The following is a 58,659-nucleotide window of genomic DNA, read 5'->3' on the forward strand; positions in this document are numbered from 1 at the left end:
AACTTATCTATTAAATTTAACGTTACAACTAATATGAATAACAAATTTTAATATAACGTATCTATTAGATTTAACGTTACAACTAATTTTACAACATATTTTACTTATCTATTAGATTTAACATTACAATTAATATACATAACATATTTTATTATAACTTATCTATTAGATTCAAAGTTACAACTAATATACATAACATATTTTATTAACTTTTCTATTAGCTCTAAAGTTACAATTAATATACATAACATATTTTATTATAACTTATCTATTAGGTTTAACATTACAACTATTATACATAACATATTTTACTATATCTTATCTATTAGATTTAACATTACAACTATTATACATAACATATTTTACTATATCTTATCTATTAGATTTAACATTACAACTAATATACATATCATATTCTACTATAACTTATATATTAGATTTAACATTACAACTAATATACATAACATATTTTACTATAACTTATCTATTAGATTTAACTAATATACATAACATATATCTATAATTTATCAATTAGATTCAACGTTACAACTAATATAAATAACATATTTTAATATAACTAATCTGTTAAATTTAACGTTACAACTAATATAAATAACAAATTTTAATATAACGTATGCATTAGATTTAACGTTACAACTAATATAACATATTTTACTATAACTCATCTATTAGATTTAACATTACAACTGATACACATAGCATAATTTACTATAACTTATCTATTAGATTTTACATTACAACTACTATAATACCATTATTTACTACAACGCATCTATTGGATTAATATTACTTCTAATATACATAACATATTTTACTATATCGCATCTATTAGATTTAACATTATTACAACTAACGTACATACATTATTTTACTATAACATATCTATTAAATTCAAATTACTACTAAGACAGTGCAATTAAAATGCTTAACATATTTTGCTATAGCCTATCTATTTGATTTAACATTACAACTAATATACATAGCATATTTTGCTATAACCGATCTATTAAATTTATCATTATAACTAATATACATAACATATTTTACTATTTCTTATCTATTAGATTTAACATTACGACTAACATATGTAGCACTATGCTTGGTGCTATGAGTCGCTGGCTAGATATGGAAAGCCCATATGCCAAAAATCCCCACATCCAACGTGTGACCCATACTCTCTCCTGCTACATATTTTAATAGCCTTGTGATCGTCTAGTTTTTGTAATTCTCTTCTTTGGATTCCTTTTCACGTTGTGTATTTTCTTTTTACTATCTAAGTAGTTAAGACGTTTGTCTTACCATGAATAACAATGCATCAGTTCGCTTCTACATTTTATATCAAGCTGAATACATAATATGGTTGCAATGCATAATTTACAATACAATACCTAAATTAACATGTCTTTCTCTCCTAACCCTAACTCGCAGATGAGTTTACTGGCGGCTACATCATTGGGGCATCCCAGGTGGTGTCTCTTGAACCTCGGCGCTCTCTCACGAATTTAGCGGCTGTCTCTACGGAACTCGCATGGTATCTCTCCGGAACCCAATGATATCTCAAATCTATAGGACCTAAACCACTCTTATAACATAGACAGCGTCCTTGAGACAACTCTTGTTAATTATTTAATTGTACAAATGTTACGTAATTAATTATGATGGTTGGTTGCTAAGCCAAATGATGCAATAGGAATTTTTAACACAAGTGATAAACATGGTATTCTGGGTTCACCTAGAAACATCTATGTTTTGGTTTATAAATCTTTATATAAGTCAACACTTCGCTCATTTTAATTTGAGTACGACTTCTCTATAATTTGAAACCAATAATTTATTCAAGATATAACATAAAGCTATTATTAATTTAAAGAGCAAAATTTCTACAATAGTCTTACACATGCATGGCATATTTTACCATAACTTATCTATTAGATTTAACATTACAACTTATATACATAAACATGTTTGTAAGATGCGCTATGCTTTAGCCTAATAATATTTTGAAACGCTAAATGGGACAGAGATTCATGAATTAAATTATTTGGTCAAGTATATCGTTACAAGGCGTCATGGTATTTAGTTAATCGAGTTTCGTTGAGAGCAAACCAGAAAATGGTTATAACTTGTTTGGCTAGATGGTAGAACTACAGAGTAACAGTAGATAAGAATAAGACCAGTAATAGAAGCATCAATTGTCAGCAATAATACACTGGTTCACTTACACACCAAACAATCAATGTCCGTCTTAATTCATTTACAAATGAAAAGAAAACAACTGCAAGACGATTACTTGCTACTAAGACATGAAATCCGTCTGCGTGAAGTGCCTTAGGATTGATAAGCCAGATGTGAGCAACTAGTTGCTCTAATTGTTTGTGTACAAATGTTTATTAATACTTTTACTCTCATTCCAATATAAAGACCGTCATGTGGGTCTCTGTAACATTTCACCGTTTCTTATTAAATGGCATCAGCATTGTTTACTTTGGCGTGGCATATTTATTTCTTAGTGCAAGTATTGGTCTAAAAGCTTTCTGATTTATCAGTAATTTATAATTACCCTTCATACTATATTATGATATAAAATGTCAATCATTGCTGGGGGGTAATGAGTTTATTCTGATGTACCAACTGATAAATTTCTGAAAATTCCGTAAGCATGTTCTTGAAAGCATGGGCCTTATCATAAGCTCCATGTTGAAAGGTTTATTTAACTTAAGAGACTTTCGAAATGATATGCTTTCTGAATAAATGAATTAAAACATCGTCAAAGTATTCTATGACCGCAACGAAACAGTGGTAAAGGCAAGTTTCGGGATGAAAAGCCGAAATGTGCACATTACTGGTATTGCACACGTAACCAAGAAAATTAAGAATGACCAAATTGATCGAAGTATTGTGCTGGTGAGACACACTCTTCTTTTACTTCATTTTTCTAAATAAATGATCTGAATAATTATTTATTTCGAAATCCTTTATAATTGTTCAGAATAGTTGTTTATTATAAAACCGCCAAATAACTTGAATTGTTATTTATTATAATATCGACAATAAATGGGGTAATGAAGGAGGTCTATAATAAGTTGCAAAGAACATAGAACGCATTTTGTTTCTTAGGCGATATTTATAAAACAATTATTATCTAGATCTTAAAAAACCTCTCTCGCATTTTTTAAAAAAAAACTATTCAATTTTGTCTATGATTATTCTTAATCCGACGCAATATACATAGTTATAAGGAGGTGTGTCTGAGAATTGTTGGATAAGAATAGGTAACAATTTAAGTCGCTCAAGTCCTGTCTATTTGATCGAAGCCCAAACAATCCATTCGATCTTACTAGTCACACGTACAGTTTACCAAATCAACGGATTCTCGCTCACCTTCGTAGTTTGTTCCTAAGATCAAAAGGATTGTCCTGATTCCGTCCACCACCGATCTATCTTCAATTGTTTAACCCTTCCATCCACCATCCTCTTAAACAAATTTGAACGCTTGCAAAAGTTATTTGCTCAAGTTTCTGATCAGTGTTGTTCGATTGTGTTTACGGCGAGCGTACAATAAAGCTATTATTTCGATACTAAGAGTCAGACCGTTTTGTTGTTTGCTTGCAGACCCAAGAAGCAATACGGACATTGTGTAAGAGTAGGAAGAATCGGTTGGCTAGTCAAACTGCTGAGTGGTGAGGATTACCTTAAAACAACATGACACTCGGCTCCCATCTTCATCAGACATGGACAACGGTACGCTTGTCGATAAGACGGTATCGATCTGATCGGCGCGGTCCTAACATATCTTCCTCACCATCATGATGGCTAAAAACAAAAGACGCGGGAATATAGAACAAATAAATGTAAAGACACTAAACCGTAAATGGCGAGAATCAAACAAACACAGCGCGAACTTTTAAACAAATTTTCAAGCCATCGACTAACTCCTTACAACTCTTCCAAGTTGTTGGTCGTTAAATGGTGTGCTGCAGGGGGAAGTCCCTACATGTATGCAATTCATGATGGTCATACATAACCTAATATATTTTTAATCATGCATGAATGTAACTATGCTTCTTTTTATTAAAAAAAATGCGTGGGTTGTAATGGCGCCATTTCAAAGAACAAACTAAATCCGTATTAATTGCAACCCTTCTATGAATAAGTAAATATCACTTACTATTACTATTTCTGGTACAAAAAATATGATTTAAAAGAAATCTTGAAATTTTAAGGGTTATGATAACTAACAAGAATGATATATGTAGGCATTTAAATGTAGTTAGTAAGAATTGAATGCACTATGATTTTCTCTCAGAGTAACGTGGCACCCAGTCCAGTGCAAATTACATCTATCGGGTATATTATATTTTCCTTAGAAAATAACCAATTAATTTTAACACGTTCTGTTTAAGCCCAAGACAATTTTACAAACAGAATCGCACGGATATAAGAGAAGTGAATATTTGACGGATTGGTGTTTCATTTTTTGGTTGAGACGAGAAAGTCAAACTATGATAAATTAGACGTTTAACTGTAAATTACCAATTTAGGATGACTTCTTGTGTTGAAAGGGCAAATTTCGCCACAACATTTGTCGTGACAATCAAGTCGACAGGGAGCGGTCGTTTAACTAAGGGAGAAAATCAGTGTTTTCACTCGAAAACCCAGGGGAGCAAAAGTCACCGAGCCGCACGGGAATGTTCACATTATTTACTTTCGGCTTTTTGGCTTCTAAAATTCATTTCAGAATAATTCGTGAGCAAACAAAGTTTTTGAGAAGCGTGGGGTTGCCCTGTATAGTACAACTTTACAGTGTGCTTTTCATTACTTGCTTGACATTTATAAAGCTGCGAGGGCGTCCAAAAACAGAATTGGATTGTTTCGTTTCGGTTTACCTGTAAGTGAAATTAAACGACTAAAGTTTGTTCTCTTCGCGTGGATGAGCCAAGCTTAATTTTGGATCCACCTCTTCGACATTTCAGAAGGCCAACACATGCTAATTTTGACGGCTTTTCAGACAGTGAATAAACAAATGTAATGTTTAGTTAACTGTGTGCTACGAACTATTTAGAGTAAACACATTTACAAAATAAAACACCACAAAGGATGCATAAAAGCTCTTTATGGTTAATACTCAATTTTAAATCACAAACTACAATGAAAATCAATTTAAAACATAATAGATTGTTTCTGTTCCCTTTGAATTTAATTGTTTGATATTTTACTTCGCTATCTAGGAATTTCTCTTCATGGCGTACATGTAGTTCTCTATTAACGCCCGTGCCTGGGGATCCCGACTAAAAAAAGGGGCAAATAAAGCAATTTAGAGATTTTTATAGACTTGATACCAAACGACAAAATCGAATTCGAATTATTCTGCACACAAAACGTTTAAAGAATCGATTTGGGATCAAACTACATTGTTAAAAGGGTAAACAAAGCAATTTAGAGATTTTTATAGATGCGATACTGAGTTTCTTTTATTTCATTGAAAAAAACATGTAAGTGGTTCATAATGGCAAAATCGAATTCGAATTAATGTGCACACAGGAAGATTAGAGAATTGATCTGGAATCAAACTAAATTTCTACTATATTGTGGTAATTAGGATTTGAAATTGGGGTTTGTAACAGACTATATAAGGTTACCATCCTATCCAGTAGCTCATTCGGCCAGACGTTTAACAGTTGCTATTGTCAGTCAACTGTTTATCAATGACACCAAGCCTCTCCATATCATTCACTAAAATTAATTAACACCCATTGTTTTACTTAACACCTTAACTACTTTACCACCTACCGTTAAGAATAAAATAATCAGAGTTGGTAGATTGTGTCAGAAAACGTCCATATGTTTTAGCGTATTTTTACAAAAAAACAATTGGTGCTTCATTCCATGACGTATTATTTCTTAGATCAATTAAGTGCTCCACACCCAACCTTGCGGCATCAAATACAAAACAACATTTTTAGCTTTCGAAACAGAATATTCTTCCGGGTGCAGTAATTAATATACAGCACTTGTTTGGATTAAGATTTCAGAAGCCGGAGCTGCTTGGTTAAGAGAAAACTTTTAAATTTTCATAAAATTACAAAATTAACTCGATCCAACAGTAAACATATGTCGTGGTCCTTCGGAAATGATGGGTGCAAGGGTTGTTGCGGGTGGGGAATATTTAGTAGGATTGAGAATGCGTATTGTCTCTTTCTATAGTATGAGAATTATAATTAATTCCGTTTAACTAAAATCAACAACCCAGTGTCTTGGACTTGAGAAAGATCATGCTTGTCGATTCTCAATATCCTTATCATTTCTTCTGACAAAGCCTTGGTCCCAGAGATATTTAAGGCATACCAAACATTTCCCGAGGACAAACACGATGATAAAGAAATTTAATGATTTCTACCAGCCATTATTCTGATATACTTCAAGTCATTATCTCCTATTTTTATCATTTGATAATGACAGAACTAAGGGGTTAATACTTATACCCTACTGTTTGTACATCACATTAAAATACTAGCAATGAATTACACTATGTAGAAAACGTGAGTCCAGCCATTTACTTTTAAGAATAAATTAAGCGATAATCATTAGGGTAGATAATCATCAAATATTTTATTGATCAATAGTCTGTACAAATTTTGACAATGTCTTTTATGTCATAAATTAGAAGTTGTGTTTCATAAGTGGAAAGGTAATGGAAAATGTTTATGCATGGTGCCGGGTTTGTCTGCTTCCCAATAACTTTAGCATTATGAAACTATTCAAGTATTCCAGGTTATACTTACTCTTTCTAAAACATCTAATACCATATCTAAGAAGTTCACAAAAGTAACAATTATTTTCTTTATAGCAATTTCAAAGACAATGGTTGATAACAATTCGCATGTTGGGATTATACAAACTGACTTGTCGCCGTGGTTTAATAAACGTTTGCGTTATATAATTATAAAACTTGAGATGCCCTCATGGTTTATAACTGTTTGCATTATATAATTGTATACCTCATGGTTTAGAACCTTTTGCATTATATATAATTATAAACCTTGAGATGCCCTCATGGTTTATAACGTTTTGCATTAAGTAATTAAAAAAAAAATTGAAATATCTTCCTAATTTTATAACTTTTTGCATTATGGCATTCTAAATATGGAGATGCCATCGTAGTTTTATCTTTTTGCTCTATGGAATTATAATTCTTGACATGCCATCACGATAGTATAATTATAAAGCTTGAGATGCCGCCATGGTTTTTGTCGTTTACATTATCAATCATAAACCATATAGCCCTGCAGTATGTAATATTACTGCAAAATAATAAAATTGATCATGACCAATTAAAACAATACACGTGTCGGGGAAAGGATGCTTTCCTTTCTTTAAAAAAAACACAACAACTATGCAATGAAACTGGTAAAGGGTTTGCACATCCCCGTTAAAAATCGAATACAGCTGTCCGAATAAACATCCGACAGTTTCATCTTGCTTTGAAAAACTTGCTCACAAAGTGATCTTCAATAGATACGCATATTCGCGAAATTACAAAAGGGGGATAAAAAGAGTCGTCCATCACCATGGAATAAATATGTAGTTGAGGAAAACAACGTAATCCCTTGTTACATTTTACGTAACTGCACCCTTTGGAAACGCCTGAGTTATATTTGTTTAGAACAACAATTGTGCAGTCCTAAGGTTTCTATAGTTGATATGGATTAACTCCACGGCCATGTTGTTCTATATGATGCACAGTGTACAGGAATCATGCAATAAAGACAAACAAAATGATACTTGTCCAATAATCGACCTTTAACAAACATTTTCAATATTTTATTTTCTTCGTTTACGGATTTGGGGGGCTTAAAGCGATTAAGAAGAGTTATGTCCCGGCGTTTACTAAGACAACAATTAAAAGTAACACCAGTTCAGGGCCCACCACTACTGCCAGCAGGGTGATAGTAATTAGCAAGCTAATAAGAGCAAATACCAACTGGGGAGCAAACGAACATTAATTAAAGAATCAGAAGATAGTCGAGATAAGGAACGGCCATATTGACAGCAGTCCGTCAAGACCATGGTCATGATAAATGACAACATTTCCAAGTCATTGCATATTCTGCGGGTCTTCCAGTTAATATATAGACTAATAGATGACAGTGCCGCATTTGCGGCCCTTTTGATGTTCCGTCGTAATCGGCTTCCACACGCGTATCTTACGCTGGCGAATCGCTAGGAATGTATTGAAAATGTTTTCATGTCCATAACAAATCTAATGACCACTGACTGACTATTTACCACGTGTCAGATGACCTCTCGTTAGACACCCCGTCAAATTTGAAAACTCAATTTTAATCTATGCATGATTTCAAACGCGTTTGAAGCTATTCCGTCAAAGGTTTGACCATCTAATCGGTGGCATGTAGCTCTAAAATGTTACCCGGTGCTTTGTCAGCAGGTCCTTTTGGTGCAAAACCTAACCAGGATATCTGAATTTACGATGACCGCAAGAGTACAAATGCGTAATGGGATTTTGATTTAATCAAAACAGAATTTAAAAAAAACAATTGTATATTCTGATTCATTAAAGATACATTATGTAAGATTTAGATAAAGAGTTGGTCGTTCTTGCTATAATGGTTCAAAACTAGATAATACAAAATGATATACTGAACATTTCATTTAAATTACTTTATTCTGATCCAAAGGCATTATTCAAGAGCTAAATTTGTCTACTGCAGATCTTTCTTTATGCCTTAAATGTTATATAAATCATTAATTAGATATTAACATGACAAGACCATAATCAACTCCCGATGCCATCGAATGGTCGAGATTTTAACTAGATTAGAACGGTTCAGTCATTTAATAATTAATTTAAAAATGGAGAAACGAGGTTAAGCCTCGAATATACCAATACCGTGGTTACGATAATAAACAATCAATGCACACATCTTGTTAAAACTACGAACATTGGGGATTGAAATGTTTTGTTTTTTATTATTTCTTTTAGATGCTTTCCTATAGCTTTCAATAACTATGTACTCCGCACTAAATAAACCCATTTTCTAATTTTGTTCTGTGATTGTGAACCATGTTACGCGCAGGAAAATACTATGTCTCTTGGTGGTCAGTGTCACTATATACCGAACTTGCAGCGCCGCTAAAATGGTACCGACAATATCATCAGTCACTGCGTTTCAGTTCGTTTTAAATTTCGGGTTTTGTATGTAAATGTCTAAAAAAAATAAAACTGTTGATGATGCAAGTAGTCAGCTGCAGGTTACAGTAACGGTTCGTCTGCTTTTGGACGTTTCTTTTACTGCCAATTTTTATACGGCCACATTAATTTGTGCCTCAATTTTTGCCCGTTTTAGATGTTGAGGATCAAAAGATCTTGCTTGAATTCGATTTTGGTCCAACTGATTTGGTTATGGCCTTACATACACAAAGCGTAACAAAGTTTGTAAGCTTTCTACAATGTGATAAATTGGGCACCGGGGAGCGAGAATCACATCGATAATCAGCATTCCGCGACATTCAGTTCCGGAGTTAAGCCCCCTCGAAAACCTTGTAGAAGCGACAGAGGCTCCCGTTTTAACCGTGTTTTTTTTTTCAAATTTGGTGTGAGACATTGGGGTCATGAGACGACAAACCCCATCGATATTCAGCGTTCGTGACCTTCCGTTATCTAGTTACCAAACTTTTCCAAAAACCTTGTGAACGCGATACAGGCTAAAGGTTCATATTTAATGTGAGGTATTGGGACAATGCGAGCGTGAGCCCTCTCGATATTCTCAGTTCCTTGTCCATCTTTAACAAAATTTCGGCGTATCGTGTATGGCAACCGCTTGTTTGGTTATAAAATTGAAAGCGTGGTGATAATTCAGGACGTTTCACAACTGGTGGGCCTTTGTTTTTGGTCACGAGTAATTGGTCACGATTTCAGAAGGTTTATTCTGTCATAGTAGAGCTGATAAAGGTGATGGAAGAAGCTAAATTGAGCCTATCAAGTTTTGTGTGGGAAATCGCGAGTCATGTTTTGGTAATTTTGTTGGAACTCAAGCGGGGAAATACTCCTCAAAAAACTTCCATGTCTGGAAATTGTGCTTTGTCAATAAAACCTGAAAATAGGCCCTGGGTTACGGATTAGAGAGGTAGCGCTCGCTATAAAAGTTAATATGACCATTCTAATGATTTGATAAATTATTCAAAACAAAACACAACACAAGGTATATTTGATTATAACTACTTCTCAGTTATTAAATAACGACGTTTCGTAACATAGACAAGTCACATTTTCAGGCATATGTTACGAAACGTTGTTATTAAATAACTGAGAAGTACAATGTAGTTATATTCAGATATACCTTATGTTGTGTTTTGTTTTGAATAGTTAACCGCACTTCTAGATGTCATGGGGGGTTGGATGGCTGACATGCGCGCTTTATCATAAAGCCTGTCATTGAGTCAACTGGCGTGGTTTCGAATCCCCGGTTGTACGTGACAAGGAGTAGGGTCGCCTGTCCAACTTCGTGGGTTTTCTCTGGGTCCTCCGGTTTCCTCCTACTGCTAAAGACCCCTAAGCGCAAGCGAATTATTGAAATAAAATTAAAAACCATGTTAGTCCCGAAATGACCTAGTTTGTGTCGAGTGGACGTTAAACCCCATTTCTCTCTCTGTCCCTCTCTCTCTCTAGATGTCATTTAAAGATCTGATTATATCCGCACATAAATCGAGTAGTTTAAAACTTATATAAAATAATTTATTTCAATGGAAATTTTCACGCTTTTAAGACGAGTTATGGCCCCTTTTCATTAAAACAAAAAACGTATGGGTCATTACAAAACATTAAGGCTAGATTGATATTCAGGACCAGAAAAATATCTTAATATCTTAAGTGTAACCAAGCCAAACAAAACCTTTTAATGGGATAGACACGATGTAATGGTGATTAAAGTCGATTTAAGAAACCTGATCAAGTTCTTGAATGAAGTCTTTGAATAGTTGCTAAAATAGGCGAATCTTGTGGCGTCGTGTATAAGGTATAGAATGACTTGTAGGTAAAATATACATATGACATAAACATATAGAAACAGGTTAGAGAATTATATATAGAGACATTAGGGCATGATGGAGTTATGTCAGATGGTTAACTCGTCATCAATATACAGTTGATAGCTAACACCGGTTACACAATAACAATACACAGCTAAAACAATCGATAAGTACGTACACTAAAGATGAAACGACCACACACACAGAGCAAAAATTATCGATGATTGATAAGTGAAAAACACAAACGCTTTGTTAAGAATTTCAAACGTTTGTACCCACACTTGTGTTCTAGTCATTATCTCTTCTGTTTTAAGCATAATCCCAGAAAGTCAGACGATTATTTTACATAAGTAAAATATAATATCTGACTTGTTTTAGCCTTTATATGATGCGTTCAGATTCCACACAAACTTTCACCGCACGAGAAACAAATGCACGCGCTTTTGTTTGTTTTTACTCTGTATCCTAATGAAGTGGAGGTGTTTTGGACCATGTGGTGAAAAGTGCCCCCTCTAGTGGAGATAATTAAACAACTCAATAATTTGTTGACACAGGAACTGGAATTTTACCTTTTCACGCCTGTCATACGGCCACCTTCGGATTTGGCCAGAATTAAAACAAAAGTAGAGATCTAATTTCCATTTCAGCAGTCTGACCACAGTTAGCCCACCAATGTTGAAAGAATACTTGTTTTTCTAGAGTGTTGATTATTTTTTATCGTGTTAAACCCCTGAAGTGAAGTGTGAATGACTGTTTAATTGTAGGTTAAAGGGGGAACAAATATCATTCACGGTTTTCTGGTGTCTATTTGACTGTTTCATACTTCATAACAGAGAGTTATTTGCAAGTACATTTAAGTTCTATTCTCTGCAATAACAACTGTACAGGTAATGATGGCAAGGTATTCAATGTAACAGCCCCATATATATATTATTTGTTTAATTCATCATTAATAAAGACGTATGATGTTACTATCTCGTTCAGAACACAATATGCGACCAGTCGCAGCGCAACGGGGTTGAAGGCCGAATTGTGCAGAAGCCCCAAATTATTAATTCAATTTTAGATACGTTCCATCGGAGGTATTCAAGATAAATGTATTTTGAAATACAATCGTTGATAGAAAGTCGGAAATCCAGTTTTTCCAATTGTTATAATGCTATATTTAGAAATAAACAACCGTTGAGTATGATTTTCTTTCTTTACAGATTAAAATAATTCAGACATCTATATCGGACATCATGAATGTCAAACTACATCCTGTGTAGGATAAAGCACAAGATTAAGGTTATGCTGGGGAAAGAAGACTGAAGAAAATAACCCGGGAAAAAAAACCGAGGCCGGCAGGCAGAGGTTTTTCTTTCGCGGGTTTTATCTTGCTTATAAACCGTATATGTTTTACATGTACGTAAAATGAGAATATCCCAGAATTCCAGTAATAAAAACCTGATATCATAAAAACCTACCGTGGAAGAATAACCCGTTACAGGTTTAAAGAAAAACTTTCAGAAGAATAACCTCAAATTCCCCTGTATATATTCAAAGCCGTCCCCGACTTTCAGACCGCATGTTAGCCCGGGCATAGAATATATCCCAAAGATCAAAGAGATTTACCATTGTATAGGTTTATAAGAACATAGAAAACTGTCTACTTTCAGAATAGATCTGTCCTCAATGGCCGCCATATTCACAAATTAGTATATCATGCTGTAAAAGGGTTCTAATCCAATGTATATTATTCATACGAACAAAGACAAAATAAATATTTTCAGTTTTATTAAATGGAAGGAGAATAAATAGGTTTACAAATTTTCAAAGTATACTCTGTATTTTCGACTATGTATGAAATAAAATGTCGCGCAACTAGCTTCGTGTCTGTTCTCAAACGCAGCTAATTGTAGATAGACAACGTAAGGTTCGTATTGCAACCTGACAAAAACCCAAATAACATATACACCCTAATATTCTAGTGGAGAAATTTTGAACCCACAAGCACTGGAAAGGAAAATTTATGACCTTTTATTTGAACGTTTTGCAATGATGTAGCTGTGGCAGTGGCATAGAGTATTGAAAACTTATATTGGTATCTCTACTATTGTAAAATCAATCCAAGTTTTAAGTCGATGTATGTTGGTTCCCGATTGCCAACATCTGCTGTCAGTGTTAGCCAGTTTTAAAATAATCTGCTGTTCCCCCAACAGCTAAATATGTTCACTGTTCAAAATGAATTGGGCATATCTCATTATTAAACGACATACGAAATGCTCGTTTTGCACGAAGGTCTAGTAGATGCTAGCTTTTTTCTGCATAGAAAACATGCCTCTTGTACTGATGATTTTGACCAAAATATTAAATTTCTGTCGAATTCTCAGTGAAAAGTGTCAAAATGTATCTTCGTGCATTGAGCACTGTTAATAACTGAACCCTTACATCCATATTTGAAATACAAATTCAACAGTACAACAGGAGCAAAGGAGACATAAATTGTAAATTGAAACATTGCTGTAAATGGGACAAAAATGAGTACCCATACTTGTCTAACCGCGACGCTATTTTTCAATCTGTGTTCCGGATTGCCTCTGCTGTCACATTTGTCGGTAAAAGAATGTGATATTCCATGTAAGCAACCTAGAAGGGAGGGGACAGACATACAAAAAGCACATAGATTAGAACCCAGGGGTAATCTGTAAAAGGGGTTTAAGGATCCCGGACAGCTTGTTTAAATTCTGTCAATCTAATTCAAATCTCATGTCAATTACGTTTGTTTTGGGGGTTTTTTGGGGTTTTTTTTTGTGTTTTTTTGTTTTAAAAAAGAATCTTTTCGTATTGTCTTTGAAGATGGCGAGCAGAGCACGTAATCGTATTGACTGATTAGACTGCCTGTATTGGTATACGGGGCTTTGTTTTTGGTGGATTCTGGAGTGCATAAAGTGGGTTTACGCCGTATGCGTACGACTATGTAGAATTGCCACTGACAGAACACGGTTTTCATAGAAAGAAGGTTAGATTACGAAATTGAGATTTAAATTAGCATGTTCGCATATTTTTGTGACTGATATAAAAGTGTTTTTATGGGGTTTTTTATGAAGTGGCCGACATAATCCAATACAAAATAAAGCCCAGAAGGTATATTCAGCGTATTCTTCACTACATAAAGGCGTAAAATGTTTATTTGAATTTATCAAGCTTCAAAGAGCTTGATATTTATTTCTTTTACTTCATCTCATTATCAGAAAAAATGCGCGAAAATAGGAAACAAATTTCACTTTTGAGGTTTTTCTTTCTGTTATTGTTTTTTTTTTAATCTCGAAAACAGTTTGACCTTTCCGAAAAACACTAGATACGGTCGGGGTGGGGGCGGGGGGGCATCTTCATCGAAGCATATAGATATTTACATCGTACATGGTGGTTGTAAGTGCGCTTCAGTGTGTACATGTATTTTATATTTCCGTAGAAATGGAATTTACAACATTACTTCAGGTTGGTAATTCATAAATTCGCGTAGGTATGTGAATTGGTCGACAGACGCATGTTCATACTGTGATGAATGTGTCTACAAACAAATGGGGCATATTTTTTTTAGCTGTTAAAATTGTATTCTCCCAATTTATAATTAAAGGGGAGAAACTCCAGTCTGAAAAGTTGCGTGGCAGGGCTGAGACTGGTGTGTGTGTGTGTGTGTGTGAGTTAGTTGTATTTTACGTCCGCTTCCACCGAGGTGATATCGCAGACAAGTGAGACTGGTAATTGGTTAGTCTAATTATAGCAGTCCCCCCTTTTCCCTTTTCCATGTCATTTTTTGTTGACCTTTTTGATCTAAAATTGTTTGAATTTACATTTTCTGTCGGGCTTTGGTGAATAGTAGTCTCTATCATCGGGGGAAATATTCAACGAATATTAGTCTGGATGCGTTGTCAACATTTGAGAACTATTGGTCATCGGCTAGATTATCCGGTTTTTTACATTATCTTAGACAAAGGTAACTAACCTAAAACAAGATATTGATGCCATTGACGTCATTGGTTGACACCCATGAAAATAATTTAAGAATGACATTTTCAAAATCCATTTGATTGCATTGCCAGTTAAATATCCAATACTCTTTAAAAAAATTATTGTGAAATTTCTCCCTTCATGGGCCATATAAATATGTTTTGTAAAATTACTCCTAATTCGTCGTCATTATTCATGTTTCTTTATATTAAACATGCATTATGCAAGAGCTAAATCTGATTATTGCAAGTCTTAATTTAGGCTTCAGATGTTATAGAAATTATAAATTAGATCTTTATTTAAACAACAAGACCAAAATCAACTCTGTAGACCCACGGATGGCTCAGCTACAGCTCGGATTTAAATAGGATTTCACTAATTGATTAAATCAAATAAGGGGTAACCTGACGAAAATACGTCAGTTAGATCGAGGCTAAATGACAGAGTGTACTTAGCGAGGCCGCTGTAAAGCGTTTCCGTATGCCATTGAAAACTTTACTTGATAATCGAGATATGTAGGTGGAGTTAACGCCTGTCAATCAAACGATCGGCGAAGGTGAAGACACATTTCGCTACCATTTCTAGGCAAATATTACAACGATGATAACTATGTTCAGAATAAAGTAATTTGACTGAATTTTTCAATATATTCTTCTTTCATCATCTACTTTTGAACTGTTATAGCAAGAATGGCCAACTCTCTATAAAAATCTCCCATAATGTATCTTTAATGCAAGAATTATGGGATTTATTGCGGGATAATTGCGCAACTCTTACTTGACTTGACGAAAGATACTGGATAATCAATCACATTAAAAAAAAAACCAAAAAAACCCGCCAGGTTACGCATGGGCAATGGACTTTTCGTCGAATGTTGACAACGGTCTCGGACACTCCGTACGTTGAAGACTAGGAGGTTCTGGTTGACCGAGACTAGGTGAATAGTGACTATTTTGAGGCGGAAGGAATCTCGTAAAAAAAAAAAAGAATGACGTCAGAATTATGATTCCTTTGACCAGGGGTAGCGAATAATATTTTTATCAGACGATTGTAACATTTTGGGCTCTTTGGAGTCATAAAGATTAAGATCATATTAATGTTTTAAAAATTGTTATAGACCAAGGAATGGCACGGATTAAACATGTCAATTTCTAGTCTGACTCCGACAGTGTGGTTTTACTTTCACTGAAAAACCATGTTTCACTGTTATTGTCTTTTGAGAATTAACAGCAATTATTACATGGAGAAATGTTAACATGTGTTGGCTTTTAGAGCTACTTGCTCAACTAGGTCATTTCGGAACTAAAACATGGTTCAATTTTATTTCAACAATTCGCTGGCGCGTAGGGGTCTTTTGCAGAGGGGGGAAACCGGAGGACCCGGAGAAAACCCACGAGGTTGGACAGACGACCCTACTCCTTGTCACATGCAACCGGGGAATCGAAACCACGCTATTTGACTCAATGATAGACCTTTTGATACAGCGAGAACGTGCTAACCATTCGGCCATCCACCCACCCACCCCTGGTCGGATGAACATCGAAGTTTTCTTGGGGGCATGAAATTATTTAATAAGTCAGATAGATCTATGATAACGTACAGGCTTAATTTGTTTTTAGTAAAAGCAATAAGGTGATGTCATGTGAATTAGTTATTCCATATTTTGGGGGGATTTGACACGGAATGATCCTAATGTAAAATGTTCCCAGAAACAGAAAATTCTCAAGCTGTCGGAACCTTAGAAAAAATAAAATCGTTAAATTGATTCCTCGCATTTAGACAACCTATAAAATCAGTAAATGTATTATTCCTCACAGTTATCTACACAACTTTAACAAAAATCTGTTAAAAACTATAGTCTCTATATATGTTTTCGGGAAAAGGAACATAGCGCCGGGGCGGAAGGTCGCGTAACGCGGACTTCCTTTTCTCATGAACATAATCTCGCACGCCTAATTTGAACAGAAAGTTCACAAAGTTTTCGGCTAATGGGTGAGGAAGGCTGGGGGGGGGGGGGGTAACTCCAGAACGGGAGGTCACCTTGAGCCCACAAACTTTGTTACACACTTTACTATGGGCACCACGATTAAACTCTTTCGATGTTAAGTTCCATCTAAATCGGGCAAATATTGTAACCTCTTGGGGGGTCTGCCATAACACCAAAAGCTGCTATTTTATGCTACCAAAATCGAACCCTGGACCTTCAACATAGTCCACTCGCGTACCCCATGGGACATTTTACAAATCTCCGAAGGCACTCGGACTGGGGGTGTCTGTAGTTAGTCTGCTGCTTCTGGATATCATCGAACACATCAGGGGTAAATCTGGTGAAGTTTCTGAAGGCAGCAGGGTCTTCTAATCTGAGTTGTGTATCCAGGAGGCTAGTGTATTGGCCATACTGTTGTCTTCTTTCTTCAGTGAGCCATGGTCTGGTCCAGCAGCTCCTGATGAATTGTCTTCTCGCTCCTGCTGGTAGGTCAACCTCCCCTTGTCTTTGCTGTTCTTCCTCTGCCTCAAGGGCTAGGATGTATTTATACAGTCGGGAGACAAACATCATGTCTTCTTCAGATAAATAATGCTCTGGTACATCTGGAACTTCTTGATCTTGATGTTCTGCCATCGTGTTGTGGAGTCAACGATGCAATGATTTTGTGGATCTGCTCTGCTTAATAATGCACAACAGAGCTTGATAATCGTATCCAAGCGTGATTTAAAGCGTCATAATCGCATCAAAGCGTAATAAAGCTTATCAAAACCTGATTTAAAGCGTAACAAAGCGTAACAAGGCCTGATCAAATCGGGAAATAATTCGTCCCCCAAAGCGTAACCAATTCGTATCAGAGCTTATCAGAGCATAACATTACTTAGGAGATCGTGATATTTTTGGAAAAGTAAACAAAAATGGTTGCGCTTTGCTCGCCGATTTAAAGCGCGACATTCGCCGTTGGTGTGAACTAGACTTTTATCAAGCATACAAATGGCAAATGAAGGAAAAGTGTGTGAGTTAGTTGTATTTTACGTCCGCTTCCACCGAGCTGATATTGCAGACAATAACAGGTTATGTATACATGGTGCAGTATTTTACAATGTGATTAGTGTAAAAAGGATTGAAGAATTATTAGATATTTATACATATACCCAATCAAATTAAAAACTTGACACTGATGAATTTCAGCAAAAAATTTTTTCTGGTAAGTCAAATAAATTTTAAAGTGTTTCTAACGATAGTAAGTAGTAAGAAGCCTTTAATTTCATAAAATTGTAAAGTCACGTGGATCACGTGACTTTTGAGCATATAAAGATGAAAAACCTGAAAAACACGTGCAAACACAAACTCGTGAGGTCAATCGATGCAAGTTTGCTTAAACTGAACACGCACACGTAACTTGAACTGGAAAAACAAATTAAAATTGTTATTTTCATCTTTGTTAGAAAATGCCGCGCCTTTCAAATGTAGAACGTCTACGTGCTATAGGTAGGCTCTATGCTGGTGAGTCTGTGGTCACTGTTGCAAGAGCCTTTAATTGTTCACGTCAGGCAATAAATAATCTTAGAATGAGAGTACTTCAAACTGGAACTATTGCCGACCGCCCAAGGGCTGGAGCCCCACGTGTGACGTCACTCCAGGAAGATCGAGCAATACGATTACGTCATCTTAGAAACAGATTTGTCACTGCAACCTCCACAAGTAGAGAGATGTTTGGTGGAAGGGTAACTGCACAAACTGTTCGAAATCGCTTGCAGGCTGCTGGTCTTCGAGCTCGGAGGCCCTATAATGGACCAATATTGACACCTCTTCATCGCCGTAACCGACTTGTGTGGGCCACAAGACACATAAGATTTACTCAAAGACAGCGGAATTCGGTTGTCTTTAGTGACGAATCTCGATTCACTTTGAGATTTGCCGATGGCAGGGTCCGAGTGTACCGCAGACGAGGTGAACGTTACGCTCAAGTATGCGTCAGAGAAATTGACCGATTTGGTGGCGGCAACGTCATGGTTTGGGGTTCTTTTTGTGCACATGGACGTTCTCCTCTTGTTGTTGTCCAAGGGAACTTAAATGCTGTCCAGTACAGGGATCAGATTTTGCAACCTGTTCTTCTTCCGTTTATGCAGAGACATGGGCCTGGACTAACGTTTCAACAAGACAATGCTCGACCCCATACAGCAATTGCTACCCAGAATTTTTTAAGAAATGTCGGTGTCCAAGTCCTGGATTGGCCGTCGCTTAGCCCCGACCTTAGTCCTATTGAACACATCTGGGACGAACTGGGTCGATGTGTTCGTCAGCAAGTGAATCCACCACTGACGTTGCAGGACCTCCAACATGCTCTTGCTGAGCAGTGGCGACATCTTCCTCGGGTAGTGTTTATAATGTTCTGAGATCCATGAGAAGACGTTGTGTGGCAGTACGAGACGCTAGAGGAGGCCACAACCGTTACTAAACACTTTATTCCGATTGTTCTCCAAGTCTGTGAATTTCATTTTGGGGGGTACTGTGACATCACGAACGTTATCAATGTCAAGGACTTTCGGCGAGACGTATTCTTGCTTTCTGTTGATGTCAAGGTCGTCTGTGCACAACATAACACTAAAATAGTTGCCTTAAACCAATTAAAAATCTAGTCCCAAAAATCCCGAGTGTCAAGTTTTTAATTTGGCTGAGTATATGTACAGAAGACAGTAAATGACGGGGCGAAACGTTTTATGACAAGTGCAAAATGAAATAAGTGCGAGTGCGGACTGACATACATTATATTGACGGACACACAAAACGAATATGGGACAAAACAGGGATGAACGCGGACAAACATGTGAAGGAAAAATGTGACAGTGTTATATATAGGAACATTGAACAATAATAACAGAAACCATAAGTTAACAATCATGAAACCCTAGTTTAATTGGTTCACAAAGTAAGAATACTAAGATTAATTCTGATAGCACATAGTATAGTATTTACAGCGGATAATGGATTTATCAAAACATAGATGATGGGTGAAACCGACTAAATGAAGCCATAAGATATGTCTCTGGACACCAAAGAGCTTAAAATGAATGGTGAAAAAAACACCTTAATTATTAGGGAAAAAATCACACATTTCATATACAGCTATATATAGGCCGACCATTCTACGTCTGATTGGCAGGCCGGGATAACCAAGACTACTTTTTTTTACGAAACATAACAGAAAACTGGAACGAAGAAATTGAATTTAGAAACATACACGTTAGGCAACTCAACAACTGTTTAAGAACCCTGTAAAAGTAAAATGAAACTACTACTACACTGAAAAAACCCTTGTGTTGGATCTCAACACAAGAACTTGTGTTAAAAATATTTAACACATGTTTGTGTTGTATTGCATTACAATGACACAAGTTTGTGTTCTTTTCAATGTCTTAACACAAACTTGTGTACATTTATAAAATCTTATGTGGTTTTTTTTCCATATAATTAATTACGTCGACATTAAAGATAACATTTATTATGTTCCTTTATCACATTATGTTTTTTATTTATTGAGAAAATCTGAATGGGATTGGGGAACTGGATTAGGGATCTGGCCTAGCCTATATGTAAAACCACTCTTCCTGAATTTGAATGTCGAGTAATTCACTTGATTTATTTTTTAATATTTCTTATTATCTAAAAGGATATTATATTAATTATTACAAACATTAAGTAGAAATCGCAATGTATGTATCGTGCGATGCATTTAATATCTCTTTTAAAACAACGTATTTTATAACAGTATACTGATATAAGAGATCAAAGTTTTAGTCAATTATTATCTAAATATAAACTATTTATTTAATTAGATATAATAAAAGATTATTCTGATTCTACTCTTTGTTTATTTTCACATCTTGTCTCAGACAATATACAGAGACAGGTTATTACAATGTCTGCATTTGGAAGTGTCTGATTGATATCGCCCCAATAAACTTGACACTTCAAAGACAATAACAATTGTGTTATATCTACGTTTTAAAAAAATGTTTGAATGGGCGTGGAAATAGTCGAGTTAATCTTTTTATTTAATTTAATTTGTTCATTAATCGAAATTGGAAATTTATTCTTACCTGTAAATGACCAATTAAAATGAATTACTCTTAAAACAAAGAAAGAAATATTTATTGAAGTAATTTTGCGGTATTAAACCCTGTGGTACTGCAAATGTTAACTGTATTATTAAGCATTAGTATCGAAAAAAAGTGATATTGTTGTGAAAAAAGTTTGTTCAGAAAATAAGAACATCAGGTTTGTGATTTTGGTATTTTTTAATACAATGTATTTATAACGCAAATTTTTCGTTTCGGTTAAAACAAAATATACGTCCATTTTAATTGGCCGAAGGATGTGTGACTAATAGAAATATGGCGGGCGGACAAACTGACCAAACAGTATATTTCGAGGTATTTGAGGTAAGCTAATTTAATATTATATCATAACTGCATGTGCATAATTGTGTTCTGTTTGATTAAATATTCAAAAAATCATTCTTAGGATACAACCTCGACACCAGTCCGCCCTGAATTGCAATGTTTGTTTTGTGTTCTGGGCACCATTTTGAATATAATACAATCCAGCGATAGTGTAGTCTAATTCCTTTAAAAGGGAATCCGAATTTGTTAATTTTCTGCAATATCACTTCGGTGGAAGCGGACGTTAAATAAAGCTATTTCACGTACAAAGACCTACAATAAAATCCAGGTGGATTGGGAAAAATATTCATGTATTTTCTTGATGAAGAGTAGCTATTTCAAATTGTAAATGCCCAGTCATCTTAGACAAATAATAATTCCAATTTCAAATCAGTTGTATTTATTCAAATCATACCATGAAAAATTGTATTTTTCCACTTGCATAATAATAAAAACTTGACTTTTATTATTTTATTTCTTCAGGCCAAGAGCATGGAAAATTGGTAATTGCCTTGTATCACTGCTAACTATAAATCACAGGGAGCCTTGGGCAGAAATGATAATATGGTTCTCAGATATGTTACTGTGTACAGACTGAACAGAAAATATTTATACACTTGCTATTACAGTACTGGCCAAATTAATAGCAATTTTTTCTAAAAACGTTGCAGAAGTAACTCACTAAAATTGAAGTATGAATAAAATCATACACCGTGAATATATTGAACTGAATATTCTTACACATAACCATAGGCGTACGGGGAAATTTTTGACTGGGGGGCGGTGGTGGTTGGTGCCCCAAAAATGTAGTTAGGTTCTTAGTATGTTACATAATAATAATAAATTCGCTGTTAAATTGGACACATTCAAGAACACAATATTTTTTTATACAACTTTTACAAAGTACAATTGTGTGCCCAAATTTTCCCAGCATTTGGTTCCCAAAATGGGGGGGGGGGGGCGCCGCCCCCAGCCCCCCCCCCCCCCCCAGCTCGTACGCCTATGCACATAACCATATTGACATCTACTTCACATTGCATGGTTGGTCGACGCAACGCCGTGTATAGATAAAGTTGCGACAACTGTGAAGCCAGGAATTTCATATGACGTCATGCAAACTTATTATCTATTTATATGACCTATTATATTGTTGGATGTCATAGATTTCAGCGAATAAGTGTTTATAGGACATAAAACATACATTTTTTAAACGAAAAGTATAGCTGAACATACTATTATTAGTATTATACAACAAGAAGCGCACATTATTGTTATATAGCCTTATTCTATAAGAAAAATCAAAATAAAAGATACACTAGATAAAAGTACTATTAAACCAGGGGCGGATCTAGGAATTTTGAAAAGGGGGGGGGGGCTGCAAAATGAAGGCATTGACCGCGGAGACGGGGCTTGCCGCTGAGGGGGGGGGGGGGGTCCCCAAGAAAATTATCCGTCATTTCCTTGCATCTGTAGCCATTCCAAGAGCTATTTCCCAGACTGGTGTGTTTGAGTCGATGGTTCGAGTCATTTGGGATCCCTACAACGGGTTGGGAACTGACATATTTGAGTCTGAGAAAAGGCACTTTCAGCCGTAAAAATGGGCACTGTTGAAAATTAGGGGGAGGGGCGCCCCCCGCGCCCCCCATTGAATCCGCCTCTGATTAAACATATTTAACTTGCATTCGCTTTTAAAGGAGCTAAATCGCTAATATTTGGGAACTAGAAATTGTCACAAATGGGTCGCACTAACCTTGATGTTCACAAATACGTAAGACGATATGAACATCAACTAAAAAGATATGTAATGTGATTCAGCTGCAAGGTGATATATGCATATATGCAGCATAGATAATTAAAACTTCTATTCAAGTTAAACCAACTGTATCTATTTATGTCTTACGTCGAGCTGAATACATTTTATGATTTATTGTCATTAAAACATCTATTGGTGGTTAACAGTGTGTAACTAAAAACTAAAATTGGATCTTATTATTGCCAATGATATAATGTACCTTGAATTTTTTATCACGAAGTCTATCGCATCCAGATATTTAAAGCGCGTTTACAATATATTCATTTTTTTTGTATCGTAAAATTCATCTTCATTTGACGAACTACACCCAAACTACAGTCAGTGTAAACACGGTTTGGAGACTGTATCTGAACTACAGGGTACATCGAACTACAGTGTACATCATGCTTAAGAGACACTATCTAATATCCAACAGGAAAAATGACGATTAATTTAATATCCGCCAATTGGTGTTGCTGCTATTTTGTATTTTCAAAATTTATCTTCAAATTCAGAGACATCGGAAACCATATAAAGGACATTGCAAAAGTCATATCTTACGTATCTTAAGAGATGCCCTTTTAGTCTACCAAATTTATGTTTTTTTTGTTAAATTGCCTTATACATGTATTACCAAATTCGGTAGCCCTTTTAAAAGAAATGCCCGGCACCATGGAAAATACATTTCTTTAATTGATGTTTGTCAAATTCGATTTCCGCACATTTCGCGTACATAACCACGATATAATGGTCGAATATTACGTACATCAGATAAACTATTTTTAAAGCCCAAAACTATTCAACTAGTCTCTTTTAGTTATCAAGCACCTGTTTTATGGGATAATCTACCATTTAGTTTAAGATGTTATACATCTCTATATTCTTTTAAAAAACAACTTAAATCACATTTATTTAATGAGGCTTTTAACTGACTCTGTATACAATTGTTAACATGTCCATAATCTTGTTGTTTATTTATGATTACATTGTCACTTTGTAAAGTGCCCCTGAACATGTTTTATGAAAGGGCGCGCTATAAATATGCTGTAATAATAATAATAATAATAATATTACCAAATTTGGCGGCCATTATGAAAGAAACGCCCGGCACCATATAACAAATACTTCTTTTTTTTAATTTGACGTTTGTCAAATTCGATTTTTCGGCACATTTCGCTTGCATAACCACTCTGTGTTTGAGGAATTTAAAAAGAAATCATGAATAATCCAACGAGTAAATAGTAAAACACACTGATTACGAGATATCGCTCTCAGAAAATTCCCCGATGTTGGGTATGATTTTGTTTGATATATTTATCACTGAACCAAACTGCATTGGTTTCTTTTGCATTTTTTTTTAGGGTAAAACGTTATATTATCCCTCAACGCCTAATACTGCAATAAAAAAACAAATTTTGGTATGTAAACCTGTATGAAGCCATGACGTCATAGCTTTTATGGCGTCATAATTGGGACCCAAAATGGCGCCTGGAAATGAGTTGTCGTAACTTTCCCACAGTCTACTCACTCATGTGCTCATCGTTGTATACCAACTATCGTTGAAAAAATCAATTTACGTCGATTTATGAACATTTTAAAAGCCGTAGTTCGATTCGGCGCCCAAGAAAAGATATAAATCTACACCAAAAACATGGCAATCAATCAAGTTGAAGCGTTTTGGCGTAAAACATCTGTTTAGGCGAGATGACGTGTTTTTGGTGTACATGAGTAAGCAATAATGCTACCTGACTAAAATACCCCCCCCCCCCCCTTGCATTCGCATGTAGTCATACATATGAGTCTCAAAATAATATAATATATTGTTAAATTATGCTCTTTTCAACTCTATACCCATGACTGGTGTACCAAGTTAAATCCACATCAAAACCCCATTTGTCGATAAGTGTATTTATAATAATCACTTGAACATCCTTGGAGAATTATATCTATTTAGTGAATATTAATACCAAAGAAAGAAAACAACTCTAAATTCTGAATATAAAGTCATCAAATTCTTTTACAGATCTTATTGTGGAAACCCAAAAGTTATATGTCACCATTGCCTTTTTAATCACATTTTTGTTTTTAATGTCAAATACCAAACCATCTCTAATATTGTTTCATTATATAGAATGCAGTGTAATCCTAAACACTAAAGATTTGGCCTGAAAATTTGAAATAATATAGAGGGATCATCAATAATTAATAGTAACATTCGATAATTATAAAAATGTATTATTGTAGGATGAAATCAACCTTTATTTTTAAACATTTAGTGAACATTTCGAATGTTAATGCCTCTTTTATATAAAATGGTTTTATTAATTAATCAATTTTTGTTTTACAAATTTTTAATTTTCTCCATTTTGTTTGATTTTTATGCTATATTTATTTTATCTATCTATAATTATTTGCCTGTGCTTTATCTATTAGTTCCCATTTATATATTGTAGAAAATTTTGAATTCCTAATCTGTTAAAGGGACTATTTTTTCTTAAAAGTATTTCAATTTAGTGCATTATTAATGTCTTTAGTGCTTGGTTTGGTTGATATTAAATTTAGATATATTTAAAATATATGTTTTGGGACCATGGGGTAGGGATATTGTGAACATATATATTATATTCTCAGTTCTTTTTAAGGTTAATTGTAAAAAAAAGTTAAATAGCTTTTTTTTAGGGGTGGGGGGATATTGTTATTATTGAACAGAATTTTATTAGTATTGAAATTAACTTTTTTGATTAATATTCCAAATGTCTCGGTGCTTTATTTTTCAATTTAAATAGCTACTTTTTATTTAATAATTGGGAATGGGGGGTGGGTATTTTTTCATTGTATAACACAATTTTATTAGTATTGGAATTAACTTTGTTTATTAACCTTCGAGATGTCTGTATTGGTATTAATTAGGCATTAATTTATTTTTTCATATCATTTATTGAATAAATAATAGTTTAACAAACAAAATTATTATGTCATTTATCAATAATTACAGTTTAAACAGAACGAATGGAAGTGGTTGCATTCGAAAGGTTGTTATACTGGATATAAATTGGTAAAATACAACACAAGTTTTTGTTATACACAAGTTTGTACGAAACAACACGAGTTTCAGAAATTTCAACACAAGTTTCAGAAATTTCAACACAAGTTTCAGAAATTTCAATACAAGTTTCAGAAATTTCAACACAAGTTTCAGAAATTTCAACACAAACAAGTTTCAGAAATTTCAACACAAATAATGTGTAGATTTTCACACAAGTTTTGTGTTGTTTCAACATTTAACACAAGTTTTGTGTTGTTTCAACATTTAACACAAGTTTTGTGTTGTTTCAACATTTAACACAAGTTTTGTGTTGTTTCAACATTTAACACAAGTTTTGTGTTGTTTCAACATTTAACACAAGATTGTGTTGTTAAATAGAGACACCTAACTTGTGTTGAAAATAACACAAGTTTGTGTTGTTTCAACACAAGTTTTTTTTTCAGTGTAGTATTATGTTCTTGCCTAACCCGAGTGTTCCAGTATTTATACTAAACCAAACGATGCCGCTCCCAACGGTACAGTTAATGATAAAGCAATTAAAAAAATAAAACGAACGTAATTTCTAAATCTGCTGTTATAACCAAAAAGCTAAATATTACTGCTATTCAAAATCGTCAACAATAGATTTCTTACGGCTGTAATAGCTGTTGATAGATGTGTAGAGATTGCACGTGCGATGGCTATTTATAGTCTCATAGACTCTACATGTAGTGCTGAGTATTATCGCACTGCGTGATTAACCAGAAATCACATCGGGACAAGCCGCACATTCGTCGTGCCGAGTTCAACTTTCTCTAGGGAACATTTTCGCTGCACGTGGCATCTAACAATGTTTAGGCTTTCACAGAGACTGACATCCAACCGTTTAGCAGTAAAAAGTTGCCCAGTAAAATTGACTGGGGGGGGGGGGTCGATTCTTTTTCGACAAGGATTAAATATACTAATGCCCAAAAGAAAGTATACACACAAAGTTTTGTTTCGATTAAAAACATTTGATGAAACATTACTGAGTTTGTCTCTTGCGTCCAAACTCAACATTTCTAAGCAAAAAAAAGCGAAACAAATTTGCATTGTACCCAAATGCCAGATATATACAATGGAAACCGACTTTGGTTGATGCAACACGAAATGCACAGTGTATACTTTCTTTTGGACATTAGTTTAGCACGGTTCCTGAACGTACAGGGCGCATGTAATGAGACCTACGTTCAGAGCTGAACTAGGCCTAATTGAGTTAAAGACTTAAATTGCCTCATTTAAACTTTAATATTTACTAGCAGGATACCCGGCTTCGCTCGGGGGTCATACCTCCGAAACCGGAAGTGGTAGACTAACGCCATCTGGCCTATGTTACTCCCCGGTCCGAGCTACCCCTATACCCCAAATTTCAGAGTCGGGGCAGACCTAGTATAGCCGCCAACCCCGAACAGACCGGCTTCGCCCGGGGGTCATAACTCCGAAACCAGAAGTTGTAGACTAACGCCACCTGGTCTATGTTACTCCCCGGTCCGAGCTACCCCTATACGCCAAATTTCAGACTCGGGGCAGATGTAGCCGCCAACCCCGAACAGACAGACTTCGCTCGGGGGTCATAACTCCGAAACCAGAAGTTGTAGACTAACGCCACCTGGCCTATGTTACTCCCCGGTCCGAGCTACCCCTATACCCCAAATTTCAGACTCGGGGCAGATTTAGCCGCCAACCCCGAACAGACAGACTTCGCTCGGGGGTCATAACTCCGAAACCGGAAGTGGTAGACTAACGCCACCTGGCCTATGTTACTCCCCGGTCCGAGCTACCCCTATACCCCAAATTTCAGACTCGGGGCAGACCTAGTGTAGCCGCCAACCCCGAACAGACCGGTTTCGCTCGGGGGTCATAACTCCGAAACCGAAAGTGGTAGACTAACGCCACCTGGCCTATGTTACTCCCCGGTCCGAGCTACCCCTATACCCCAAATTTCAGACTCGGGGCATACCTAGTGTAGCCGCCAACCCCGAACAGACAGACAGACAGACAGACGACAGTCACAAATATTAGTATAGATAGATAGATATTTGGACGGTGTTGTGCAAATGTGTTCTAACCCTCAAATTTCCAAAAATCGTTTTAGTACATGTTTCGATTAAAGAATTCGTGACGATTGATATGCAATATTGTTCTAACTGATATCTATTAATAGAGCAAAGTTATTTATAGATTGTTTAATAGAACATCATTACAAAATACTCTGGCTCCTTTTGCTTATTAAACAAGTCTGATGTAAGTGGGTTAGATCACTGTTATTTCTGAAAATGCATTTTGCATAACAAAGCTATGTGTGGGTTAGATCAGTCTTCTGGTAATTATGTTGATGGTTAAATCTTTCTCTTCACACTGTCCATTTTCGGTTTAGGGTATTGAAACACAATTTTCTTCCCAATGATTCCGACTTTGGTGATTTAAAATGCGCATTGAAGCGCCAGCAGTGCCTTTTTACTTCTGGTGACTACATGCTGGCTGGTAATAGAGAGGTGTACCCCCTTCACACATACACCTAAACCTTGCTTTAACTTCAAAAATCAGGCAGATCCCCGATGGAAAAGAATGCGTGTTAACAGCGTACAGAGAGCGGGGTAGAACGCCTATGGTGGCACTCTTAGTACGTTGACAAAAATCTCATCAAGCTCCCTTCGTATAGTCTCCTTCAGACAAAACAAAGTCCTCGCTATGCCCCCGCCCCCAACCCATCCCCTCTCTCCACATCCCGCTCTTCTCTCAGTATATGCTTCGCTTCCACTACATTGTCCCCGCTTTCACTGCCTCTCGATACAATGCTCACAAAGATCTCGCCACGTCCATGCCACTTTCATACACGATCTGGCAGATTTTTTTTTTTAGGTCGTAGCGAAGTCGTGATTTATGTGTGAAGTTAGGTTATTTTTTAGATCTCCTAATATGAGGCTCAGTATCTGTCCTACAGACCAATGATCCACTAATCATTGTGAAAGCATTATAACAGCGTATCAATGATGGGGCTGGAGCGTCGTGTTGAGAGCGGTGGGGACGTTGCTGTGCGGCGAAAATTGTGTGTGCCAAGAGCGTAGCGGGGGCATTGTGTACGCGTAGTGAGAACATGAAAATGCCTTCTCACTTAAAAGAGTTTTCCCGCATTTCACCACAACCTCACCACACTCTATTTAATTTTTGTGCGAAGGATATATCCAAAATTTGGAGCACACTATTCCTGGTGATAGCACACAGTTTTATACTGGCTTTGATTGTGACAAAAATTTAAGAAAAGACATTGATAGCTTTAATGGAATCATAGACTTTGAATTGGAGTTTAGTGATGAATAATTAGTTTAATCAATTGTATCATTTTGGGGCAAAATTACGCAAATTACGATTATTTTGGTTGGAAGTTACGCAAAAATGACCTAATCACATTTCATGCGTTACCATGGTTACTATTCCATATTCAACTATTATTTTAGTACATTTTAGTCCTATATTGTATTTCATGATGTCAAAGTGACAAAAGTTTTCTGGGACTTTGAATTTTTTTCTTTATTGGAATGGGTTCTATTTTCTATTTTCGGTGTTTTCTCAAAACTTCAAATTTGGGGTTAAATCACATTTGCATAACACCGTCCATTTGTCAGTAGGACCCTATGTCACACAAATATTTTGTCTCGATTATTTCGATGTGTTTTACTTTTCAATATAGTTATACTGCCCCTATAGAATATCCCTTTGGGTTTGAAACTTGATTATCAGCAATATAGTTAACTTTTCCAATTGTAGTATTTTAGTAAATTTATATTTTTTTCAGTGAATGACTATTTCAACAAACCAATTAAAAAACTTGGGTTACATAAGCCCCACCTCTTAACCTTCGTTTGCCCAAATTTGTCTAATATGCTCTTATTTGATTGGCTGACAAAAATCTCGTGAATCGGAAGTTGATTGTCTGCTCGCGTAGCCATTGAAATTCCAACATGGATGCCCTACTTCGGGCTGTTCGACGAAATCCTAATGTTTTTGGTGATAACCAAGGGCAGTCAAAACACAAGAGTAAGTAAAGAATGTTTCCTTCACTACTGAATGTTTTAAATTGAATATAACTAATTCATCGGAGATATCTAATGAATAATAGCTTTGACTGCGTAGTCATTCTGTGTTGAATGATTATTGAATGTCACCCATTTTGTTGTTGTTTATTATACGTGCATTTCAGTAGTAACCAGCCACACAATGTGGTAAAGTCAACACGCCGAGTCATTCGAACCATTGCCTGTGTTTATTTTGCTTCTTGGGTCAACCGAGTCTATGGTACCATTATAAAATTTGGTAGGCCTAGTCAAGTCTAGGCCATGGGATTACGATTAGATCATTAGTCTTGTTGTTGGCCCACAGGTGTAGGCCTACATATGATTATAATTACAATGACCAGACGAGACTCTGTGATTTTGGTTTAAAATATGATTGTTTTATGTTGTCAATTCTGTCATTGTAGAAAAGGCAGTGTTACCGATTTTGTGTTCCCCTGGCACTGCATGTCTACACGGTGAGCCAAACGTGGAACTAAAATTAGTTAACATATGTATGTAGACTCAAATTGAATCTGTACCACTAGTAGTACACATACTACAAAGAATATCAGTCAAAAAAATTCCACAAATAGTTATGAAAGCTTATTTACAAAGATATGATAAACTAAAAAATTTGCAACATTTGTCTTCCTCAGCAAACGATAAAGTCATTGCCACCATTACGAAGTGGCGTACCGTAGACTTGTGTAAAATATCCACCTCTTTTTAATCAGATTTATTCCAAACTGGAAAATTATCTACCAGTACCATTGATTTTTTTGTTTAGTTTTCTTATACATACATATTAGTGTGAATTAAGCTGTGAAAATGTGATGATTGTCTGTAAATAGTGTAAATTGCAGATGACAAGTGGCTTTAGTGTTCTCTGTTACGCCTATATAGTATATATGTAGCCTAGTTTATCCTAATCTCAAAATGGCTCATTGGCTGTCCAGAATTGAAATTCATTTTATCTACTGGTATGTGTGTGTTCATGAAATGGATTGATTTAAAACTACATGTATATGCTACAAGTGTAATGCAACTTATTACAAAGCCAGACCATGCTATGACCAGAATTTTTAGAAAATCAATGAATTTAATCTTCTATATCGGTAATAGCTTGGCACTAGACAAGAAACTTTAAAGCATAAATGCATTCAATTTATTAAGCCTGTAACTTCTAAGATATTTCAATCCATATATTGAGTTTTTGTCAATACTTAGATATTAAATCCAATTTTTTAAATTCTCTTTCTTAATCCTTCTATACAACCTTAATTAAATTAAGTTTAATGATGTGAAGAATATCTGATGTATGAAGGTTGATTTATGTGGGTGTAAGCCACAGGTCTATATCAAAGGGTTTGTACTAAGGTTACAATGTAGCTGAGTGTCCAAAAAAATCGATAACCATTTCACAGAAAGTAAGCTTCTATCTCTTATGCATCAAGGGGTGTTAATTTTGCTTGTTATTATTAGTGCATAGTAGTGAAGAAAGAATGGTTCACAGCAGCCCCAGCCGTTTGAGCACAATCAGCTTGCAGATATTTCAAAGTGAAAATGTGTAAGACTAATTTTGCTGTTAGCAGAGTTATTGCCCCATTCCTGAAAACCTTGTAAACACTAAACACTCTAAAGATGCTAGAATTATAAATTATTTTAAACATAGATTTTAATAGGATTATTAAACTAGTGATAAGGGAACTTGACTTAAACTAAATAAAATAAACAAATACAGATCTGTTTTCGATGAAATAGAACTATTAGAAGATTTGTAATTTTTTGTGCTTATCTCCTATCCATTATTAATTGTATAGGCATGCTATCAAATTTTTGGGGTATTGAAATCAAACACTGCTATTTTTCGCACATGAATCATGAATATTTTGATAACTGGTACCTGTATACTGTGGGCTATCAAGCTGATCTAAACATTACCATGTTATTTTCCTATTTTTTAATTCTCAAACAGCTGTTAGTAATTGTTATTGAAAGTTTGTATAATTTTAATAACAACAATAATGGCAGTAAACAACAATAAGCAAATATATGTCAAGTTTATGTAACAAAATGTGTAGAAACAGGATGGCTTACATGTACATATAAGCATTATACATATAGTTTTATACCAAAACAAAAATGCTGAAAAGTAGGATGTTTTAAACCCCATTCCATTCATTCCAATACTTTGATAATGCATTGCCCAGGTTAAATAAGATATACATGTAGATTTGGCATTGGTAAGAAGAAATGAAATAAAAATTCTGTGTCTTACATTATTTAGAAAAAGTGTAATTTGGGCCACTGTGCTAGCCCTGCTAACTCTTTTTAGGGGGTTTCATTGTTATTCGCACACAATTGTAATTTGATACTCTGGAGCCTAAAATTATTATCTAATTGAAATGTATAGTGTTTATCATTATCTTTATGAATTGAAGAATTTTATTGATTTTCTGCAATTTCTGATAATTACTTTCAAAGTTATGCCCCTTAATTACTTTGAAAAATCTTATCTACACTCTTGTGGCTAAACTTAGCATCAGATTGTCTTGAAATTTACACACACAGTTTAAGTTCATGACACAAAGATAAGAAGCTTATTGAGTTTCATCTGTTAGTAATGGTATATTGTTGGTTTATATTTTGCTATATAAACAGTCAGGGCTGCCGACAACCAGTATCACAGCGCAATTTCCGATACATATTTTGTCCGATGCTCATCAAAAATTCAAATCTAACTATGCCTTTCATTTTGGATATTGACACGAAGATTTACCATATTTTGAAGACCAGAGGGCTTTCTCAACACTTTCAACGTGTATAAAATATCAAATAAAATTTTATCAACAAAACTGAATTCTCAGTGTGACTTTTTCTTCTCAAACAACCCAGACACAATTCATTATTATACTATATAATACAGGGACATAACTCTATGAATTGGGACTATTAAACCGGAAATAGGGACTCAAGTAGTACCACTCATGTTGCGAGACATGCATAACTCTATGGAGACATGTCACTTTCGAGTAATTATATCAGTGTTCAATTTGAAGAAAAAAAAAAAAAAATCCAGTGTATACGCCACATATTGTAAATAAAATATATAAAATAATAAATACATGTAAACGTATTGTAAAATGAGAAATCAAAATAAGAATTCCCGTAAACTATTATTTAATTATTGTTTATTATCGCCTGTGTCTAGTTAATTGAGATTATTTGTAAATACTGTGTGCGTCCGATTGAACAAAAATAGTAACACACGATAAAAAGCAGACGAAATTGTTTTCTAACGAAGAAATAAGAATTTAAATGAGTGGGGCTTCGGAAGCCACTGCCAAGAATTGGCTTCATACATAAGACCTAATCAAAAGTCTACATCACATTCAGAAACTGTCACAGCTGCCTGTAGCAGTGCTAAAAAATCATAAGAATGAAATCTAATCATTTGTTATGAATTAAAATTAAAGTAATATCTTGTTCTTTAGGTGTTTTATGTTGAAACTGAAAAATTGCTAATCAATTTTTAAATTTGCTAATCAAATTTGACAAAATTGGTCTTTCATCTGTGAAAAATTACGACAGCCCTGTAAACAGTGCTATATGAAAAAGGCTAAAGTCCTTATTAAAGATACATTATGTAAGATACATGTATAGATGAAGAGCTTACCATTCTTGCTATAATAGCTCAAAAAAAGATAATGTAAAATGAAAATATTGAAAATTTCATTCAAATTACTTAATTCGAAGCCAAGTTATCGCTGTTTCTAGTTTTGACAAGATTATGCATTGTGATAACCAGGGTACTGGTATATATTTATGAGATTTGGCCTCGCTTTCCCATTTTTAAATTAAATTTTTAAATGGTGAACCGTTTTAATCTAGTTGAAATCTTGAGTATTCGATGCCATCGGGAGTTGATTATGGTCTTGTTTTGTTAATAAATGTCTAATTAATAATTTATACACGTATAACATTTCAGGCATAAAGAAAGACCTGCAATAGGCAGATTTAGCTTTTACATAATGCATGTTTAAGATATGCACACTATGTGACAAGTATTATGAATAGGCTTATGAAATTTAATAAGAAATAGACTTCTATTACGTAACTCAATATATCTTATAGTTATATATATCATATGTACAAAAGTTCTAAAGTTCATGCCATCTGACCTTTTGTATCATGAATAGGTTCAACAATAAATCATACATCTGAGACATTTTATTTATTCTCTTAGATTAAAATAATATTTGTGGTCATGATACTTGACTCAAGCATACTCTATCCTATCTCCATACTATAATGTATGTGTAGAAGAGTAACACCTCACATTACAAACAAATAGAAGCCAGACGACAAACCTGCTGCAATGTCAATCACAAATTCAAGCTTGATCAGGCACAAAATCTAAGATGCCTGTCATTTTGTCCAGCACTGATTTGTCTTTGTGTCCCCCGACTTTCTAAGAAAGCAGGGGACTATTAAAATGGGTTTGTCCGTCTGTCACAATTTTTGGGACACACAAACTCTCCTTCTAATTGAGCTAGAATGTTCAAACATGGTTTGGGTGTTTATTGATGGAGTTCGAAGATGAGCATTTTCTGCTTAGGGTAAGCAGAGATAAGCAATTTGATTGGTTGATGCTTTGGGACACGATAACTTTAGTTCTAATTGAGTGAGATGATGAAACTTGGTGTATAGTTTCATTATATCAATACCTTTGATTAAGTTTGAAAATTGAGCTATAAAGTTCAAACTTGGTGTAGGTGTTTATTAGGTCAATGCCTTGATGGAGTTTGAAGATGAGCATTTTCTGTTTAGGGTAAGCAGAGATAAGCAATTTGATTGGTTGATGCTTTGGGACACGATAACTAGTTCTAATTAAGTGAGAGTGATGAAATTTGGTGTATAGTTTTATTACATCAATACCTTGACTAATTTCGATAATGAGCATTTTCTGCTCAGGGTAAGTGGAGCGATAAGCAATTTGATTGGTCGAGACTTTGGAACACAATAACTTCTCTTTTTAATTGAGCAAGAATATTGATGGAGTTCGAAGATGAGAATTTTCTGCTTAGGGTAAGCGGAAATAAGCAATTTGTTTGGTTGATGCTTTGGGACACGTGAGGACACTTGGTGTATAGTTTTATCACATCAATACCTTGACTAAGTTCGATAGCATTTTCAGCTATCCTAATTGAGGTAATGTCTAGTTTATACATACTGTCCGCTCACATCAATGCGATTAAAATGTCCGACAATGGAGAAACCACGAGGTAAACACGTAGATTAAATTGATAATCACTCTTATTGGATTGATGAATAGTCTGACAAAGGGGAAGCAATGACTTCTGTTTAAGATTAGATTGATGAATCGTCCGACAAAAGATTATCAGTCAATCAAGGCAGATTAAGTAGTTACTCGAGGTAGGTGTATAGACGGTATAACACAATAAATACGTTGATCACTTAACTACCTAATCAATCCAGCCTAGTATCAACGATAATCGGGTTGAGTGGTAGTTATACACTCAGTACACTATATTAATTTTGGATTTTTGAATATTATTCACCATGTCTTGATGTCCGATTGGGCATATTCCTGGTAGGACAATTTAGGACGTTTGGAAAATAGCGTCAGACATGTCCGGAATATACACGCGAAATCCCATCTCTGGTCCTGACGCTTGTCGGTTGGATTTTAATATCTCGCTAATGGTATACAGGGGACCTTGTGGGTTATTTTTTGTTCCATAAGATGACTAGATGCTTGTGGGTTATTTTTTGTTCCATAACATGACTAGATGCTTTTCATTGCCAGATACTCTGTATTGGAGATCAGACTGAAAAATGTTGAGGAAATTTCTAGGCAATAGTTTGAATCGAATCCCGGACCTTGTCCTCCTGGTTAGTGAGTGAGCCAGCTCCATACTCATGAGCCACCCGTGATAAAAAAGAACAGTATGTAATAATAATAATAAGCTTATATTAAAGAGAAAAATATATATAAATAACACCCAGCATGAAAATTTTGGGCCATCGATAAATAAAACATTCTGTAATACTTCGAGAAATAACAACACTACTGTTACACGTAAAAGACGATGAAAGGCTTGCGAATTCCTTGTGGGAAGCATGACAATACGCGGTCAATTCTTAGCAAAACGTGGTAGATACTTGGCGAAACACACTGGGTTTCAAGTGAATCTTAGTGAAAAATCTCTGCGAAATCAAGCGAAAATTCACAGTGGAATTGAGCAAAAATTACAGCAGAATCAAGCGAAAATTCACCACAATATATCAACGAATTCTGAGCGATTATTTTTTTTCACGTGATTTCAGCCCAAAAAATTTGGAACCAACTGTATTGGCATTCTGGAGATATTTATCTTTTGATATAATAAATAATTCTTAATTTGAACTTAAATTATGTTTAAGATATTAAGGTTCTATTCTAACTGTCAATTTACTGATACTGTTCGTACTGGTTTTCAAGGAGCTTAATGAATGTTCTCGAAAAATACCCCACACTCTCAATTTAGTTTGTTATAGCTTGGATTATGAATGATTACTTGAGGAGACGACCACTGTCAATATCAGTCGCATTATTTCTGTTACGTCTTTTTTGTATTCCTGATTGTTTTCAAATTTGAGTGAAGTCTGTGTCACTACAGGCCTGGGACTGTACAGCGTAGTGGACGCTTACGGCTGGCCCCCGGTTCCATTCACTTGATTTGATATTTGTTTATTTGGTGCAATGTCTATTTTCTGTCATGTCCGCAGGTTTATCTTGTATATTTTTGTTTTACTTGTAGTGCAGTCCTCCTGCACTTACTATTATATGTATATTAGTGATTGTAAGTAAGGTTATTTGGGATACGATAGTATGCATGTTTAGATTTTACAGTAGTACATGTATAGTTATCTAAATATAAATGTCGATGTCAATCCTGTTTAACATTATATGTTGATAAAGAGAAAAGTATTAAAGGAAGTGTTATAAACTAGTTTTTTTAATATATCAAATCAAACCACATGTTAATTATATCAGCTTATATTTATATACATGTATATATACATGTAGTTTATAGTGTACATATGTAACTGTTATACTCCACATATGACTCATACATGTATCCTCAACTGCTCATATACATGTATACAATAATTATTCAAACAAACCCCAACTTTATTTATATCATTTCTAACTAATATTTCACTATGACCTACATGTATAAGTCTTGTGGGGGGTTTTGTACAACATACACTGTAATTGTCAAATTTGATTAAAAATCCAGTTACTCTGCAAATTTTCAAACTGTAGATGGATATTGAGTGTACATGTATTGTGTATGTGATTTAGGGACCGAATACATGTAGGTCAATATTTAGAACATGGATGTACATGCACACAATTCTTTTGAGGAATTGAAATGGAGTTTAATGTCTTACTTTACTTCACAAACTGGGCAAAAAAGAATGCTATTGAGGGAAATTCTGTCCAGACAGCAGATTTTATGCCTAATCTCCAGCAATTTCTCCGGTTTCCTCCCACTGCTAAAGACCCCTACTCGCAAGCGAATTATTGAAATAAAATTAAACCATGTGTTAGTCCCAAAATGACCTAGTTTGTGTCTAGTGGATGTTAAACCCCATTTCTCTCTCACTCTCCAGCAATTTCCAACTGTGCATGCCAATATTAAAAAACCCCAGATGAACCTTGGCTTTCCATTCCATCGGATCTACTAGATACTTATTGCTTTAATTGCCAGGCCCTCCAATCTGCACCACTGACATGGTGAAACCAAGCCAGAAAATCCAGAGGATCTTCCTCGGTCAATACTTGAATCAAACCAAAGACCTGGGTTAATAAGTCTGTGCCTTTTTACAATACGTGACACTGAGCCATGGTAGCTCCCAACAAATTAAGGAAAGATAATGATAAACACATTGTCACTTCACTGCACAGTACTAACTGAACATTAGGGGGCTACTAGTCCTGGCTGCATTCAAGGTGAATACTTTGTTTCAGAATGTAGATAACAAAAAGTTTTTTGTAGAATGTCTTTTGTATAATCATCAATGTTGCATTCTTTAAATTCTTTAATTTGATGTGCCAAAAATTCATTACTGCAGAATACATCATCATATAGCTTTATTTACATATTTATTAAATACAGGAACATGAGCTAAATATATTTTTGGATGGGGTTAGCCCATGTGCTTCTGGTTTCCCAGTGTTATATAGGCTTATACATACTACTGACATGATATACATAGACTGTAAATGTAAGTACATGTACTTCTATATTTATAGACTTTTAATAAAGATATGTCATATTTTCTAATAAGTGTCTATATTTTTCAGAATTACCAGAAGGATGGGGAGAAAACAAGGAACCAGTTGCAGATGGAGTAACATTTTATCTCAAATATCTGGGTTCGACCTTAGTAGAAGAATTACCTGAAGATGAAAGTTATGGTGATAGTGTTAGTATGAAAGCTGTTCAAAGCATTGTTGCATTGGTAAGTCAATTTAGTTGAAATTAAAATACTAGTTTTCTACTTTTTCATATTTGTGTAGTTGGTGCTCTATGCGCTGCTCTTCTATATTTCTATATTTGTTACTTTGCTATTCTGTGTACTACTCTTCCATGTAGTTGCTACTCTGTGTGCTATTCTTCCATATTTGTAGTTGCTGCTCTGTGTGTTACTCTACATATTTGTAGTTGCTGCTCTGTGTGTTACTCTACATATTTGTAGTTGCTGCTCTGTGTGTTACTCTACATATTTGTAATTGTTGCCATGTGTAGACATTTCAAAGATATCTTATTAGAAGAATTAGAATGTTGTTTATCGAGATTTGTACTGTAGTGATATATTTTCCATCGTTTTAGGTCAGTGAAGGCTCCTCCCAAAATATAAGCCAATTCTAACCCATATCTGCAAAACATTAGCAAATTAACAAGCTATTGTCACTCATAAATCAATACAGTGTGCATCATATCTGTTGACATAAATACATGTAAATCAGGGTGGCGCAGTCCGGTACCCTGTAATTGTTTTAATGATTTCAGCTGTATAGTGTTCCCCCGAATTAATGTCAAATGAAACCCTTTATTTTATGATCAGTAGTGGAATACCGCGTTTTATCAGTGAAATAAAAGTGTTATTTCACTGGCTAGAAGCGGGCAAAGTAGTCCATGTTGTTTTTACCTAAAATGAATGCAAAATCATAAAATAAATAGAACATTTGTCGTTTCGTCGTGAATAACATATTTTATTTCATTTCTAAGCAAGAAAACGTTTATATTTTCACTCATGCAACGCATTCGTGAAAATATAAGTTTTCTTGCTTCTCGATGAAATAAAATATGTTATTCACTCGAAAACGACAAATATCCTCTATATATTATATGTATATTGTGTGTAATCTGTAATCGACAACACTACTGTAATATTACAGCCCTAACTCTTGTCTTAATTAAGAATATGAAATATTTATTTATGTACATGTAGGCTAGTAATAATTCTTTATTCATATAAATTCATAAATTAAGTATGTCTACAAAGAAGAATTATGTTATAATAGCAATTAAGATCAGTTTTTATGTACAACACAGAGACTTGTTTATTGCTATATTTATACTTAATTATACTATTCAAAAAAAGTAGGGGATATTTGATTTTTAAGTGTTATTAAAGTCACCTAATGAAACTGACGAAGAAACAAATGACAAAATGAAATGAAGTTCACATTCATCGATTTATTCCACATGATCGTTAGACTAAGTAAGGCACAGACTGACCATTATAAGGGTAAAATGATACCCGGGGTCAAACAGCAAAGTTACCACAGCATCACAACCAAGTCAGTAACGGGTAAATCCTCCTCTGTTTGCCAAACAAGCATTGATCCGACGTGGCATACTCCTAATGAGACGTCTAAGGTCATTTTGGTCCAGATTGTCCCATTCCTGTTGCAACGCAGCAGCAAGTTCTTGGACATTGGCAGGACGTTGTTGACGTTGACGTAACCTCTGTCCAAGCATGTCCCAGACATGCTCGATGGGGGAGAGGTCGGGACTCAGTGCTGGCCAAGGTAATGTGGTGATGTTCTGTTGTTGGAGGTAACCTGTAACGATCCTGGCCCTGTGACATCTTGCGTTGTCATCCTGGAAGATGAAACTGCGGCCATGACGTCGTGCGAACGGCACAGCATGGACTGCCAAGATGTTGTCCCGGTAGTACTGGCCTGTAACACGCCCTGCAACAACATGTAAAGCCGTTCTTCCAGCAACAGTGATGCCTCCCCACACCATAACAGAACCACCCCCAAATCGATCATGTCTGATGACGTTAACGTCTTGGAAGCGCTCGTTTCGACGACGCCACACCCTCCTACGTCTGTCCAAAAAATCAACAGTGAACCTTGACTCATCTGAAAATATCACATTGCTCCAGCGTCGATTATCCCAGTGTTGACGATCCCTACACCAAAGACGTCTTGCCTGAATGTGATGATCTCTCAAACAAGGGATCACGCGAGGACGTCGGGCGCGAAGGTGACCCCTATGCAGTCGATTCCGAATCGTCTGGCCACTCACTCACACCAGTGTCTGTTTGAAGACGAGCGCTGATCTGATTTGCTGTGATGACACGATTTCTCAAGGCCAAGGTACGGATAAATCGATCCTGGGCTTGAGTTGTCGCCCTTGGTCAACCTGAGCGTGGTCTGTCCTGTACAGATTGTGTATCACGGTATCTGGACCATAGCCTGCTTATGACAGACTGAGAAACATTCATCGTCCGCGCCACAACCGCCTGTGTTGTGCCGATCTGTAGCATGCCAAGGGCACGTAACCTTTCATTTTGGGTAAGCCGACGCATATCAAAATTTGTTTTCTGGTCACTAAAACAATTAAACTGATGTTTCCACCCTGGAATTCAATGCCACAATGACTGTAACATTCAAAGTCAGAGTCGTGCAAATCTTGGGTTGGACCCCCATGATGATCCCAAGCATCACCTGCATTCCATGCGGTAGCTATTGGTGCGTTTGTGCGTCACATGTAACGGGAAATGTTTCTTCTGTTAGGTTCTATAGTGACTTTTTTCGTAGTCATTTGCATATTTTAGTATTATGCCCCCAAAATCAAATATCCCCTACTTTTTTTGAATAGTATAGTTTAATACATGTAGATGTTGTTTATTAATATAAAATAATATGTGTGCATATTTGAGTAAGCGAATATGGTTTGTTTGTAATACTATAGAGTTTATTTCAGATATAAGAAAGGTGTTTCTGCTTAATATAGAAATTCGTTACCTACATGATGTGTGACGAAAACTAGGGTAATGAAGTAGCTTGCATTATTCTATTACTATCTTAGACTAACTCACCGACAGATATGTCAGTATCCATTGCTGGAAGTAGGGTACTATAGTCCAGATATCTCGTGCACGGATTAGTACAATTCACTAGAATACTGTTGACGTAAAACGGTGCCTATACGAAACACTTACCCCAAATGGTAATTGTCCCGCCCTTATAGATGATGCATTATGGTATCTATATAGGAGAAATATCATAGAGCGGCCGAGAGGGGAACATCGTAGCCTCCTCGGCTTAGAGGTTAGTGTAAACACATCATCCTAGCGTGAACCTTATGTAGAACTATCAAGAAGTATGTGGCTTTTGCCAAGTTTAAGCCGTTCTGGTCTGAGTTAGAAAGGATATTAAACTCAGACCGTGGATATTTTAATAACTCGAAAAGTACTATCATAACTTTGTAGTTTGCTGTATGTATTTAATTATATAAACTTAGTAACAACATAAACGGTGTTCCAGAGTCAGTTAATTGAAGATTGAAAATATTGATCCCACAACGTGAAGTCGAAGAAAGTCATAGACGATAGTGTCAAATCTGTCCCTATAGTGTCAAAGCTAATTCCTTTTTAGTGCCGTGATGAAAGATAGTCACATCGGTCCCATTCCTTTTTGTTGCCGAGACGCAGGATAGTGTTACAAACTGACAAAAGTATCAATAAAACGAATTACTATATATACATGTACCTAAACTTGTTAATAAAGTAATGACAGTAGATGGAGGGATAAACATAATGTTTATTGATTTTTATACGCCCACATTTTCATGTGGACGTAATTGTCGTCGCCCCTGTCCGTCCGGACGTCCATCTGTCCACAATTGTTTGTGGACACTCTACAGGTTACAATTTTTATCCAATTTCAACGAAACTTAAAATATAGGTTTATCTCCCTAAGATCTCTTTTCCTTTCGATATTGGCATGTATTGGACCGTAACTACATGGATTATGGCCCCTGATTGTACAAAAAATCGCATTTTTAGCTTGTGGCAGTTGTGGACTCTATAGAGGTCACAATTTTTATCCGATTTTGTTGAAACTTGAAATATAAGTTTATAACCCAAAGATCTTGGTTCCTTTCGATATTCGGGCATATCGGATAGTAACTTCCTGAATTATGGCCCCTGATTGTTTGAAAAATCATGTTTTTAGCTTGTGGTCCCTCTAGAGGCCACAATTATTATCTGATTTAAAAAAAACAACTTTCTAATATATCACTGTTACACCGTAATGTTTATTGAGTTCGGATTTTGTGAAAATCGGGCCAAAACAGCCGGACAAAATGGCGGCTCCTCATACGCAAATAGTGTATAGCATCTGGTATATCAAGCTTGTGGACCCTCTAGAGGTCACAATTTTGATTGTGTTTTGATGAGAGTTGCAATACATGTTTATAACCCAAAGATCTTGGTTCCTTTCGATATTTGTGCGTATCGGATCGTAACTTCCCGAATTATGGCCCTTGAATGTACAAAAAATCACGTTTTTAGCTTGCCGTCCATGTAGAGGTCACAATTTTTATCCGTTCAAAAAAACCATGTGAATATATCACCATTACACACTAAGATCTTGGTTCCTTTTGATAATCGTGTATATCCGAAAGTAACTTCTTGGATTGGATTATGGCTCCTGATTGTTCAAATTTTTTATCCAATTCTGATGAAACAACATATCTTGATATCCCAAAGATCTCAGTCACTTTTTAAATTGCGCATTTCAGACCATAACTTTCTGGATTATTGCCCCTGATTGTTCAAAAAATCCTGTTTGTTTTTAGCTTGTTCTCTATCCATCTCTTGCAAAATGTGGGCGTATCCAGCCTGACAGCCGCTGGTTATTACTTTTATTAAAGTATTTTTGTTGGTTATGAATATTGTCAGGCAATAAAAGAGGTTAGAATTTACTAATTAGTCATTAAAAATGTTTCAAAAGATAAAGTATGGTAATAAAACATACGAAAACAAAATGACCACAGGCAAATTTGTGTATATGAACCCCAAGGCTGCGACAAGATTAAAAATATATCTGGGTCCTATACAAAACTTGAATTGTAATATGTGACACAAAACGTTTTGATAGAATACTCTCATTCCTTTCAACAAAATGATCTTTGCTGATGTGGGACGTAATTAGCTTCTATTATGGTACTGTATTGCCCAATTTGAATGTTTGTAATCGATTAGTTCAACTTTTTGAAGAGAAAACATTTATATGTGTTGGAATATAATGGATTTTATTCCGGAACCGATGTCAAACATATGGGATATGTTTAATGACAAGTAACACAGTTCTGATTCTGACAATATATTTTTTTTTTTAAATAAATATTTTATATTCATATATTTCCAGGCTAAAACTGCAGGAAAGAAATTAAAGAAAGTGTCATTAACTATACGACATAAAGGAATTAGAATGACAGATCTTACCACCAAGGAAACAGACTTTGACATTTCAATATATAGGTAAATTAAAGTATTTTATTTTTTATACATTAAGAATAAAGTATAAGCTTACATGTATGTGAAAAACAGTGACTTTTGGACAAAATTTCAATTAATATTTTTTCAGATATTTATCAATTTAATTTTTGGAAGAATTTTTCAAATGAATCATTTTTATACGCCCACATTGAAATGTGGTCGTATATTGTCATCGCCCCCGTCGGTCCAGCGTCCACAATTGCTTGTGGACGCTCTAGAGGCTAAAGTTAAAATCCGATTGACTTTAAATTTATACACAGTGTTTAAGGTCATGAGACGAAGAATCCTATTGATTTTCAGCGATTTCCGATAATTTCTGCCAGAGTTATGGCCCTTGATCACTTCAAAAAATCTTGTGGACGCTCTAGAGGCCAAAGTTAAAATCCGATTGACTTTAAATTTATACACAGTGTTTAAGGTCATGAGACGAAGAAGCCTATTGATTTTCAGCGATTTCCGATAATTACTGCCAGAGTTATGGCCCTTGATCACTTCAAAAAATCTTGTGGATACTCTAGAGACCAAAGTTAAAGATACATTATGTAAGATTTAGATAAAGAACTAGCCATTCTTGCTATAATAGTTCGAAAGTAGATGATGTAAAATGAATAATTTGAAAATTTCATTCAAATTACTCTATTGCAAGCGAAGATATTAGCCTTTGAAGGTTTGACAGACATGTGCAATAATTTCAACCACCGTACTGGTTGATCGAAGCTAAGTCTCGGCCCTCCATATTTGATTAAATCAAAGTATCGCTGAACCATTCTAATCTATTTAATATAGGAGAAATCTGATGCAATTGAGAGTTGATTAAGGCCTGGATCAGTTAGTTAATGTCTAATTAATACTTTAGAAAACATTTCAGGCCTAAAGAAAGACCTGCAATAGGCAGATTTAGCTCTTGCAGAATGCATGTTTAATATCCGATTGACCTTAAATTTATACACAGTATTTAAGGTCATGAGACAAAGAATCCTATTGATTTTCAACGATTTCCGATAATTACTGCCAAAGTTAGGGCCCTTGATCTTTTTGCAAAATCTTGTGACACTCTAAAGGCTAAAGTTATCATCCGATTGACTTCAGATTGATACACAGAGTTTAAGATCTTGAGACGAACAAGTATATTGATTTTCAATGAATTTTTATGACTTGAACAGCTAAATCCATTGTATACAATGGTTTTGTATAATGGTTTTCTGATAATTACTTCATGAGTTGTTGCTCTTAATCAGATTTTAGTGTATTATAAATGGTTCATTAACGAAAAAAATAAAAATATGCGACAACTCTTGTTGAGTACCCGGACGATTTAGCTGCTGTGGGCGTATGTTTCGTTGCCTGGCAACCTATCTTTGTCACAATACGTTATTATTAATAAATATTTTCTGTGTCATCAAGTCATCAAGTTAATTGGTTGTTATTGAGTACTCATTCTCATTCTTTACCCATCTTCATGAGCCCAGTCGGTGTAGAACAGTAGGCATTAAACCCCATTTCATTTCACTCATTTATGATTTGGGTCATGTAAAATGACCCCTCAAAAAATTATGAAAAAAATATGTTATATTACATACAAACTTATGTAAAACTGCAAAGTTATATGAATCATTCTGTAGACATTGACTTGAGATATGACCATTCGAATCCGGATACCCATGCGCAAGTTTTGAAACTACTATTTTATGACTTGATTTTTTTTATCTGATTTTATTCTTTCTAGTCAGTCTATATTCTTGAAATTATTGGGTTTGTAAGAATGTTATATAGAATAAGAATTTACCATCAAATTTTACAGAACAAGTACTTGTGCAAATATTTCTATACAGTGTAGAAATTTTACCACCCCATATTAGAAGTTGTGACTTATCACATGTATATAATGTTTCAGTGGGTATTGTTTTAACAAACATTATTAAAATTATCTTTGAAAATTGACTCACACAGAAAAAAAAGCTAATATTACTAACCATGTATAGGAGCCTGCCACGAAAAAATTTGAAACTTTGGGAAAATGTTGCATGTTTATCAAGTCTTAATTCCTTGATTGTTATTAAGTACTCATTCTTTATTATTTGTTAGCAAGTCATTCTTTGTAATTGTTGGCAATCAAGTTATGATTGTTTTTTGTAATTTGTATAATTTAGGATCTCTTTCTGTACAGCTGATAAAAATCATGAGAAAGTATTTGCTTTTATTGCTCGTAACACTACCAATGAAACTATGGAATGTCATGCATATTTATGTGCTAAACCAAAAATTGTAAGTAAAGTAATCCTTTAATTTTATTCAATGTTTTAAAAAGTGGGACATGTCAGGAAAAGTATCAAGTTGGTCTAATAACAGATTTAAGATAGCTACATGTAGTATGTCAGAGCGATGAAATAGGGGCATTATACTGTTTTTCTCTTTAAATACTACAGTAAACCCTATTCAGACCTAAATGCACTGTAATCTGTTTCAACACAAAAAGTTTAAGTTATATCAATTTCTATGTGGTTGTATATTGTCGTTGCCTCTGTCCTTCTGGCGTCCACCATTGCTTGTGGAAAAATACATTATGGAAGATTAGATAAAGAGCTAACTATAATAGTTAACCAGCGATTTCCAGGCAATATACACTCACATTTTGCAAGAGATGGATCGAGAACAAGCTAAAACAAAAACGTGATTTTTCATACAATCGGTTGCCATAATCCAGGAAGTTTATGTCTGAAATGCGCAAATATCGGAAGGGACAAATTGTGAACTCTAGAGGGTCCAAAACCTTTGTATTACATACTTTTACCCAATTTATGTACAAAGAGCGGCCATTTTGTCAGGCAGTATCGTTTCTATTTTCCCGAAATTCAAATTCAATCTTCATTATAGTGGAATGGTGATATGTTTAAGCGGTTTTTAAGTCGGATAAAAAATTGTGAACTCACACTCCACAAGCTAAAAAAAAAACCCACGATTTTTTGTACAATCAGTGGCCATAAGCCAGGAAGTAACATCTGATATGCACAAATAGCGAAAAGAACCGAGATCACAGGACCACGATCTTTGGATTATAAACATACATTTCAAGTTTCATCAAAATCGGATAAAAATTGTGACTTTAGAGTGTTCACAACATTGGTATTATATACTTTTACATCACTATTTATAACAAATATCAAATCCTAATTAAATTCTCAGATTATCCACTACCCGCGTCTTTTTCCGTCATTTTTATCTCAGAAAGTGTTGTACGTCTAACTCTTCATAAAGTTTATCAACTTACAAGTACATCAAGCGCTCAATGTTCGCGTGTGACCCTTGATATCACACGTACAGAAATTCCTAATCGTCGGGCTATTGATTAGGGGAACTCTTACATTTTTGTCCTGTATACGCTCCATGAGTGTTTTTTGGGGAATCCAGTATTTTCTAGTAAGATTGGATATCTCTACTTTCCATAAATACCAAAATTATCATACTTTTATTGTAAATAACCACCCGATAAATACTTTTCTGGGAACCCATCTTTAAGTGATTTATCACCACCAATTTGTAAAATATCTTTATATAATGATTGTCATATTATTTTAGGCCCAAGCTGTTACATTAACAGTATCTCAAGCATTTAGTTTAGCCCAAGACCACTGGGAAGAAGCCAAAAACAGAAAATCACAGAGAGAAATAGAAAAAACAAATAACCAGAAGGCAAGTGAAATCTCTGGGTGGGTGATCTTTGACCCTGATATGTTGAAACCAGCAGAATCAGCAGCTAAAATCCAGATCCAAATTATTGGTTCAGTTTGTTATAAGGACTGATGGTCAATGTTCATGAGGCAGGACATATTTACTCTTCTAGCGCACCTGATATCATGTAGAATTTGAGGAGCTCAAATGGCTAACAATTCTTTTTTGGATTTCCTGTATTGGAGTTCTCCAGGGGTCTTTATTAGGACCGGTGCTGTTCGCCCATCTATACGCCAAAGAATTGGGTAAACTTACTAGTGATCAAAGCAGCCAGACATGATGTACAGATAATAGCAAACATGACCATTGATTAGAAATAGGTTTCCTGCACATGATGAAAAGAAAGTCTGTAACCCATTTAGTACAATAATAGATTTTTGACATTAATGGGTGAAACTACATACTGTGGAAGAACTATTGACCTTTGATGAAACTCAACACTAAAGTAAAACCCTTTATGTATCACCTGATGTATCTCGCTTCAGATTGATTATTATTTCTCATGAATTTTTTATGATTTTTTATTTCTTTGTATATTTCAGGGTAACAGTTTTAAATGTAGTAATAGTAGTAGTGTTATAAATTCTGACAATAATTATAAAACATCTTCCTCAAATACTAATAATCTTCTCTCATTTACTGGTAAGTTATACTTTAAAATAAGGAATTTCCTTAAAGGAAAGAAAACAAAAAAGAAACTGGAGGGTGGGGGGGGGGGGTTGCTCAATTTTCATTTCCCAAAATTCTGAATTGACTGAATGACTCAGAATTGAGTCCTGTCACAGTTCTGGCAGTCCGAAATACAGATCTATTTGATGTGAACCAAATTGTGATGTAATTAAGCATTTCTGCTGTGGTGATTGGTAGAGGTAGTATAATATTCACTTGATGCATGCCTTGTCACCGAAAATTGTCATGTTCACGCAATTAGGCACCTAATTTAGCGAATATGGTATCTCTCTATTTTTCTGTAAGTAGAGTAATTTCCCTTACAATATTGGTATTTTTTACATAACATGATAAAGGGAACTTGGTATCCTTTCATCGTGCTCCGTTACAGAACAAACTGTTGATATTTATATTGGTCTTGATATAATATGTCTATGATTATAGATTCTAGTCCTGTAACACCACCTCCTGTAACTATCAACTGCCAAAAACAACTCTGGGTAAGATATTTATTTAATTCAACCATTAAACATTTGAAGGACAATATTGGTGTCAGCCAGTGTTATTATTTTTCCTATCGGACATTTTACCGTAAATAAAGGGGTATAAATCGTTATTTAAGCAGGCGGATTCAGACCACAATTAAAAATCATGTGTCAACAAAATATTCATACTCAAATAGGTGTACCTCGTTATTTTTCATATTTAATTCCCGTGCAGTATCGCATTTATGTCAGTGATATTCCTACAAAATTAAGTGTTGTCGTAATGCAATAGAATGAAAGCTTGCTGACTACGGCCGACCCTAACCTGTTTGTGGTCCCTCTAGAGGTCACAATTATTATCCAATTTAAAAAAACGTTTGAATATATCACTGTTACACCGTAATTTAGTATGAGTTTGAATTTCATGAAAATCGGACCAAAACTGCCGGACAAAATGGCCGCCCTTAGCCAATAGTGTAAACAGCAGGTACATGTATATCAAAGTTGTGGACATACTAGAGGCCACAATTTTGATCCGATTTTGATGAAACTTGAAATGCAAGTTTATAACCCAAAGATCTTGGTTCCTTTCAATATTCGCGCATATCGGATCGTAACTTCCCAAATTGTGGCCTTTGATTGTATGAAAAATCGAGTCTTTAGCTAGCGGTCCCTCTACAGGTCACAATTATTATTCGATTTTAAAAAAATGTTCAAATATATCACCGTTACACTGTAATGTTTGTTGAGTTCGAATTTCGTGCAAATAGTGTAAATCAAGGTTGTGGACCCTCTAGAGGTCACAATTTCGATGAAACTTGAAATACATGTTTATAATCCAAAGATATTGGTTCCTTTCGATATTCGTGCATATCAGATCGTAACTTCTGAATTATGACCCTCGATTGAACAAAAAATCATCTTTTGAGCTTGTGGTCCCTGTAGAGGTCACAATTTTTATCCGATTTAAAAAAAAAAAAACCTGTGAATATATCACCATTACACACTAAGATCTTGGTTCCTTTTGATAATCGCGGATACCCGAACTTAACTTCCTGGATTATAGCATACATGCCAACTATTCCGATTTTCTGAGTCTAATTCTGAATTCTGATTTTACTCTTTATAATCCCTTTTTTTTTAAAATTTATTGGAAGAAATTTATTATATTTCATTCCTGACTTTTTTGATTGATAAAATCCCTCTCGTTTTATTTTTACATTGACGACTGTCTCGGCATTCTCGCTGTTTGTTGTGAATCTGATGGCGATACTGTTTATCGTAGTATGAGTCGGTAAAACAACGAAAATAGTCGAGAACATGTGTCATGTTTTTCTTATTATGATTAATATAAAATGGAATAAGCTATTATGTCTGGACTAATCAAGATCAAAATGTCATGTGGTTATTTCCGTCATTTGCCGTGTCTAATTTGCATAATTCACGGTAAAACGACGGAAATAGCCGAAAACATGTCTCCAGTTTTCTCGATTATTATTAATATAAAATGGAATAAGCTAATATGTCTGGACTAATCGAGATTAAAATGTCATGTGGTTATTTCGTCATTGGCCGTGCCTAATTTGCATACTTCGCGGATATTATTTGCTTCGCGGATATTATTTGCTACGTGGAGCCATTCTCGCATACACTCGTACAGTACACGGCGGGTTTACCGTTAGTTGCCAGTAACGTTGTTAGCCATATTTCCTTCTGACTTGATAAAAAATGTTTTCAAGCTGTTTTCCATGTGTGAAAAAAACAAATTACAATTATAAATAAAACCCAGTATAAATAATTTACAACTTCTACTTCCGTGTCGGTTGTCAAGACAAACAAAATGAAATGGCTTCCAAAACAAATGTCAGACAAAAATACCGGGATTACTTGATTTTGGATCTAGTCATAACTTCATAAGTGTTTTAAAAAGACACATTGTTGAAGAAATGTGAGATTTATAATTTATTTTAAGGTTAAATAATTTGAATATTATTACATTAAACTATTTTAAACAGTACATGTCTTATACAGTAATTATGTTTTAAGTAGCCTCTTACAATTCACAAGACAATTTGAGAACATTTTTGTGTACATCAAGGTCGATATTTATTGTCAACTTTGAGCAAAAATATTAACTGGGATTTTTTTCTTTCTTAACTCGAGGCCTGGGATTATTTAAGACTACCCCTTTAACTAACATAGTTTATATACTTAATGTCGATCCCAACTAAGCACATAGCTAATGGTAATCTATTATATTCACTTAACAACAAATTTAGGTCATGCCTACATGTAAATGACCAAAAGCATATATGCATACTTTCGTATATAAATAAGTAAAAAAAACCTCAGATGCATGGACCTAAATCACCAGCTGTTTTTATCCAATAATACAAGGTACTGCTTTAAATAGGTGCTAATTTCTCAAAATTTTCTTGGGGCCCTTAGACGGGCCCTTCAAGCCTCCGGCGCCTGCGGGGCCTCCAGCGCTCACGGTGCGTCGCACCAATCGAATTTGGACCTGCGGTCCTCGCTCTACCCTCAATACAAGACATTCCGATTTTCAATCTCCTCAGGTTGGCATGTATGTTATAGCCCCTGATTGTTCGAAAAATCGCATTTTTAGCTTGGAGATTCTGTAGAGGTCACAATTTTTTTCCGATTTTAAAAACCATTTAAATACATCACCATTTCACCATAATGAAGGTTAAATTCGTATGTCGGGAAAATCAAAATAAAACTGCCCGACAAAGTGGCCGCTCTTTGTACGCAAATTGTGTAGAAGTGTGTAATGCGAAGGTTGTGAACAATTTTTATCCGATTTTGATGAAACTTAAAACATGTCTTTATATCCCAAAGATATCTGTCCCTTTTTGATATTTGCACATTTCAGGCCATAATTTTCTGGATTATTGGCTTTGCCGATTGTACAAAAAATCATTTTTGTTTTTAGCTTGTTCTCTATCCATCTCAAGATTGCAAAATGTGGGCGTATCCTGCCTGGCAGCCGCTGGTTATTGATCATAGGTTAATACTAAATGTCTTTAGCACTTTTTACACTGTGCACTCGTTTTTGGTGCGTACAGCAATGAACAAATGAAATATTTAAATGACAAATTTTTTTTTTTTAAATATTTTGTGAAAATATACATAAAATGCTACCCGAAAGACATTAATACGGTACTCAAAAAAGTGTTTTCAGTCGCATCTGAGTGACATCATAAATAAGCTGTAGGCCTATAGAATCGGTCGTACAAATTTTACAACTCAAATCTGCGAATATTAACCAGTTAAAATTATAAAAATCGTAATAATTTGAATGATAATATTTATAAGCTTGATAATATCAGATAAAAAGCAGGCTACATTTAGTCAAAAGTAGCAAATTTCAGTCCGCAAAAACCGATAAATCCCGTTTTCTATGACTGTAATTGCGTGAATGGAAAGCCCCGGAAACGTGACGTCAGAGCGGTATTTTCCTGCAAGTGTCTCCCATACATAAACGGTAATTGCACCTATATTTCGATAACTTTTGAGTCAGATTATTTGCATATATTGAGATCGATATCAAAGTATTATAATACAATCGCTAGTAATATATTTAAACTAAAAAAGTTATCCAAAATCGCAGATTGAAAGTCGGCTAAATTTCAGTCAATGGCTTCCGATTTCACACTAAAGTCATGTGGCATGAACTGTTTTCTCTTCGCAGGAGAATTGTCAAAATGGCATAGACGTTTACTAGCCATGGGGTAAAATGATAGTTATGGAAAGAACCTTGCACAGGTCTCTATTTTATTTGGTACGCTCATGTACTCTGATACCATTGCAATATACTTTATTTACTCCAAACAATACTACATGTAATCACAAACACACGTTGGGCTGTCAAGCGTATTACCGGAAACAGAAGTTTCTGGTCAAATTCAGCCAATCATGAGGTCGATTTATGAAACGGAAGTAACAGAGTCTCCCTTTGTGAAAATAAAAATAGTATTTGGCATATGACCATTTACCGTAATCTGTGAGTCTCACGGAAAAAACAGGCTAGTTGACACGTCTGATTCTCACCTGCACTATCGTCTAAAACAATTAACTACTTACATTATTCCAACCGAAATATTCGTTGACATTCCTTTGTTTAAAAACATAAACCACATTCAAAATATTATAATAAATCCATGAGAAGACTGATGTCGGAGAAAGGATTCTATTTCGATGGCCTATTCAGAAGGATTCTATTTCGATGGCCTATTCTCAGAGGTATTCTTAATTAATGAACTACATGTTTTCTTAATTAATGAACTAAATGTTTTATTAAGTAATGAACTAAATGTTTTATTAATTAATGAACAGCTTGGATTATTAATGAGTTGCCTGTATTATTTACAGACTAAATTCTCAGATGATGAAGATGAGGATGAAAGTTTTTCTAGGTAAATTTCAACATTTTTACTGCTACAATGATTATAATTGTCATTATTAAAAGATAGCTTAAATGTCCAGTTGCGATCATCTTGGTTTACAAGCCAAATGTCCACTGGTCAAGTGTAACTAACAAGAAAGTGAGTCTAGTCGCCTAGTGGAATTTTGAGTGGAGAAAAACCTTTAGAATTCTGGTTCTTTTGTAGGGATTAACCACTAAATAACTATGGAGGAAATATTGTACCATGGTATAATTTACTAGATTTCAGTTTGTTTGTGTGGTCTGGTTATTAGTCAACTGCATAATAATGACTATTTTCATTAAATGAAGCTACTTCCCTTGAAAAAGACAAATGAAATTGATATTTACAGATTAGCTGAGAACAGAAGTCGACGTTTACCTTCATTCAGCACAAATTTACGTAAAGAAGATCTTGATGATAGTGTAGAACAATATATGGATGGTCGACGCTGCTTTGAAGAATTTTCACGTCAGATGTCCATTGAAGATCTATTAAATTTATGACAGCAGAGAGACTGACTGAGGAGAAATGCTGATTGTGTGATGAGTTTAACTGCAAAACATCATGTTGAGATTAAATGACTCCGTGGATCATGTATAGCACTGTACTAAGAAGGTATTGATCATGCAAATTATTTAAGACTAAAATGTCAATTAGTCAAAATGTGAATACATATAAAAAAAAATGTTTTGTGCATGCAATGTATAACTATTTGATAAGAAAATTTAAATACAGAGCTTGCCCCATCTCTATTTGAAATAACACATCGCATCAACCTATTTCAATACATTATTCCGAGGTAATTCAAAGAGGTTTAGCTCCTTTAATGCTCTATGCCTACTTTTTGTCATTGATGTTCTTAATGTCAAGGCTTTTATTGTACAATTGAATCATATTTGTAAGATCTCATAATGTCCTGTCGATTTTTTGATACTTGTTTATGTGTAACTGTTAAATAATGTACCTCAATTGTTTATGGAATAATGTTTTAAGTTAATCTAGTCTTAACTAAAATATGAAATTTTTTAAGTTTACATGTTAGAAAATATCATGCCTTGAGTGGGTGGTATATTTTTCTTGTAAACTTGAAATGTATGTAAAGTTTAAAATGCCTGTGCACACTGAAGGATTTTTAAGTTGGGCAAAACATGCAGTGAACAGCTCACCAATTTTCAGTGATTGTATGTCTGCACAAAAATTCCCTATTGCTTTCATTAGTTATGGTGATGTTTATACATGTTTACTCATATAATGAGTTGTTTATACATAGATAAAATGGCATCCATCAAAGGCTTCAACAAACCATCTCTGCTATCAAAGCGTGCATTTGGAAATATATTTAGCTACCCAGATGGTTTGCTGGCAATAGGTTGTTTGCCAGTAGTTCATGTATATTTAATAAAATATAAGGAACAATCTGTCAAGGCTGTGTAATTTTATAATACTCCAAACTAATAATTATTGGTAGGTGATGGAAAATTGCTAGCTAATTGTGTGCAGGCCTCTATTCTCAGAAAGCAAGGGAGATAATTTAAAGGGAGATAACTCAGATTAAACCTCGAAATTCCCTGTCACATTTTATGCTTATTATTTTGTCTCCTGCCACCAAGTATCAGTATTCATTGCCATTATTTTTACAATTTTATACTCCTGATATTTATCTCTTAATATATTTCTACTTAATACATAAACATCTAACTCATAGGTTTAATGAAAATATAATAAATAAATTAAGTAATCTTGGAGGATGCTCGATTGTGAGTCAGGAATGTTCCGAATTGGTAGAATTGCAATCGACTGACTTCTGTCAGTTTCGATGTGGAGTGATAGAAAAGTGTTTCAGCTGTTTTAGTTAGTTGTGGCAGTAGTCATATAGTTAACATGATTCAGAGAATTTAATCCCAGAACATTCAATCAAATATCTCCTTCCGTTCCCTTAAGAACTTTGACTATTTTACATAATTGTAACGGTGTAAGCTATCATTTTATTAGACGATGATGAAATCAAACGTCTTAATAAATGCTTTCTGTAGAATTTATTAATATCATGGGCATTTATTTTGCTATACAAATTATTTTATTTAAATATGTAACATATCTAAGTCTTTCTATTGTACAGATGAGTAGAATTGCAATTCTATAATAGATCAGTAATATAAAAAGGAATGTTAGTTTGGTAAGATAGTGTAGATTATAGATACAGTAATTGGTATACCATATTGCATTAAAGATCCAAAGCTTTTGACAGTATTTTGTGTGAAGAACTATGTGTAGTTCAATAGAAACACTCAACCACATGCTAAATGATTAGACTTTCTTTTGTGGTAAATCTTAGTTAAAAATGAAAATGTGGTTCAGTCTTGACATTTTGCTCTAGATATATGAGGAGACCTTTTTATGTATTTGACTACCATCGGCCAATCATGGGCAGATAATAGGGTATGGATAATGTGGTGGTACTGGTTTGCTAAGTTCACAATTTATTGTGTACTAGTTTATATAAAACTAATGTACATATGTTTGTGTATTTATTGTTATGCTCTCTTTAATATGTACTCCCTCTAACTATGCATTACTATATATTCTTATTATGTTATATTTGTTGTACAAGATAAATTGAAATCTCTGATATTGTTGCAAACTAGAATATTGTGAAAGTTGAAACTCTGAAAGGAATATCAGTCCAAAAGCAGTTTGACTCTTCAGTATTTATAAATAAAGATACTCTGTGCCAGATGTACTCTTTGCTAAATTCCTTAGATGCTCCTCTGTTAAATCCGATTGAAACCAAGTTGGAAGATTATCTCTGGTAGATATTTTGATGTTAATAATCAATTTTAGTACATTTTGGCATGGATTAATTAGATATTGTCTGAAAAATGCAGTTGTAATAAAAATGTAAGTATGAATTAATTATCTTAAAAATCAAACTAGGGTTTATATATATACAAATTCAGACTTATAGTCAAATTGTTAAAATAGCCTATTTGGCACCCATTTTTACTAAACTCTTGTAAAGACTGTCAGTTGTGACCTTTACCCACTTCATATGATAAGATCATTAAAAAAATTTGCATTATACAAAAAATATATATAATTATTATATGAATATGTTGAGCTCAATACATGGATGAACTGAAAAAATAATAAATTACTTTTCATCTGTGGAAATCATTGCTTCCATCCAGTTATTTTCAAAATATAGGAAGATTGACCTTTGCTTGAGGTCATAAAATTACATTTTCATTCAATAATGCAAGATATAGAAATGAAATGTACATCCTATTACTTATAACTAGTTTTCTGTAGTTTTTCAAAAGTCTTCCCCAGTTTCCTCTCACTGCTAAAGACCCCTGGCCCTACGTTTAAGCAAATTATTGAAATAAATAAAATAGAACCATATATTAGTCCTAAAATGACCTAGTTTGTGTGGAGTGGACAATAAACTCTCTCTCTCTCTCTCTCTCTCTCTCTCTCTCTCTCAAAAGTGTTCATTTGTGTGCCTTGAGCTCTATGAAAACACTATACATATAGTTTGTTAGTATTATTTTTTATTATTTGAAGTTTTCTGTAGTGTTCATTTCTGTGCCTTGAGCACCATGAAAACACTAAAGTAACTAAAAATGATAATTTAACTGCTAATTTTCTTAAACACTGTCAGCTATAAAATGTGTATATATGTTGATTCTTAGTCATATATAATATTATATCAATAATTTATGTGGAATTATTTACTTTTCTGTATTAAAAATTATAAATATCTACATTTTTGTGTGTGTTTCGCATGTTCATGTATATATCTTGGAATTCATTTCAGTCAATTATTAAATAATCATTCATAATTTGTCACAAAAACAGATTTTACAAGCCTATATAAAAACAATATGTAAATTTTCATTTAAAGATAAAAATATTTCCTTGACAGTCATAATAAATACTTCCAAAATGATTTTAAAATGTATTGAAACTACAGGGTGAAATATATTTGTTATCAAAAACATATCTTTTGAGATACTTCATGGAAAAGTTTTTTGACTGTCTACAAAAGCAGCTAAATGAACCAGCACTGGTATTATCAGGCAACGACCCAAACAACAGTGGTTAATGCTTTGTAAAAATTAACATATGTAATTAATTGTGGTCTTATTAACTAATTTGGTCTATAATTTGATTTCCTAGTTATTACAAACATCCTACTTTCATATAAAAATAAGTTTAAGAGGGTCTAACTACAGATGATCTAATTATGCTATGGGGAAAAAATCTTTATGAAAACATCATGCTATGATTATTATCATAGCCTACATGTTATATTATTTATCATATTATTATTGTGTTTTATTCATTTCTCTAGTATCATATTTAGATGTGCTACAAATATTTTCAGTTCTTATTGATCTGTAATTTAACAGTCAATAGTTGATTGCTGTTTGGTATTATCATTATTTTGTATATACTCCGTTTTATTACAATTTTCTAGTACTCTGATATGCCTTTTATTATTTATCAAAGTTATTAAATCTATTTTCCGAGAAAAGGTTTCTTTGTTCATTTATATAATAATGTGAAAATTTATATAGGATATTCCTCAAGCAATATTAAACATAGATTCCAGTTATAAAAACAATATTGCTCCAAATGTTTTAAAATTGCAGCTTGGTATATACTAGCTGACAATTAGAGGCTCCCAAGAGAAGTAATGTTATGAGATTGGAACACAATAACTTTGATTCTAATCGAGGTAGAATGTTCAAACTTCTTGTATATGTTCATTATTCGATTGTCTTGACCAAGTTCGATGATGAGCATTTTCTGCTTAAACTAAGCAGTGATAAGATCATGTCGATGCTTGGAACAGATAGCCGAATCAAGAAAATTGACTAAGTTCGATCACTAATATTTTCTATGCAGGTTAATCAGAATGATAAACAATTTGATTGGTCGGGACTATAAAAAGATAAATGTCCAAGTATCATGGCCCCTGATTGTACGAAAAATCACGTTTTTAGCCTGTCTTTCTAGAATTCACAATTTTTATCCCATTTAAAAA

General features: G+C 34.5%; 1 protein-coding gene across 1 annotated transcript; it reads left to right on the forward strand.

The window, feature by feature from the left end:
• Positions 1–30,262: 30,262 nt before the first annotated feature.
• LOC126810877 (low density lipoprotein receptor adapter protein 1-B) lies at positions 30,263–58,140 on the forward strand. The gene is made up of 9 exons (XM_050536202.2): positions 30,263–30,383; positions 38,778–38,935; positions 44,148–44,260; positions 46,429–46,543; positions 47,855–47,968; positions 48,550–48,649; positions 49,121–49,176; positions 53,554–53,597; positions 53,959–58,140. Exons 1-9 carry the CDS (start codon positions 30,308–30,310, stop codon positions 54,110–54,112), a joined length of 930 nt encoding a protein of 309 aa, XP_050392159.1. The 5' UTR covers positions 30,263–30,307; the 3' UTR covers positions 54,113–58,140.
• Positions 58,141–58,659: the final 519 nt, after the last annotated feature.

The sequence above is a fragment of the Patella vulgata genome, chromosome 2 (assembly GCF_932274485.2).
Source record: "Patella vulgata chromosome 2, xgPatVulg1.2, whole genome shotgun sequence".
Taxonomy (NCBI): domain Eukaryota; kingdom Metazoa; phylum Mollusca; class Gastropoda; family Patellidae; genus Patella; species Patella vulgata.

Coding starts and splice junctions, on each gene's coding strand:
- LOC126810877 (XM_050536202.2), top strand. CDS start 30,308: ATGGATGCCCTACTTCGGGCTGTTCGACGAAATCCTAATGTTTTTGGT. Junction 38,936..44,147: donor TTCAAAGCATTGTTGCATTG/GTAAGTCAATTT, acceptor ATATATTTCCAG/GCTAAAACTGCAGGAAAGAA. Junction 49,177..53,553: donor ACTGCCAAAAACAACTCTGG/GTAAGATATTTA, acceptor TATTATTTACAG/ACTAAATTCTCAGATGATGA.